Source organism: Panicum hallii, chromosome 6 (assembly GCF_002211085.1).
Source record: "Panicum hallii strain FIL2 chromosome 6, PHallii_v3.1, whole genome shotgun sequence".
NCBI classification, from domain to species: Eukaryota; Viridiplantae; Streptophyta; class Magnoliopsida; order Poales; family Poaceae; genus Panicum; species Panicum hallii.
The window spans coordinates 35,838,077-35,908,188 of NC_038047.1; the positions used below are offsets into that span (position 1 = coordinate 35,838,077).

Consider the following 70,112-nt stretch of genomic DNA (forward strand, 5'->3'; position numbering starts at 1 on the left):
GGTATTTCTGTGCGTCGGAGGCGGCGACTTCATCCTGGCCACCGGAACTGGTGCTTCTCGTTGGCGCTGCGAGCAGTATCTTCCTTGTTGCGTGTTGCATTCATCAGGTTAGTGTGCCCTTGACATTGCAAATTGCTCTGGTTTATTAAGTTTTGCATACGGCCAATGTATGCAAATAGATTATGATGGATTTGGTACAAAGGAATGGTTGATTAATGTATAAAAGAAAATGGTTAGATCACATTATTAGTCTTTTCATTGCTATCTGTTGTTTTTTGTTTGAAGTTAAGTTTATGCAAAATTATGTGATTTAAAACTTTGATTACATCTGATTACTTTTCGCATCGGAAGGACTTCTAGTTTTTTCAAATCGTATATGCACCTGAAATAGTAGAACTTGTATTTTTGAGAAGCATTTAATCGCTAGTCTGTTGCCTACATGCTTTCAGGATCATGCATGAACAAGAATAAATCCCAATCAGAGTTTTTTTGGTTACTGATTATGACATGAAATGGATCTGATCCTTTTATTGTTTTACTCATACTGAATAAAGACCTCTGTAATTAGTAAATCATTACCTAACTGATACTATGATTCGTAATTTGTCTAACTACTCTATGGCTATTTACATGCTTTTCTTGTTATAGATGAATCTCATGAGTGGAAATATATCCTTTTATTTGTTCCATAATGAACCCTTTTATTTGTTCCATAATGAGTCCTTTTATTTGTTCTAGCAGAATTGAACGGTGATTCGGAAGTCCACCTCGACTGAAGTTGCAGCTAGTCTTTATCTCTTGCAGCACTCGGTAAAATTTCTTATCTTTTTTTGTTGAATGGTCTGAATGTTGTATAGTTAGCTATTTAGTTAGCCATAGAGTTAGTTAGCTATATAGTAATATGCCTAGTAATATAACTATAATAACTATAATACGCCCTCCTCGCTGCGCCCCGCCCGGCCAGTGCTCGCTGCCCTCGGTAAGATTTCTCGTAGAATGGTAGCCAATGCAAAACTGAAGAGTATATGTCTAAGATATGTCTAAGATATACATTATGTTATACTTTTTATGTAAAAATTATCGAAGTTATGTCCAAGATCTGTCTAAGTTATAAAGATCTGTCCAAGATCTGTCTAAGATATACATAGGCATTAAAACATATTTTCTTTAAAATTATCTATACATTATGTTATACTTTTTATGTAAAAATTTTCAAAGTTATATGTGATCATCGTAGGTGGCTTCCTTAAAAACCATCTAGAGTATACTACATACTGTGTGGTATGTACAAATCCATTGAATATAATTTTTACTTACTAGTTTTACTTAAATTGGTGCATTAGAGGATGGAGGACCGTGAGTGGATGCACTCTGGGTGGTACATTTTGTTTATCTGTACTTATTGTTTTTACTCTTCTTAATTGTAGGTGATTGAGCAAAGATGGTTGGCGGGATGAGGAGCGTGTCTGGGCTTTACCAGCAGGCTAGGTCCAGGTTTTCTGGGCGGTCTGCTCCTTCAGCTCGGGCGGCGTCTGCTTCAGCTCAGGCGGCGTCTGCTCCTGATCGGGAGGCACCTGTCAGGAGGAGGAGGGGGAGGAGGAGGAGGAGGAGGAGGAGGCGGTGGCGGCACAGCAGGAGGACGAGGATCTTGGGGGAGATCCACAGGGCGGCGGTACCGCGTCTGGTTCCGGTACCGCCTCAGGTTCCGGCACGTCTGCTTCCGGCGTGTCGCGTGTGTACTTGCGAGGTCCAGCTACTCTACCTCGCCGACCGATACCTCTGACGAGGCGCCCGATTATTGCACCCGATGGAAAAGCGTAAGTAACTTTAGATTTTATCATTACTTCTTCCTGTTTTAAATTCCAAATAAAAACTAATTATTTTTCTCAATCACTTGAGCAGGAGCTGGCTGATAGTGGAGAGTGGAGGGTGTCACACACGCCAGGTCAATGGCATTCTCGGGCTTCTTTGTAGAGAGCACTACCCCGGGCTTGTTGAGTTCGGTGGAGTGGTGGAGCCGGCCACTACCTTCGACCACTACGCCGCCGCCCCAGACGCTGAAGATCGAGACGGTAGAAGATTCAGGAACAAGGCAGAGCGGGTAAAGCAGGAGCTGTGGGTAAGTGCTCGATACATCGTATTCATTGCACATTATTGAAATAATGAATTGATTCATCGCGTTTGTATGCAGGATTTCTTCAGATGTCGCCCAGGAATGGAGGCCAAGGCGGATGCGGTGGCTGATAAGTGTTGTCATACACTTGTCACCAACCTGCACTACGAGGCACGCGTCCAGGCCATCATTAATTACCACGCCACTGTCCTTGGTGAGAGGGTGAACAAAGAGCAAGCAAGAACCATGAGGTTGACTCGGGAGCAATACCTGGAGGTAAGTACATTAGTTGTTGTCGACATTAACGATTAATTTCCGCTGCTGCTACGTCACTTATACTTCATTTCTGTAGATGATTCCTTATTGGTGCTCGGCGCATCCCGACTGCTGGCAACGAATCGTGGACCAGTGGTGCACGGAGGAGTGGGAGCAGACGCACAACACTCGCCGAGAGCACCGTTTGATGATGCCAGGTGTGACACACCATCAAGGCAGCCGTAGCCTCAACGCATACAGAGAAGCCTGGGTATGACAATTCAGTTATTAATTCTAACACTCAATTATGTATGATCTTCTAATCATCTTGCTGGTTTCATCGCAGTCGTCGTCACATGGTGGGCAGCCGTGCAATGAGTTCAAGGGATATGCTCTAGCCCACAAGGGCAAGGCGAGGGCTGACATCGACTACAACCCGGAGGACGGGCCTGAGGCATACAGCAACCCGAGTGTCCACACCCGCCTCACTGAGTACACCTCTATGGCAAGGGAGGTCCATGGACCAGACTTCGATCCGACGACTGAGGATCTTGACGTGGAGGTTGTCATGAGGGTCGGAGGAGGAAAGAAGCACGGCCGCTACTGGATTGCCGACAGCGCAATAGACCCGTCCTCTGCTCCCACTCTATCTCAGATTCGAGCAAGGAGCACGAGCTCGAGCCCCGCCATACGACCCCGGGCCTCCGGGTACCAGGCCCTCCAGGTGATTGTTTCTTTATCCTACTTCACACTATACGTTGATTCATTCTTTCTTTGCATTACCGTAACATTAGGATTTAAATTGTGCAGCAACAACTCGAAGAAGAGAGGAACAGACGTATGGAGTTGGAGGCGAGGAGTCAACAGTTGGAGGCGAGGATGAGTGCCGACCAAGCGAGGATGGCGGAAATGTTTCAATACATGCAGAGTCTGGGCGCTGCAACGGGTGTACCTCCGCCAACTTCACTCTTTCCGCCAACATTCGGCACTCCGGTGAGTTCAGTACGCTCTTTGAATGTATTGTTGTGTTGTGTCTCAAACTTCTTTTCTTTGCAGAATCAGTCGGCGGGCTCAAATGATCCATATGCATCGCCAAAGTCGGGAGCGTATCCTAATCTGGGGCTTGGAGCGTCTCCGGGTGTTGGAGCGTCTCCGGGTGTTGGAGCGTCTCCGGGTGTTGGAGCATCTCAGAATCCGGGAACTTGGCCACCACCACAGGGAACTTGGCCGCCACCACCAAGTTGAGCTATTCACACTTTGACTTATCGATATGTTGCAACTTTAGGACTTGTGTATGATATTTGAACTTGGAACTATGAACTTGCTCTATCGTGGATGATTGTATTGTGTTGCAACTCTAGAACTTGGTCTATTGTGTTTGAACTTGGCCTATTGTCTATTGTGTTTGAACTTGGCCTATTGTGGATGACTGTATTGTGGTCTATTGTGGATGAATTTCTTTATTGTGTTGTGGTCTATATTGTGGTATATTGTCTACTGAATAAAAATAGGTTCTGGACCCTTTGCCGAGTGCCCCAGGTTTTGCCGAGAGCAGGCTCTCGGCAAAGGGTCCTAAACTTTACCGAGAGCTAGGCCATGCTCTCGGCAAAGAGGCCCATGCTTTGCCGAGAGCAGGCCCTCGGCAAAGAGGCCCATGCTTTGCCGAGAGCAGGCTCTCGGCAAAGGTGCGCCTGTTTGCCGAGTGCCGGGTCAGGTTCTCGGCAAAGGTGCCGTAACGGCCACACAGCCTACAGGTAGTATCCTTTTCTTTGCCGAGGGCCCCGTTTGCTCTCGGCAAATAGTTTGCCGAGCGCCCGAGAAAGGGCTCTCGGCAAAGCCTCCTTTGCCGACAGAAAATTTGCCGAGAGGTCTTTGCCGAGAGCCCCTCTCGGCAAACTCTTTGCCGAGAGGCTTTGTAGATTTACCGAGTGCTTCTGGCACTCGGCAAATCTGCTGCATCCGGTAGTGGTGCATGTATGTTTAACGGGTGCACCATGGTGAATTGCTGATCCGATAACAGTCTGGTAGCATACATATGTATAGGCACCAGCTAAAAGCCCTTATCATGAATGAACGGCTGACATCATCGATCGACAGATATTCAAAATATCAGTCGATTGATGTGGAGACACATCTATTTTATTTTGGCCACGTACGCGTCTCGCTGAAGAAGGCCCACACATCTGTTCCTGCTCATTCGCGAGCCACGGGAGCGTTTCTTCGTTTGCCACGCGCGTTCAGCTGATTTTTACTTGGGCACGCTGCTACCGCCTACTGATAAGACACGTGTCACTGATAGATCCCCAAATACACGCTACGAAGTCGGATGCCTACAAAATTCATGTGTGATGCTATTAGAATTCTACCTGTGATTTTAACTTTTACATTATAACCAATTAGTAACCCACCTCTTGGGATATATAACTGATTAATAACCCACCTTTTGGGATATATAAAGAAAGATAGAGATACCAGTAGAGTAGCCAATAGCCAACTCAACACCAAGCGCAGGGCGCAATGTACAATACCTCAAATCGGACGTAAGCATTACGCTACTCTGGAGGCTCGAATCTGTCTAAATCTGTATCTTGTGTCCTTACTTTTACCTTTAAATTTCAGATCTGGTAATAATCTCATAAAATAATCTTCTACCTTAAGATGTTTCTAGATAAGTTAGGCGATAAAAACACCATCAGTATGCGAGTGATCGTCCAACCGTCGCTGCTCATAGAACTACAGGCTACGGCCTACGTGAGTTGCTTCAAACATGATGAAAGCAACAATATAATAAAAAGAATAATTAGTTGCATAAAAAATAAAATAAAAAGTTATTATTTTCCAAACTGAGTGTAAAAATTAAATTGTAATTGCACATTTTTATCTTTTACGTTGAAATCTTTAAAACTAGACCACATTTACCTATATTTGGATAATATTTTTTTATAAATATGCAACAATTTGTTTATCAAGCGGGAACAATTGCTCCACTTTGGCACTCAATTTTTCTTACCTTTACAGCCAACTTGTTCAAGCTAACAATTTTCTATGTTTATATGAAGATTGTTCTAGCTTCATAGTGAAATTGTTCAAGCTTTATGATCAAATTTTTCTAACTTTGCCAGAAAAATATTTTGGCATTTAAAGAAAAGAAAAATATTTAGAATCTCATATTAGTAGTAGGATACTATGTTTGTGAAGAAAATTTTTCCTCTATAAATAGCATCAACTACAATGGCTCGTACACCATATGCATATTTGGAAGAATGTAACCATGTATTTTATTACAATAGAACAACTCTGCCTTAAGCATACTTGAAAAATATTAGAAAAAGAGAGAAGTTTAGAGTATAGAAGCGAAAAGGAGTGAAAGAAAAAGTAAGAATAATATTTAATTTTAGAACAGAAAAAAGAAAGAAAAGCAAAATTGAGAAAGAGAAAAACAATCCAGAAACGTAACAAGAACTAGCATGTACTGCAGCCCTCACATCGTCACGAAGTAGCTGACCCGAAGGCGTGGCCCAGAAGCAAAGTAAATGGGCCAGGAAACACATCACAGCTGGCGGCGCTGAGCCTCCTGCAACGACGTGCATGGGCTGAAACTTTGGGAGCGAACTGCGAGCGCGAATACACTTCTGCGATGGAATCCGTCGCACACGCGCGCGTGACCCTTAATACTGTTACTATTAGTTAGTGCTCATGCACGCCGTGGTGGTTCGGAGGAGGATATGGTCCGCATGGGCGTTGATCTACACGTGGACGTCCATCCCTTGTTCTCTTCTACTGTTTTTCTGCATGTGCTAATGATATCATCTAAGTGCAAGGAAGAAGACAAAAATCTATCAATTCCCACCAATATTGATATATCGAGATTATCTGTCTTTTGTCCGTGATGATGTAAAGAAAAAATCTATTTGATGATAGGTTGCACAAGTTTATGAGGGTGCAACTCACAGGGCCTGCTGCAGCCTAGCAGGAGGAAGGTGGGCTGCTATGGCCCGCACTCCTTTTTATTTGTGTTCCCCTCTTAAAAATATGGTAATTTTCGTACAGAGTGTCCAATTTTAATTCTATTTGCACCAGTGTAATGAAATCTACAAAACATTACATAGTGTCCAATTTTAATTCTATTTGCACCAGTGTAATGAAATCTACAAAACACAACACTAGTAGAGAACATGCCTTTCATCCACCACTTAGTTCCGGCCAGAGTTGGACCCCGGACTAATGAAAGCATTAGTCCGAGGTCCAACTGCTAGGGGGCAGGGGACCTTTAGTCCCGGTTGGTAACTCCAACCGGGATACTTCCGGTTGGAGTTACCAACCGGGACTAAAGGATTTTCACGGCTCAGTTTAAAACAAAAGTTTCACATTTAGAGTCACATGTCGCTGTATAGGTGGGGTGGAAGGAAACTATACGAGAGGCAGGAGGTCTTGAGTTTGATTCCTACGGACTGCAGGGTTTGGTTGTACTTGCCAAATACTTTTTTTAGTGTTGCATACCTTTTAGCCCTGGTTTCTGCAACCAGAACTAAAGGCCAGGATCTTTAGTCCCGGATTGGCTGTCCCGGTTGGGAAACCGGGAGTACAGAGGGTTTCTCAACCGGAACTAATATCGTGTTCTGTGCTTAGTGAAATAAGATACATCATGGGTATATTTTATAATAGTTTCATATATTAGCAATTTATATTAAACGTGTAGTAGTGACCTATATGTAGACCTCTCGATAAATTTTTTATATAAATTACTATACAAAAATAACTTTTACCCTCACGTTGTTTACGAAGTATCAAATGTAAGTCCTATCGGCATACAAGGTGTTATACAATCCTTTACACAATTTGATAAATGTGTCTCCACATAAATTTCCTACTAGATAAGTAAACATGCAATATAAGATTGTAAGTTGGTACATAGTGTCTATAGTTTGATACATTGCCTATACGTGTAATATAAGAGTTTTCCTTAGTCTATAGAAGTATACACTGTTTGTACGTAGAGCCACTATGTAATTAATGTAAGTTGACATTCATGTAAAACAACTTCAAAATATATTAAATATGGACCTTGTTTTGTAGATCTCATTGCAAGGAATACAATGTGTTGGCGTTTCGTAGTGTCAACTAGATGAATTTACATTGTATATTCGCTTGTATGGCTTAGCAGTTAGCGCTTGAAGACTTAGGAATTATACTGGTTCACGCAGTGATGCCTATGTCTAGTTAGTGTTCGGTTTATATTCCCAAGCTTGAGAGCTTAAAGTTTGCAGTAGGGGTTAAAAAATAGGAGTGAGAACGAGAGGATGAAGATGAAGTGTGGAAAAGCTTATCACGGGTATAGAATAACAAGTAAAGAAGACGTAGTCAGCACCACCTTGGGGCGTTGTCCGACCAAATGCTCTACGTAATTGTTTATTTATCAGCATGTAATTAATGTTTTCGTAATGTTAAATTATTTTTTTTGCTTTGTAGACTAAATTGTACAGTGATGTTGACTCATTTGTTTAAGATATTCATTTTTTATTATTTATGTCTGGATGAGACTCCGGACTCAGAGAATTTTACGGACGAGGAACAGTTACCCGGAGACTCTAGGTATATATCCGGATACTCCGGATGTCTTTGTCCGGACATTCCGGACTAGAACCCGGACACTCCGAGTTTAGCAGGGAATTTCACAGGAAGGCTGTTTATAGTGGTAGATTTGATTCTCATAGTTTTTTAAGTTCTCTTGAGTATAACTACCACATCAACACATGTAGATCAAAAGTCTCTCTTGATAGTACGGCGTTTCTATATTTAATTTCAAAATAAAATCTAATCTTTAAGTAAATTTGAAACACCGCTTTTCATTTTCTTTTTAAGGGGTCATGCTTTGTAATATGCTTTGATTATTCACCCTTAGCACCTGGGCACATGCTTGATAACACGATTAAATATACATGTGTTTTGTCATCTAACACCAAAACCAACTAAGAGGTCTGGATATCTTTCAGAATATCTTGTTATAAGAAAAATAATGGTAAATTCAAATTTAATTTAGATGCTCGGTTTAATATATACAATTTTTTTAGTTTTAAAATTTGCATGCACGTGAGCGATATCATCATTGCTGTCTCCTTCTTCATGCATGCACGCACATAATCTCTCTCCTCTATAGCTCGAACATGCACACGCAAACAGTCTATATAGGCTAGTATTATTGAGCTCGTCGAATACCGTACCGTGCTAATTTTATCTTCAGGTGATGGTTCGTACGATTGTCGTCTTCAGCGACGTATAACCTTACCCCACAAAAAAATATTGTTTACATTACCGTTTGAAGATCATGGTGTGGCACTGTCTATCATGTATATACTCGTGGAATTACGGGCTATCTACCTGCTCATGGTTATGCACTTATGTGAAGTATGATTGTATCCATTGCATTGAGTTAAACATTTGAAATGGTTACATATATGAATCGGTGTTCATGATATTTATTATTGATTTCTGACCGGTTTCGACGTACTCCTGTCCGGATTGTATCGTTTCCGCTGTTCCATATATCTGATTTTATTTTACCGACCGAATTTCTCCGATTTCGTTTCCGTTTCCAAATACAAAACTGGAAACGAAAGTGGTTAAAGATTTTTTCCGACCGTTCCCAACCGTTTTTATCCCAAGTATAGACTCTCGACACAATAGTACAGACGGATTTAAAAACAGACACTTGATGAGAGATTAGTGATCCTTTCAACAAAATGAGCTATTTTTATCGTTGATATCAGAGCTTATCACGAAAGTGACATTCGTCTTCGGCTGATTTTCTAAGAGGCACCAGCATGTGATTAGCCTACGTAGATGATAAAACTCTCCCCCACTTCAGCTGTGCTCGTGTCCCGGAATAGGATGGCTCGTTTTCTGTACGCGCAACTTGCATAAAAGTATTGGTATCTCTTTCTGCAACTTCTCCATCATCTCTTTCTTGATTTCTTTAGCATAAAGTTGCCGATAGAAGTAGCTTAACTCAGCCAACACTTTCCACACATCATCATGTACAAATCCGCGAAACATAACAGGAAGAAGTCTCTCCATAATTATATAGTAATCATGACTCTTCAACCTATTTATTTTTCCGATCTTTAAATTCACAGCCCTCCTAGAACCTGCCGCATAACCATCGGGGAACTTCAAATTCTTCAACCACTTCATTACCTATTTTTTCTGTTTGGATTTCAGACAAAAAGCAGCCCGTGGCTTACCACCACTTTCAGTCAACTCTAGGGACGGTCGATTACAAATCTGTGCCAAGTCCTTTCTGCCCTTTACATTGTCTTTCGTTCTATCAGTGAATTCCATGCACGTACTTATAATGCTTTCACCAACATTACGTTCCTTGTGCATCAAATCGATATTGTGCATTAGAATCAGCGCTTTGACATAAGGAAGGTCCATAATCCAAATATATGAGTCCAGTTGTGCTCGGTTCCAAAACCAACATATCCATTTCCATCTGTATTCATCTTTAAATCTTTCAGCATAGCTAGACTCTCTGTTCCACTCATACGCTTCGGTGGCCCCTTCGTGACAATAGTATCCTTCCTGAAAGCGTTCATCTGAAATCTGAATGGATGATTCTCTGGCAAAAAGCGTCTGTGGCAATCAAAGTAACATATCTTACCACCGAACTTAAGCCGGAAACAGTCTGTATCTTTACCACAGATCGGACAGGTTAAAAGTCCATGACAGCTCCAGCCAGCAAATATACCATATGCCGGGAAATCATGGATTGACCATAGAAATGCAGCTCGAAGGGTAAATCTTTGTTTCTTGTAATAGTCATATGCCTCAACACCTTGCCACAACTTATCTAGATCATCGATTAAAGGTTGCATCGTCACATGAAGTCGTGTTCCAGGATGTTCCGGACCAGGAATTACAAGACACAAGAACATATAATCATATTTCATGCAAAGATGTGGTGGAAGGTTGTACGGAATAGCAAATACCGGCCAACAAGAATAAGATGATGCAGTCATATTAAAAGGTGAGAAACCATCTGTCGCCAAACCAAGCCGAACATTTCTCGCATCACTAGCAAAATTTGGATCAAAATCATCTAAAACTTTCCATGCATCAATACCAGACGGGTGCACCATCAACTCTAGGTTTGCACGCACCCTCTCTTTGTGCCATCTCATGTGCTTAGCAGTATTCTTTGATAAAAATAACCGCTTCAACCGAGGCATAAGAGGCATGTAGCGAAGTTGCTTTTGTGCTATCTCTGTAGTCACCTTCTCACCATCTTCATTTACAACCTCCACGAACCTCGATTCTTGACACTTTCGACACTTCTTCAAATCTATATCATTTTTCCAAAAAAGCATACAGTTATTTGGACAAACATCAATCTTTTTGTAGTCCATACCAAGCTCAGACAACAATTTTCTTGACTGGTAGACATCTTTAGGCATCTTGTGATTTGCCGGAAGTATATCACCAATCAAATTCAAGATCATATTGTAACAATTGTGAGATAATGTGAATTTGGACTTAATAGCCATGAGTCGAGTCACGAAAGCAAGGACAGTCACTTTTGTGTGCTCGTGCAACGGCTCTTCTGAAGCTTTAAGGAGCTCGAAAAATTTTTTAGCCTCCGACATAGGTGGATCCTCAGTCTCGGATGGGAGCTCCATATCTTCCCCTAAATCACGAAGCATCTCATCCATTCTATCATACTCTCCATTATCATTACTTAGAACTTGTGGCGATGTCGCCACTTCTAATGGTATTGGAACTTCTGGTGCATTCTGAGGAGGTAAAGCTTCATCGTGATACACCCACACCTCATAGTTAGGCATGAAACCATACTTTATCAGATGTGAGGATAAAACTTTCCTAGTCTGACAATGGCAAATACGACAACGGCTACATGGGCATCTCACATTATTTCCATTCTTTGACATAGCAAAAGCACGCTTAACAAATTCCTCCGTATTAGCTATCCATTTATCTGACAAATTAGGCCAACCTTCGTACATCCATCGTCGATCCTCACCCATACTTTATGTTAAATAATTGCAAAGTTAGAATATAGTTACTTGAGTGATTAGTTTTAAATTATGATATAATAGTTACTAAACTTAAGCGATTAGTGTTTAATCACTATAATATGCATATCAAATATAATATTTTATTTAACTTCCGATGGTGCTGTACTAACCTGGGCGGCGGGGTGTCGGGCGGCGGCGGGTCGGGCGGAGCGGCCGAGCGGCAGGGGGGCAGCCGGGTGGCGGCGGAGCCGACCGGGCGGCGGGAGGCCGGGGTGGCGGTGGGGCCGGCGGCGGCGGGGACGGGCGGCAGGGCGCCGGGCGGCGCGGGGACGGGCGGCGCGGGGCGGGCCGTGATGGGGGGCGGCGGCGTGGCTAGCAGGGGAAAAATGGGGGAAAGAAAACGGAGTTGACAAAACGCGAGCCCGGCGGGGGTAACAGCGGCCCTCAACTTCCGACGGCCCGCCCTAGGCCGTCGGAAGTTACTTAACTTCCGACGGCTCTGTCTGAAGCCGTCGGAAGTTAAGTAACTTCCTACGGCTCTGTCTGCGACCGTCGGAAGATAAATAACTTCCAACGGCTGTGTCCTCGGCCGTTGGAAGTTAAATGTCTTCCGACGGGGCCATCGAAAGATTGTTTTAGCCGTCGGAAGTTGGCTATTTTCCTGTAGTGGTTATCATGGTCCTAGTGTAAACTCTGTTCGAACCTCGCCTGGTAGCCGCCGCACCGGCATCGCACTGCACACCATCTCCAAGGGCGGGTCGTCGTCTGACCGATGGCGTGGGCTCAGGTCAAGGTGCTCTTCCAGTTTGAAAAAGAACTCTATCTTTTGAGCTGAGTAAGAGGAATCCAACGGGCTCGCCATCCGTATTTGAATTGGTAAAGGGTAGAAATCGGCATCCAAGAAGCTCGTCATCTACCTCCGCTTGCAATCCTGGTCGGAATCCATCCCCCTCGCTAGGCATATTTGCCGAGGCCTCGCACTCGCAATCTCGACCTCCCCTCCCGCAGAGGCTCCTTTCCCGCGCTGCTTTCCTCGTTGCTCGCCCCCTACTGCCGGTGCGCCGTCGAGGCCCGCAGCTCCCGCGCCCCCTCCTGCCAGCGCGCCGTTGAGCCGGCACAACTCCAAGGCGTCGCTGTCGAGCCCGCGCCATGAGCGTGCGCCCCCGCCCGTTGCCCGACGTTGTGGGCTAGGTGCTGCGCGGGTGTGTGTCTCCCTTAAATTTTGGTGCTCCACGAGAAGGGAGGCGAGGGAGCTGGCTCTGCTCGACGCCATGGCTGCTGGACCTCAGCTTGGAGGCAGAGGAGAGGAGCGCCGGTGCTGCTCTGGTGGCCGTGGGGGAAATCAGAGGAGGAGGGGACCTGGGCTGCCGCCGCTGCTGTTGGCATGAATAGAGAAGAGGAAGAGGGTGGCGTTGTCGGCTGCTCGTGGAGAGGGAGAAGGTGGAGGCATCATGGCTGTAGGGGAGAGGAGCCGAGGTGGAGGTGAGCTCGGAGGAAGGGGTAATTTGAAATTTTAAATATGGATAGTTAAGGATTTGGCAAGTCTATTCGAGTGTACCTAGATATGGAGAGCGAATCTTAGCTAAATGGATAGCTAATTGGGAATATGGAGAGTGAGATTTGGCTAGGCTCCTGGAGATGCTCTAAGGATATGATAATCTTGATTTTTCCAAGACATTTATGTTTCAACAAAGGAAAACGTTAATACAGGATTCCAGTTTGAAAAGGAACTCTATCTTTTGATAAATTTGCTTTGTTAAATAGTATACATAAATATGATAGAAATCAATATAATTAGAGTTGCTGTTCCGAGATCATGTTTGCTATCCAAAGCAACATTTATTTGCAAAAGTGAAAGAATATCAGTCCCTTCGGGATCAAAAGGCAACACATTTTTTGTGAAAGCAAAATTTATTTGTGAGAGGAAGTATCAACTTTTTTTTTTGCGAGGAGAGGAAGTATGAACCTAACATGATGTAACATTAAGTATTTCAAAATCCATGCAGAGTAAGATTGCACTACTGAACTAAATTTTGGACAAGAATAGCGGTGAACTTGGGATAAATTATCATTTTGTGCGGAAGAAGATAAAACTCTACTATTGTCTTTGATAAAAAATACTTCATATTGAATTTAGAACATTACGATTATGTCTATGACCCCTATTGTAAGGTATATATTTACAAAAATTTAACAAATTTATAAGGTTATGTTACAGGGGTAAAACTTACACACAAGTGACTACTATTTTCAAACTAAAGATTTTAAAGTTATACTAGCCAACCTTTTTACAAGTTTCCGTGGCAAAAAATGTTTAAAACAGGATCTGAGAGAGAACATTTGGGGAATATAAATTATTTCATCATGCTAAGTGTGCAATTTCATGTTCTATTCAAAGTTGAATGTTCGTTAAAAAAACGAAGTTGAATGAAACGCACAGCAAAGGCAAGCTGCAAAACCCTGCAAAACCTCCCCGAGACGAACCATGGCCATGCTCCCAATTCCCAAATTAAATGTCCCGCCTCCTTCCCTGCCGCCGCCACCTATCCTCCGCCTCCGCGGCCTGCCTCAGCGAGCTCGCCTCCCTCGTCGCCGCCGGCCGCTTCCACCGCTGCGTCGACTTCGCCAAGTCCCTCCTCCTCTCCTCCCATCCCCCCGCCGCCAACGTCCCCGACCTCTACCACGCCCTCGCCGCCACACCCGCCGCCGCTGCCTCCGCCGCCGCCTGCCACGGCGACCCGCCCCCTCGTTCCTTCCTCTGCGACGCGGCTTCCGCCCTCGTCGTCGCCTCCGCGCGCCTCCGCCAACCCGACGGCGCGCTCCGCCTGCTCTCTCTCCTCGCCAGCGCGGGCGACGACGCCGTGCCCGCGCCGCTGCCGTCCCTCTCATCCTGCAACCTCCTCCTCGAGTCCTTGCTCTCCCTCGACCGGTACACCGACGCGCGCGCCGCGTTCGGCGTCCTCGTGGCCGCCGGGGTACGCCCGGACACCTTCGCGTGGAACAAGGCCATCCAGGCCTCCGTCGCGGCGGGAGACCTCGATGAGGCCGTCAGCATGCTGCGGCGGATGGGCCGTGACGAAGGGGCTCCTCCGTCCGACGCCTTCTCGTACAATGTGGTCATCGCGGGACTATGGAGGGCAGGGAAGGGCAGCGACGCCCTCAAGATGTTCGATGAAATGGCGGAGAGGCGAGTTGCACCAAATAGGATCACATACAACACGATGATCGATGGGCACGTCAAGGGCGGGGACCTGGAGGCTGGTTTCAGGCTGCGGGATCAAATGCTCCATGATGGCCCAAAGCCGAATGTCGTCACTTGCAACATCCTGCTATCAGGGCTGTGCCGCGCTGGCAGGATGGACGAGACGAGAGCCTTGTTGGATGAGATGGCATCGCATAGGTTGGCGCCGGATGGTTTCACATACAGCATTTTGTTTGGTGGTCTCACTAGAACTGGAGATTCATGGACCATGCTTTCTTTGTTTGGAGAGTCTTTGAAGAAGGGCATCATGATTGGGGCTTACACTTGCAGTATCTTTCTGAATGGTCTTTGCAAAGAAGGAAAGGTTGCAAAGGCAGAACAAGTGTTGGGGATGTTGGTGCACACAGGATTGACCCCAACACGAGTGATCTACAACACTCTAATCAATGGCTATTGTCAGATTCGGGACCTTCAAGGGGCCTTCTCCATATTTGAGCAGATGAAATCACGTTACATTAGGCCAGATCACATCACTTATAATGCACTAATAAATGGTTTGTGCAAGGCAGAGATGGTGACCAAAGCAGAGGATTTGGTGACGGAGATGGAGAATAGTGGAGTGGATCCGAGTGTGGAAACTTTCAATACACTGATTGACGCTTATGGTAGGGCTGGCCAACTTGAGAAATGTCTCATTGTTCTATCTGATATGCAAGAGAAGGGTATAAAGTCAAATGTTATCTCTTTTGGTTCAGTTGTAAATGCTTTTTGCAAGAATGGAAAAATCCCAGAAGCTGTAGCAATCTTGGATGATATGATACACAAAGATGTTTTACCAAATGCACAGGTCTACAACTCAATCATCGATGCTTATATAGAGTCTGGTGCCATTGAGCAGGCTTTTATTCTTGCTGAGAAGATGAAAAATAGTGGAGTATCTGCAAGTATAGTTACCTACAATTTGTTGTTAAAAGGTCTTTGCAAAAATTCACAAGTTGATGAAGCTGAACAATTGGTCTACAACTTAACAAATCACGGGCTGAGACCTGATGTTGTCAGCTACAATACTATAATATCAGCATGCTGCAACAAGGGCGATGCTGATAGAGCATTGGAGCTTCACCACGAAATGCACAAGTATGGCATCAAACCTACACAGAGAACATACCATACACTTCTTAGTGCATTGGGTGGTTCAGGGAGAGTACATGATATGGAAAGTCTGTATCGGCAAATGTTGCACAAGAACGTGGAGCCTAGCAGTAGCATATATAGAATCATGGTCGATACCTATGCGAGATTTGGCAATGAATCAAAGATGGAATCTCTGAAGAAGGAAATGTCAGAGAAAGGAATTGCCATTGATGACACTGAAAGAACTAACTGTGAGCTAGATAGGAGCATAGCAAGTCCAATTTGATTGCATTGTTTTGAAAGGAACAGGCTGGAGGGCTGCCTATTGTGTTAATAGAAAAACAAAAGGAGTTTCAGAGTTAGAGTTCAATTGTACAGAAACAAAAAGAAATAGCAGTATGCAGCTCAAAAGGATGCTAACTGCTAGGTACATTTGATCTGAATCTTTTGCTCCTGCTAAGACCCAGGTCACTGATTTCTTTTTTTAATTTTATCTAGCGGTGTATTTGGATCAACTTTTGTTATTCCTCTATTGTAGAAAACTCATGCACCATATTCCTGCTCCGTTACTTCCTAAGTTGCAAGGATGACGGAGGATATTATTTCGAAAATTTGGTCATTGCACCTCACGGACAGAATGGTATAGTTGATCACTTTTTCCTTACCTTACTGTGATTCTCTAAATTTACTATATAATTTATGTACAGAATTCAGGGCACATGTTTTTACTTATGTACTGCAACATCTTTTGTTTGCCAAATTTCCATACCTAAAATGAAAAATGACATTTCCTTTACCGATGAAGAGTGTAAACACTTATTAGATTAACAACTAGTTAGATGTTGTGAAACTGAATTGGGTGTGACAAGAAAATAACTTGCTAATAATTGCTGTCACTTTATTTGCTTTGTGACTTTCCACTGTGATTTATTTTATTTACGACTTCTATCATAGGTTGAAAGATAATGACTGAATGGTCCAAAAGTACAAGGTTTTAAAACTGATGCTACTTTAAGGTTGTTTTCCTGTTACTGGCAAAACAAATAGTACTAGTTTTCATTGATTTTTCACATGTCTCTAAAGATGTATATTCATACTTTTTTTTACTAATACTCAAAAGTTGAAACTATCCTTTGGTGGTACAGTACCTACTTATTGCTTGACTTATCGATTTGGATAGTTGCAGTGTATCTTGAAAATGAAGAATAGCATCTTTGGGTGAATGTTGCTATATCATAGCTCGATTCCTCTATGCTCTGATTTGTTATGTGTATCTGGCTATATGCAGTTCATTTCGATTGGATCCCACTTTTCCTTTTGTATCTCTGAACATTATCTACATGTCTGCAGTAAATAATATTTTTTTATTCTGATACCTGATAGTTTTTTGTATTCATTCACTTTTTTGCAGTTCTGATATTCATTCACGACAGAATTTTCTATCCACCAGAAGAGAAGGTGCAGATGTGCAGTACATCTCCAAGTAAGATCAGCTTACCCACTCATTCTTGATTTGTAGTAGTCTCGGACCCTTGGAGGATACTTTTTCCTAGAAGATCTCAGTTCCTTAAATGTAAGCCATTTATTGCAAGAAGATAGTACTGTACCAAGTAGCAATATATACAAAACAAACCGCAGCTATTTTCTTTAGAAAGCTTTTAGCCTTTTGCTAATCTTGCCTATCTATTTGCTCCTTATACTTAATATTTGTTATTCAGTCCTCAAATGGATCTCAACTAAAGGTTTTTGTTTACCTATAAAACAAGGTCCTGGTGAAGATTTGGCCAACTAGCCTGTCACTTGACAGATTAGTTTCACAATCTCATCCTCTAAGTTATATATGCGGCTACAGCATCTGCCAATGGTCCAGGATAACTATTCATGTTAGTGTTCACAGTAGTTACTTGCCCACATGGATTTTGAACCTGTAGCACTTTTTAGTTAAATGGTAAATGTTTTCTGTCAGCTTAGCCAATTAGTCATTCAAGATCTGTATTTACATGCTGTACATTACCATTTCCAGGATCACTATCTGGTCAACTAGATGGAGACTGCTGTGCAATCAGGAGTAGTGGACTTATCTCTTGGTTTTTCAGTTTGTCACTGACAGCAATGGGAAAGTTATTGCTTACATGGTTGTGGATAGTACTTCCTGAAACAAAAGTTGTTATGAGAGTAAAGGCAGAATCCCTCTAGAATTATTCAACATGCTACTATAGATCAATGAGCTGTCATCGTCATACTTATTTCTCGTAGGACAACTTCCGCAAGAGTGAACTCAAGAGTCTTGGCTGCCCCCATAGTGGCTGGCTGCAAAAGGTAATTTCGTCTAGATTGGAGATCAGGCATAAGTTCAGGGAAATGCATAACGGCTTGGCAACTGCAAACAGTAGAGTATGGAGGCCTGGGTGTTTTACATCTAAAGCTACCTGGTTGTGGTTTGCAGCTGAGATAGATCTCGTCGCGTAAGGTACATTATGGACACAATTATAAATCTTTCCAAATTGATTTTGAGCTTAGGTTCCAGCCATATTTGATACCTTGCCAAGGGTCCACATTGATGATGGAAAAATTGCTCCTTTTTGGTGAACTGGGTAGAACCATAGAGGCACCGCAATGAGAAATGTAGCGCCTGACTTACGAGAGCTTAGTTACTATTAAAACAAAGAAGCTGCAGATGGTCAAACAAACTCTTCACCAGGAACAGAGGATCAGGGGTATTATCAGCCTGTTGTCAGTGCAAGCTTAATCAACATAGTAAATCTTCACGGAAGGGCAACACAGTGCATCGGCGATGGCCATGCTCAGGTCAACACAGTGCTAAATCGGCATTCAAGATAATTTTTTCAAGGATCTCTAGTGCAATAGCACTTTGGGAATCTTGAGTACCACTCTTGGTCTGAATTTTGTATGCTGGATCTTCAGAGACAGCTTTGGACACCAGAGCATATGGAAATACATGGGCTAGAGTCACAGATTATGCAATGACTCACGACCAAGAAACTGAAACAGCAGGCCACCTTCTTACCAAACGTGTCTTTGCTAAGCAAATGTTGAATTGCTGTAACCTTCCAGGTGAACCTTCAAGATTGGTGGTTACTCCTAAGATGATTGACGCAGAAAGTCGGTTGTCAGCCGTGTGAACAAACCAGGTGAGAAGCTCATGACTGCAAAGACTGCACGGTTACTGGTGTTAAGCACCTTGGTAGATTAAGGTTGCAACCATAGTCCTTTTATCATTTTTCGCTTCAGGTATTAAATAACTATTGTTGTTCACTGAACCATTACCAGAGGGCAAAAAAACAATATTCTTTATCTTTTATAGAGTGAGTATTTTGGAACGCAAGATTTCCATCTTACACTTCCCTCTTTTACAAATGCGGTTCTTTCTATTTGCGTGGTGTGGTATCTTTTTCATTATTTTTCTTTTGAATTCTAGGGAATTAGACAACCCTGGCATTTTCTCCTCAAGGTATAGCTGCAGCGGTATGCATTTTTTCTAACATTCTCAGTTGTGCATGTGCTAAAAGATGTACTGTGGCATTATTTTTGAACTAAAATCACGTAACGTCGGGCACTCCAGTCCGCTGATAGTGAGTTATTGTGACAGTTAAATACAGGGGGAAATGAGGCTGAGAGATTAAAAAAAAACGCAAAAATGACTGCACCAGCCGGGAATCGAACCCGGGTCTGTACCGTGGCAGGGTACTATTCTACCACTAGACCACTGGTGCTGTTCTGCGGAAAAACATATTTTACGTACTTAACCTTCGTATTTGTAAGATTAGGTTTCTAGGATCTTACATCAAGCCTCCACATGGTTTGCACTGAAGATTCTCTCTATTAGTACTACAATAGCGGTGACTACATGCATCTGGTGAATTTCATTACTTATTTATTTCAATAGTTTGGATGTGAAATGCTATATCAATGATGCAGGAAGTTAATCTTATTGAGCAAATGCAATGAGGCAAGCACTAGAACACTAAAAAATACTGAGCCTTTTGTGAACTAACTGACAGAATTTTATCGCATCACACCATCCATGCAATTTACATCATTCCAGTTCACAATCCAGTTTTCAAAGAAAAATAATAAAATAAAAATGCCTACAAGACTACTCATGTCCCCTCTATAAGTCCTAGCAGCATCACCGAAGCTTCCTTTGGCCTCAGCTGAAAAATATTAGATTATCAGTAACAAATAATGAAAACTACCAAGTACAAGCATGGACAGAACCAAGAACATGTACAGATCATCTCGTGTGCCTTCCTTCTTATACATGACCTTCTCCTTTGCCATTTTATAGTGAAATTAGTAACACAATCTGTAACAAAAACAAATATGCAAATATTCAAGGTTGGAGATTTCAAGCTATCTGAAAACAATCAAAATGAAAACTGGAGCAGAGTGATTTCAAGGTTGTTTGTTTTACAGAGAGATCTCCAAGTACCCGTGAGAAAAAAGGTATTTAGTCCAAGTTCAAATATTCCAGGTTTGCTCACTTGAAGGACACACGTATTAGTCAGTCAAATGGCAAACTTGTTCAGATAACAACACAGAGAAGGCAAAGAATTAGCTTCACTCTTCATCATCGTTACTGAATAGTTTACAAAACCACCTGGTGGATGGTCCATTGGCCCCAGAAATGTACATATTAATTATAGTGTGCAAACAGTCAAAAGGGACTTGAACAAATCCAGAAAAATTCAAAAACTAAATCGCACGACAGAGAACAAGTCGGAGTAACTGGCCAACAAACATCTCTTTTCTGAAACTGTGAGCCTTATGCTTTCGTGGCCTAGCAGACAAACAAATGCCCAGTTGTGAGTATGGTAATCCGTGAAGATATTTGAAGCAAACAAATAAGTCAGATGACCTCCACTTTTGAAAAGCGTGTAAAGTCGTAATTGAGCAGTGGAAAGAAAACTAATGCACTAGAGAGGAAAGAAGACTTCAATAATGGGGGAAAAAAGTAATGCACGAGTCCGCTAATGCTGATTTATTACTGTGACAGTTAAATACGGGGAAATAAGACTGAAAGAATAAAAAAAAGCAAAATGGGAGATATGCACCAGCCGGGAATCGAACCCGGGTCTGTACCGTGGCAGGGTACTATTCTACCACTAGACCACTGGTGCTATTTTATTAGCGAGATTTCAAGTATAAGCTACTTAGTGCGTTACGATTTGTTAGAGAGGATTCTACAACTAGACCTTAACATTTTTTTTGAAACAATAGACCTTAACATTTGTAAACTACTCCAGATATTTGTTACGATTTGGTGCTTTTATGACTCAAATACAGTTATTTTTTTTAAAAAAATTTCATGTATTCATGCTATAAAGGTCTAGTTTGGCAAGTCGACCTTTTCCCCAGCTTTGTACTAATCAGTGTGTTGCATCAATTAACGTTCAATTTTATCGCAAAAAGTCCATGCAATTCTTTCCCTGTTTTCTCGTATGAACTACTCCCTCCATCCTGAGGCATTAAAATGTTCAAAATTTATACTTCAATTAATGTAAGGCATTCTAGAACTTTTGAATAATTTTTGGATAAATATGAAAGGAAAGTTATTTAATTTTCCTTGTCTCTTAGCTGCATATTTACCTTTTCTATTCCTTCCTACCATGCTTAATCTTAAGAAAAAATTTAATTATGGCCGGTAAATAAGGGTACATGCGTCTTTTATTCTCTTCCTTAATCTATCCTAAAATTGCTAGAATATCTTATATTACATGATGGATTACAGGATGGAGAGAGTATGCCTTTATGCTCGTCAGCAGCGACCTGTGGGCGCCAATCAAGCCAGAGAGGAAGCTTCATCAGAGAAAAGCAAGGCAGAGAATCACCCAGCTGATCATTGGTGATGGCCAAGAGCTCTCCGATGGTGACGCCTACATGCCCTACGGAGAACTAACATCCTCTCAAGTCCTGATCAGTCGTTTCCACCGGCCGGCAGGCCGGCGATGCTCCAAAATCTCAAATTCCTCTGAAAAGAGTGGCTCTATTTTTCAAGCTTCAAGGATCGTCGCTTCTTAAAAGCTTTGCTATGCTAGTGATGGTTCCTATTAGCCAGCATGCCTGATGCATCGTGATCGGAACGATGCGCTGCAGTAGCCTTGACCAAATAATGGCCACATATTCAAACTGATTAAGTGATGCGCAATCTGCATCGGAACCAGGCGAAGGAAAAAAATGTATATGCAGTAGTGTTCTGGACTATTTCTGATCGATAGCTCGAATCTGGCTAAATTAATAATCAGCCTTATTTTGGTCCATTTTTTCACAATGTTTTGTCTTTCTAATTTGAGTGATCAGAAATGCACATTAGGCGCTAACAAGGGCATGATACTTGAAATTTGGCTTAGCAGAAATATATGTGTCTAATCATGCACAATCGTACATCTGAAGGGTTCCAGACAAAGGCATTCCTTAGCAAACATGAGAACGTGTTGTGCCAATAATTGCAAGGTATATGTTCCATTTTGGGTAGAAGGTCACTGTTTCCAGCTCAGTCCCACACACTACAGTGTCTACACACTGCCTCATCTATCACCAAAGTTCTCATATTCCATCACCTTTCATCCTTTCCGGCACAGGAAGCTACGCATGCAAAGGCCGCAGAGAACTATCTTATACGACAGTCCCTTAAAGCTCCCATGCCTGATCTATTGGTTCCTAAATGCGCATATGCATTAACAGTAAGAAAAGACATTCAAAGTTACCCACATGTATATCTTATTAGGAAAACCATGTGTTTCATATAGTTGCCTTATATATGCACGCTTTAATTTGTAAACTCCATTCCAAGAAATATGCTTAGCCAACATTCACTTGCACATAAAATTATTTTTAGCCATCGGTTATTGACTCAGTGCATGGTGCATGTGCCTAGATAGATACGTAAGATCTGATACTCTTATGTCAAAAAAGATCTTCCTACGTTTTTGCATTGCTCCAGCTGCTGTCTCCTCTAATTGGCACGATTCAGTCTAATGGTGTAATCTTTATCTCCCACTGAGGTTTGAGAGCGTCATGGTGTGTGCAACTTTAGCTCGCTCGCCAAGCACTCACTTTTCACGTGAAAGAGAGTACACGGACCAACTATCTGGTGCTTTTTGGAAAGAAAAGGAAAGAAAAGACATCCTAGATAATGCCTATACAATAATCAAACAAAAATATTTAATCAGATTGATACAATGAGGAGACGCAATCAAGTGAAGAAATGATAGAGGCACCGGTTAAACCAACAGTGCAAAAGAAGACGTTGGTACAATCATTCTGTGGTTACTCAGTACGCATGTTTTGATTCTAGAAGGGTTTCCAAGCAAAGTCTTCAGCACAAGTTAAACCAATGGTCGTCGGTGCATTGCGTCAGTGCAATAACGTCAACAGAGGATGGCAGTTGGAGTTCAATGGCTATTAGGCAGGCTGGGTGTGACCAGTTAAACCGACGGTTGCGACCGGTTTAACCGACGCTTTATGCTTTTTAGGGAAAAAATATGTAACGGCTAGGAGTGGATTTGCCTCACCCCGGGTTATCTGAGAATGCTGGAGTTCGTGAGAAACTACAGAAACTCTGCTGAAGTTCTACAAGCCAACCAAAGAGCTCATTGATCAAATCCTTAGGTTTAGCACAAGCTTTGTGAGGTATAGTGCTAGGCTAGCTCTAGAGAGAGTGTGAGAGCAAGGTGTTGTAACCTTGTGCTGGTTCTTGAGGTGAACCTCAAGCTTGTATCTCGGTGTGCCGGCCGCTTGGAGTCTTTGTCACTTGTCGGCAAGTCTTCGATCCTCCAGCTTGGTGTAGAGCGGTGACGACGGCTCTGTGCGGGGGACGAGAAGACCCCTCCTTCGTGCGAAACTCTGTAGTGAAGGCGGCATCAAGGTGACCGGAAGACTTGGCATGAGCCTTAGTGGTCTAGCCTTTGTGGCAAATTAAAGGGTGCCCTGGAAGAGACTTGGTGATCGGAAAACAATACTCTTTATAAGTGCTTCAACAATATGGACTAGGGATAGCTTAGTGCCTACCGATAACACAGAATAAATCCTTGCGTCAAGAGTTTACTTCATCTCATCCTCTCTGTACGTTTCCGCATTTCTTACTTGCAACTTGCGTGCCTTTACATTCTTAGTGTAGTATCTTGATAGGATTGGCTATAAGTTGCAAAACTCTTTTGGGATAAGGGTTTCATACTAGATGAACTATAGTTGCACATCTAGATAGTATGATCTAGTTTATATTTTATGCAAACTAGTTTGAGCTATAGGATAAGGTTTTAAGTTTGCTTAATTCACCTTCTCCCACTCTTAGGCTATAAGCACCGATTTCTTTCACGTGGAATGTCCATGCCTGTGAATTTTTTATGTAATATCCTAAAAATAGTGGTACAGTAAACTTCGATCCTGTTTCCTTTAGACGATTGATATGTAAGATGATAATTATTTTTTCCTTCTTTTTCCACCGTTTTAGTTTTGTAGAAATTAATACATATGGGTATGGCTTCGCTACTAGAGAAAAGTTGTCCCTAGATATGTAGTCGGGGTAGTCAATAGCACTCTGCTTTCTAATAATAACAGACACCTTTCCTGCCAGTTCATTTAACAAAAAAAAAAAGAGAAGTCAATTACATTACTGAAATCTAAGCAGCGAAGAATGTAGACGGATGCCTTTGGACAGATTAGCACGGGAATAAGTATACGATAGAGTAGCATCCTTTATCGAAAATGGTCGGTCATATATGCCTTTATTTGGGAGATTAGGGATCCATTTCTCCTTCCGAAAGCGAAAAAAGCCCATTGCGTATTAGAACAATCTTGTCTGTTTAGTGAAGAGTACTGTAGCAGCAGCCAAGGAAGGAAGAATGGCGCATCTTGGCATCTACATGGAAAGCTATCTCCCGCCAACAACCTATAACTCATAGGTAGGCAGCAGGCATGCATGGTTGGTTACATAAACCTGAGCCTTAGGCCTTGGCACCTCCATTATTAGCAGCAAGTCACACCAGCTCAAGTGAATTGAGCAACCGTTCTTAATGGTTCATACTTCTTTCAGAGCTTTGCTTGGCCATTTCGAGGAAGGAGCGCAAGTGATTCTTCTAACTAGGTTGTATTATTAGAAAGCTAGCGGTGCAGCGAGTTTGAGGGCGCCATGGGAGCCGTGGTGTCGGCGCTGGCGGGAGCCAGCAGGGAGAGGCAGAGCAGGAAGAGGAAGCAGTTCCACACGGTGGAGCTGAAGGTGAGGATGGACTGTGACGGCTGCGAGCTCAAGGTCAGGAACACTCTTGCCAGAATGAGAGGTATGCATGCGTTTTGGATTTACCTGAATTGTTTTGTCTGGATCCCTTTTTTTTCTTATCTCAGCCCGCCGTCTATAGTAGTGTTTGACAAATATGATGCACGTGTACCCTAAAATAATGGGATCCCATAAATTAATGGCACGATCAATCACAACAATCTTCCCCAGGTTTGGTTTAAGTATACTCAGCTGCTCCAACCGAATCAAATTAAATTCTTTGGTTGGATAAAAATTGCTCTCCTTGAAGCATAGCATGTCCTGATATTGGGAAAAAAAATACTTGGTTTCAGAGCTTGGGACCATTGATTGATTGATAGATCAATTTAGTGAACTTAAGACTCTTAAGCTACACACGTCACTCACTCATCCTATCTTAGATTCCTTGAACAACCATACTGGAAAGTCGGCCGTATGTGTAACGGACCTGATGCCTGATGAGGTTGGTGGGAGTCAAACACGATCCTATCTTCAGAATGTGGTGTCACAAGTTACACGTCGCTGGGCTGCTATCAACCAATTGTGTTTGATCCAAAGTGCTAAACTTTAGCATTAGTCCATACATATTGAAGTGCTAATAAGATAGATTAAACTTTAATCAAAACTTAAAACCTTACCTTTAGCATAGGTACGTGCTAATATATACTAAAGTTTAGCAATTAATTTTAGCCTATCCAAACAGATCGTAATCTTCTTTTGTGAGCAACTCAGCATGGAAAACTTTTGCAATGATCCTGTGCTGGCTTCTGGAAAGTTCATCATGCATCCGTATTTAATTTCAAACATTCGTCTTCCCTTCTTCAAATTTTACCTCGTTTTTGTTACGAATTCAGTATTACTAGGCCGCGGCGGACTAGTTAATTCTATCGTCGATATATGATTTGATTTGGATGGATGTACAGGGGTGGAGTCGGTGGAGATCAACCGGAAGCAGCAGAAGGTGACGGTGCAGGGGTTCGTGGAGCCGCAGCGGGTGCTCCGGCGAGCCCTGTCCACGGGGAAGCGCGCCGAGCTGTGGCCCTACGTGCCCTACACCAACCCCTACGTCGCGCCGCCGGTGTACGACAAGAGGGCGCCGGCGGGCCACGTCCGCAGGGTGGACGCCCTCATCGCCCCCGCCGCCGGCCGCGAGGAGGACCTCTCTACCATCTTCAGCGACGACAACCTCAACGGCTGCTCCGTCATGTGATGCGCCCACCGATTTGACTGAGCACTATGCGTGTCGTTTGTACGCGGCGCCGTAGGCTTTTGCAAGAGCGTGCCTTGTTGTTTGGATGAAGAAACTAGTTTTACTGGTAACCGGTAACCAGGAGATGAGCACGACCACCATCGCAAAATTATAAACGGGATTAATTGATGAGGGCCTTTTGTAGCTTTGTATTCGATGAATGCATGTATATCCCTTAATTATATTCCAAGCCTAAACCTTGAGTGCCTACTAGGGCTCGCGCGCAAATTTTCATATCTGTGTAGTAGAAGGCTCATGCATGTGCATAGGAAATGACAAAATTGCACGTAGAGTCACCGGTGCTGGTATTTTTCATTCAAGCATCGTGTGTTGCAGCGTGCAAACCGATGCTCCAATAGGAGAGAGGAAGTTGGAGCATCGGTTAACTATGGCTGCTCTAAGGCGTTTTAGCAAATATGCTCTAATCAGAACACCTTACCTCATATATTTCTTAGGCAGAAAAGCAAACTTTTCGGTTCAAGTCCATGTGCTAGATCATCCAGCTTGTCGTATTGAATAGAGAATTGCTCTGATCTCTTTGGATTTCATTGGAAAGTTTGTCTGAACAGAAGGGATCTACAGTTAATGGGAGGACACTAGCGCTAGCTTTTCTAGTTCCATGAAGGACATCATGTTTGGATTGGCTCTTAGCTACTAGTGGCTGGATTCTGGAGCGGAACATCTCAGCTCTGATTCTAGACTCAATTGCAGTGAAGAGAATCAAGAGCTGCTGCTGATTCATGCGTATCGCACGCTGGGAGACGGTAGCATTACACTTCTTTACCTCTCATGGATGGTCGTTTAGATTACGAATTTGTTTTTGAGTTGTACCTTTATTTTCACAAGTTTTTTTTATCAAGTTGGTGTGCGTTTGGCTACTACTTATAATAAGTGCCAACTAATTTCTTCTTGGTAAGGTTGAAGCGAGTATTTTCTTTCATTATCTAAGAAGAATGAGTGAACACCTCCTTGGCCGCACGCCATGGCTGCCAGAATCGAGGCCAGCATCTTGCCGCATGTGCATATGAAATGACAGATTTGCTGACATCAGCAGCACAACAAAATTTGAAATTCAAAATAAGTGATAATTTCCAAACTAGGAGTTTGAATTAAATCTTGGTTGCGCCTCACTACAAGAAGTCAGTTAATTTAAATGAGGTCCGGCGGCGGTGAATCGAGCTCCGCCGCCGGGGAATTGAAAGTAACGTTCGAAATTTCAGTCATGCCGGCGGCGCTAGCTTAAAATCATGCCCGAAACAAGACCATCTGAGCCATCTAGCTGGTCCCGTGCCCGTTGATCATCCGATCCATTCGGCGGCGACGCCAAGGTCCTGCAGGTCGGGCCGTGCTTCTCTGCTCGCGTACCTTCACCGGCCAATCACCACGCCTGAACTTTGTCCGACTGTGACGCCTCTCACCGAGTTCTATTACCTTCTCCCTTCGTGACTTTGGTTACTGGAAAGGTGAGTTCTTGTTTTGTTGTTTGCACATAAACCAACGCTGATTTCTCAAGAACGAAATTAATATTGTTGTAACCGAAAGAGATTCATGGGGTTGCAGAAATACGAGCGAGATGGACTCTGACGAACACGGATCCTCAATCGAAACCAAGGAAGCATCACAGGAACACAGTGATTTGTAGCGGTGATGACGAGTGGGAGGGAGGCAGAATCCTACTACGTTGAGCTGGAGAGAGATTGGATAAGTGGGATGAAGTTGAATGATTCTTTATTATGAGTTGAGTTTTTTTGTTCCAGCGAGTTCTGGGACATGTACTTTCTTTAATCCAGCATATGGAAATTAAGTGGTTAAGTTGAATGGAAGTTTGAAGCTTATTGAGTGTTTACGGCTAGCACTTTGCTACTGGTTGAAAACATGGAACCGATTTGGCATGTTGACCAACCAAAACCTGACGTGATTTACCTCTCAAAATGTGTGTAACTGATCCTGATGTCTTGTCCACCCACCTTCAATCCCACACGTAATATAGGTTTGGAATGGTGTTTCGCGAGTCCACTCTCTGACTTGTCATGTCTACATTCATACCAACATTAGTAATTAAATTGTTATAAAAAACATCAGCAATAATTATGGAAATGGGACATTGAAATGAGCCACCGAATAAAACTCAGTAAGCGCACGTAGGGATGCAAGTTATACATATTTTGGGTTATTGGGTCGATCCAAAAAGTTGATAAAATGAACTAGTTAGAAAAAAATAAATTATAAAAGAAATGAATTAGAGTGGCGTGCTATAAAAATACTATTGGGTAGCCACTTGCATCCTTAAGCACACTTCCAGGCAAATGTACGTACTTTTTAACTGGGACATGAGCTTCAGTAAGTGTTACATATTATTCGATTGATACTGTTTGGAGTTTCGGTCCATTTTTTCCTGAAAACTGAAAATAATAAAAAAGTATGATCAAATAACTAGCTTATCCTAAATGTCGTAGATCCCGTATTAGTATCTGACTAGCTATTGCTTCACTTGGTCTTGACGACCCCTTCGTTCCCGGCCAGCAGCAGGTACTTGTCCTTCCTCGTCAGGGCCGTCCCCTCGAACCCGAGCGCGGAGGCGATCGCACGCTGCACCTCGTTCGCCACCTCGATGCTGCTCTTGCCGCTCTCCGTGTTCACCGGCTCCAGGAACTGGACGATGTACTCCGGCCGGGGATTCATCAGGAAGTACACCGAGTCGAAGCTCTTGGCGACGGGCGACGTGGACGTGGCGTAGAACACGGCCGTGCGCGCGTCGACCGCCACGGGGGTCACCTCGGGGGCGAGCTCGGCGAACAGCGGGCTGAACCGGAGCAGGTACGGCTCGCGGCACGTCGTGCCCTCGGGGCACACCACGACGTCGCCCCGCGCCAGCATCGACGACATGCGGCGCCGGTCCTCCTCGCGGCCGCGGGTCAGGCGCTGCAGCGGGATCGGGGAGAGCACCTCCGACAGGCGGCTCAGGCTGTACGTCACGGCGGCGACGGGCCTCCTGAGCGCGCAGGCGATGCCGACGGGGTCCAGGAGTGTGCGGTGGTTGCAGGCGTAGAGCCGGCCGCCGCGGGGTTCGGCGTTGCTGCCCTCCGCCGCGGGAGTGGGTCCGATGACGCGCACCCTGACCCCGGTGAGCCCGGCGACGACGCTCGACAGGCGCCACGGGAGGAGGACGTAGATGGCGATGCGAATGACGGCGAGGACGACGGCGAAGGGGAGGTAGATGTACATGGCGAGCGCGGCCGCCGGCGTCGGCGTGAACGCCAGCCGGCCGTCGTGGAACACCATGGGCCTCGGGTAGTCCTTCTTCTTCTTCTCGGTTTGCTTCAGGGCGAGTCCAAGTCTCTCCGTGTCCAACTCGCCGCCCTCCATGACGCCGGTGAGGTACCCGGCCCCTCCCTTCACCTCCGCCCCGACCACCACGTCGAACCCGACGTACTCCGTCAAGAACGCGTCCACCATGACCGTCGGGAACGACCGGGTCACGGCGGCCACCTTAACCTCCTTGGGCAGCGCGCCCACGGCCTCCAGCGCGCGCATGTCCGCCGCCTCCCGGAAGAAGTGCTTTGGCAGCACGGCCCTTCCGATCCTGGCGGCCTCGTCGCGCCGCAGCCCGCAGAAGGCGACCATGGACATGGCCCTCACGCGCGCGCCGTGGGGGAGCGCGCGCAGGGCCGGGTAGAGCGCGAGCAGGGCGAGGCCCCGGGCGTAGCCGCCCGCCTCGACGGCGACGAGGAAGTACGGCGAGAACACGGCGGACGGCGACGACGGTTTAAGGAGCAGCGCGTCGACGTCGACGACGAGGGCGTCCTCACCGATCAGGCGGGCTCGTGGCGGCGGCGCGGCCGCAGCCGCGGTGGCTGCCTCGCCGCGGCTGCCGAGGATGCCGGCGATGAGATGGCGTCTGACGAAGCGGTGGAGGTGGAGCGCGCGGCTGGCGAAGCTGAAGGTCGTGTTCGCCATGCACACCTCCATGGTCGTCACTTTACTGTTGCTCCGGAATATGGTGCAACGCAAACAATGGTCTGATTATATATTGGGTATCTAATGTGGCAGGCTGACAGTCGGATACATGATTACTGTCGGACTCACGGCAGCAACCGGCTCGAACTCGGACTGGACTTTTCTTTTTCTTTTTCTTTTTAGATTCGAACTCGGACTGGACTTGGCAGGTCCTGATCGCGTGTCTGTGTTCTTTTCTTTTGAACATCACTTTCTACATGCACATAAACCTCCCGCTGGCACCATTTGCGCTCTGCTATTCGTTCTAGCTACATACAGAACACATCAGTTTGCAACTGCAGCAGCTACCATGTGACGACTGACTGATGAACGGCTGGGGGATAAATGATCTCAGCCTTGATAGGGCCTGGCGAACAGCGTCTAGCATTACAAGATTCATGGTAGAAAACTGCGGGATATCGGTTTTACATCTGCTAGCTACAGCTTTCACATAACGGAAGAATACAACGGCCTGCCCTAAGATCTGTGTGACAGCACCTAAATAGCTTCTGGAGCAGTTGAAGCTCCACACTAGGAAATTTTGCTGTCAAACCACTAGTATCGGTTTTGTTAAAGTTTGAAGTGTTGTTTTCGTATTCCTGATACACAGCTACAGGTGTCCGGATTCTCATTTGAATGTTTCTCTTCAAAACTAAGATCCTATACTCAACCAGTCAACTGAATCAAAACTGACAGACTGATGGCTTCGCACACATCAGCTGATCCAATTGCCACGTTATCCAAGCTTCTGTTAGGGGCTTGTTACCAGAATATAGCAATCATCACCATACCGAGCCCCAATGACAGGCTAGACATATGCCTGCCACAATCAGGAATGGCCCTTGCAGGAATGCTTAGTCGCAGTATAGTCGAATCACAGAGTCAGCACCAGCAGTGAACAACCAAGGTTGTTTCGGATGGAACTTGCAATCCAAAACCCCTGCAAACCCAGAATAGTGGTTAAATATTGCATTGAGAATTGAGATATCCGGGAGCAGCATAATGAACCTGTATCAAGGTGTAAATAAAAAAGCTAACAAAATATTTTTATTCCAAAACGAAAATCAAGTTATTGGTTTGTCATGCCATGAATATCATCTTCGCACTCAGCCCAGCATCTCCAAGAAAAACTAAGAGCACTAAATCAAATTAACATGGTCTAGTTTCTCTAGTAACAGATGCAACTATTTTAATCTAGCAGGGAGGCAACTATTTTAGTTATATATGTGTTTCCCAACAAGACAGAATGATACGCTAGCCTAATAGTTGGGTTTAAGACCAGCATCTAAAATACATGGATGAAGACAATTAAAAATCTATGCGAGTGAACAAAGATCTAGAAGAAAAGAGAGAAAAATATAGGACCAATGACATGCATACCTCTTCCATCCGAACTAGAATGGCCACGAAGAATTTCCAATGGTACAATAAGTGGGTTCTGATTAAGATCAGAATAGACCATTCCATGACATACATAGGCAGTACAATCCTCAGAGGATGAGGCAAAAAGAGGGTACTTTCGGTGAAAAGTAACATTGGTAATATCCTTTGAGTGGATCCTGAAATTTAGCAAATAAGTTACTGGTATATTAAAATGAAAAATAAGTAACGGAATTAAATGCAAAATTGGCAGACAGAACGGTGCAAATTTTATATCAAGAGAGATTACTTTGACCTTCATGATGCAGTGGACAATGCTGATGACAACTGTAAAAGTGCAAGCAGTAACCACACCAACCAGACAGCAAAGCATATGGCCCATGTTTTACAAATATTGCAACACATTTATCAAATATTAGGTCAGCGGAAAGTCCTTAAATAACGGTGGCCGAAGAAATTATGATCAGAACACATTAGAAAATGAGCAATCTAAACTTATTTAAAGGAAGAGGCACACATGAAAAATAAGCTTTTAAGATGCTCAATATTAATTTCCATTATTTCTCCAGGGAAAGACTTCCAGCATCCATACCAGTAGGATTGTTCATATACCATGCATAGAATTTAACAGCGCCTATAATGGTAACCTTGGCAATACATATAGAGAGCTTGAAAAATTACGTGTCTTCTATTTTCAAAGGGGCGTGAAATAAGAGAAGACCACATACTTTAGAGTCTTGTATGGTCTTGTAGATAGATCAGTATCAAACCAGCATAGTTTGCCATCTTTGCTTCCCACAATAACATTATCACCTGCACATAAGAAATGTGAAGTGATCACATCAGTTCGGAGCGACTCCTTAGAAGATTTCAAAATTCTTAAAATTACTATCAAGCTGACTTGTGACCTACCACCAGGATGAATTGAGATGGAGGAAATCTCACGGAGACCTGACTCCAGCTTCTTTACCAATTGTGCCTTCTGGAGATCATAAACCCGAACAAACTTCTTAGTAGCAACAAAGAACATCTTCTGACTTGGATGGAATGTTGCCGCAACAGGAAGGCCTGGCAGTTTACGGAAAGGATGGTGCGAGTGCTTTTTTGTGAGCTGATGCAGCAATACAGCTCTTGTATCGCGTACAAAGGAATTAAGGTGTACAAGGGGAATAAAATCACGGTGTGATAGACCCACAATATTTAATGTGGCCACGCAAGTGAACGTAACTAAAAGTTGAGAGATCTAAAACCAGAACAGATGGAAATAAAAAAAACAATAAGACATGATTCATAAAGGATATCACTTGGCACAACTGTGGTGAAGTAATCTCCCTTAAAATGCCAGTCCACATTTGACACAGCCTAAAGAAGAAACAAATTGGTAAGCAAGCAAAGCAAGTTATTAAGTTCAAAGGGAAAAAAAAGTTAAAATATGGGGACCAGACCTTATGATGAATCAAGGTGATTCCATCAAATTTTTCATGCTTCATCCACCTCACAGCTGGTTTCTTACCATCTGCAATATAATAATAGTATTTCAGATGACTGAAGAAGGCAGTAATACAATGGAACATTTTATTGGCTATCAATTTAACACACCAGTATCATCTTGAGGAGCCATTTCACAAATCTTCAGGAGCTCTTTTGCCCTCATTTGCACTTCTTCACAACCCACCTCAGCATTAATAAGTAGCAGATCATGTCCACTGCACCAAAAGAAAAAAATGAATGACAACAATACATAAAGCTTATAGACAGGAGCAATATGCTAGAACAGCAAAAGGCGTACACAATAGCAGCAAGAATAGGCCTGTCAGGTGACGGATTCCAGGCAATATGACGGACATCACCTCCGACATTCCAAACTTTAAGACAGCGACCAGTTTCAACCTCCCAAACACGAATTGTACCATCGCGAGAACCTTCAGAAAAGAGGCGATTGTAACTTAACATTATCATGCTCAAATTCATGAAATCTTCTAAAGTGGAAAAACCTGCTCATGTCAGTTAACCTTATATACCACAGGTTTACAATATTCCATGTGCAGTAAAACAGAACCCCAAAGTTTAAGGTCACCTTAGAGGTTGCAGCTGTTTCTCAAAAGCAATTTTGGTTTATTACTTTTTGCATATCATACTAATACAATTAATCCCCCATATAAGAATTATTTGACTTGATTAAGAACATATCTTGACCACAGGTTTGCTTAGCAGTTAGATTATGAGACTATTCACCTCCCTTCCCATGTGCATTCAGTAACATGCGTAACACTTCCACTCTTTTATATGCAAGGAAAAATGAGCTATACATTTCCCTACAATTTCTCCCATGCTGTTCATTCTGGTCATGGATGTTCTATGTCTCTTAGTAAGAAAGGCTTCTGAGGAGAAGCTTCTGCAACCCCTAGCCAGAAGAGCCCTGCAGCACCGAATCTCTCTATGCGGATGATGTGGTCATCTTTTTGAGGCCTACTGCAAGCGACATCAGCATCACCTTGGATATCTTGCAGCTTTTTGGGGAAGCATCTGGCCTTAAAACGAATGTCCAAAAAAGCAGTGTCCATCCCATACATTGTTTGGGGGAAGATAGAAAAATCCTGCGCACTCACCTCCCATGCCAGATTTCAGACTTTCCTTGCAAGTACCTTGGTGTACCTCTGTCCCCTCTCAAGCTGTCAAGTGCCCAGGTTCAACATATCATTGATCAAATTGCTGACAGACTCCCGGGGTTGAAAGCTGATCTCCTTACCAAAGCTGGTCGTTGCATCCTTGTACAAGTTGTCCTTCTATGATGGTCTATTTGTTGTTGGCCCTGGATCTCCCACCTCGAGCTCTCAAGGCCATTGATAAGATACGAAGGGGTTTTTTATGGAGAGGAAGGAAAGAGGTGAGGGGAGGTCACTATCTAATTGCTTGGCCTAAAGTTACTAGACCTTGGTTTTTGGGGGGATTGGGCATCTCCCATTTTCAGTTTCTAGGCTGGGCTTTGAGGATGAGATGGCTCTGGTTACAAAAAACGGAGCCTGATAAAGCATGGGCCTTCCTTCCTGTCAAGGCACAATCTCAGGTGAAGGCTTTCTTTGCTGTTGCCGTGGTGTCAGTAGTTGGAAATGGCAAGAACGTCCTATTTTGGACTGACAGATGGATGTCTGGTCAGAGTTTGGAACACACGTTAGCACACCTGTTCGGAATTGTAACTGCCAGGGGAAGGGGCAGAACAGTTGCTGATGCTATTGACAACAGGAGGTGGGTCTTGGACTTAAAAGGAGCTCTCACTGTGGATGTCATACTTGAATATCTACAACTTTGGGATCTCCTTGACGACTTTCAGCTGCAGCCAGATGTAGAGGACACACAAATATAGCACTTCTCTACCTCAGGTACCTTTTCTACAAAATCAGCATATGAAGCACTTTTCACTGGTGCCATACATTTCAACTCTTGGGAAAGAATTTGGCAAAGCTGGGCCCCCGGCAAATGCAAATTCTTCATGTGGACAGTGGCACATAAGAGGTGTTGGACAGCTGACAGACTCGCAAGGAAGGGACTTCGTCACCTGCCCACTTGCCCACTATGTGACCAAACTGATGAAACAATTGATCACCTGCTGGTCTCTTCTGTTTTTAGTCGACAAGTTTGGTTTGCTGTTCTAAATGATCTTGGCTTGCAAGCTCTAGCACCGCAAGTTGGGGACAGGTCATTTCAGGACTGGTGGGCCAATGCAAGCAACAGAGTTTCAGGTCATGTGCAAAAAGGGTTGAACTCCATCGTCATCCTAGGTTCCTGGTCCCTATGGAATCATCGTAATCGCTGTGTTTTTTATGGGATCACCCCTAGCTCGTCCAGCGTCATCAGGATTATTAAGGAAGAATTGCAGCAGTGGTCTATTGCAGGGGCTCGAGGAGTTTCCCATCTCCTCGCCCTAGCAGCAGCAGCAGCTCCAGCTACTTAGGAGTTCTGGTCTAGCCTCTTGTGGTCATGAATATCCTTTTTGTAAGAGTCCCTTAGCTTGTCCTTAGGGTGGGTTGCAGACCCTTCATATCTGTAACACTTCGGGGATCTATTCCCCTCTTTCTTCTTAATATATTGATGCGCAGTTCTCCTGCGCGTTTGAGAAAAAAATTTCCCTACAATTCCAAGCTAACCAAAAATCTAGATTTTCTTAAAGAAAGGACTATCACTTTTTGCAAAATCAATTCCAAGATATAGTTACTGCTACTAGAAGGGCAGACCTGGCGCGCTAGTAGACTCTCCACTTGTGGCCTGGAGGTCCTGCGTTCGAACCAGCCTCTTTGCAGAATTTTAAGAGAATTTTTCAACGGTAAGGCTGTCTAGGAATTCCCTTACCCAGAACCCACCTTGTGTCGGAGCTTTCAGCACTGGATACACCCTTTTTTATATAGTTAGGGCCAGTTTGGTAGAGCTCACAAGAATCACTTCAGCTCTAGCTCCCAATTCTCTGATAGAGTGAGTCTGGTGGGGAGCAGATGAGAAGTGATTCTGGTGTAGAATGAAAGGGGAGCGGGTGTTTTTTAGCTCCCACCTCGCAGTGTAAATGGAGAAGTGATTCTTGTGAGCTCCCCCACCAGAATCAAGTTGTCTTAACCATTTGGTATAGCTTCATAGAATCCACTCTGAAGAAGCTGGGAGCGGAGCTCTACCAAACAGGGCCTTAGTGCTACTATTTTTAAGCAATAAATTACAATGTATCAAAAACCGACTATGTGAATACAACATCAGAGTTCTTTTCGCATTAGTTATTATCAGTCTATTTGTGTATCAAATTGTTCTGTGCATGTATATTCAGATAAATACAGAAAATAATATCATTAGCACATACCAGATGCAAGCCACTGCCCTGTTGTTTCAACTGAAATGGACGTCACAGGACTCGTATGGCCCTTGAACTCAAGGTAACAAGTTTTCGGGTATGGCCTCAAATCCTTTTTACTTGGTAACTTGGGCTTGAGTGACTCGGGGTCAATATTTATCTGTGGTACATCAAATGATTGGCACAAATTAGAGACAAATATTGTCTTTAAAAGCAACAAATGGTACCGAAATAATGTAGGGCTGAACTTACACGCTTTTTGCGGGTTCTGGGGCATAGATAAAGATCTAGACACCGATCAAAACCTTCCCTTAGTGCCTTCTCATATGCAGGTACACTTCGAAGGGACTCAAATCTGGTGAAGTGCGGACTTAAAAGTCAAAATCCTGACCATACAAGTCAATGGAGAATGAAAAGGAAGAATGATAGACATGGTACCGTTTCGGAATGAACTTTGGACGATCCTCCTCATACATAAGCTGGTATGAATCTATTTCCTCTTGTGTTGGAATGTATTCAACGGAAGGATTATATGACTCTTCATGACCTGAATACCCATGAAGAATCAATAGAAATTTATTGAGTATAAGTACCACTAAGTGAAAACATGTTTCAACAAGTTCCGAAAGATTATTATAGAAGCTACTAATGCTGAAAAAGGAATGACAATACCTGGTAAATTAGGTTTAGGAGCGGGAATGTAGCTCAAGCCTTGCCGCTTATTGTCTGCTGTATCAGTTTCATCTCCCCATAAAAGATATAAGTTAGATTCCTCCTTTGGCTTGTCCAATTTTATCCATCCATTACGAATGGCTCTCACAAGTTTAACAACCTGCCACCAGAACGCATGAGCTCAAAGGTAAGACTGAGCGGTGATGCACATAACTTAAAACACAATACAATCACAGAGCAGTTTGACAGAGAAGATCCAAAGCAGGCCTTGTGGTTACTGACACTATTATGCAAGATCCACATCAAAAGATTTTTTCCTGATCAAACAATAAAGAAGCTCCGCAACAGAATAACAGTAAGTTATGTAAGTTCCAAATTCACTAGTGAATGCACAACTCAGTTACAAAACTAGTGAATGCATAGCTCAGTCACAATCTAGTACTGTTCCTAAATATGTGGTATGATGAGAGGCCTTTGTGGGCTGGCGCATGTGCCATGTGCAGAGGAATTGGACAGTACTGTACCCGTAGTAACATGCCCAAAATGAATCGATCTTAACTCTAAACAATTAAGTTACAATTGTTAATATTAGAAAGATAAGCTTACAATTAAGTGATAAACAATGAAACAATCTAGTTCCACCCTCCCCAGCCATCCATATCATGGGTCATCTCTCATCCATATTCTATCTCATTCCTAGCAGCCACCAGAACCTGGCAGCCCTTTTGGTGGTGTTTATCCCGTTATGATCCAACAATCAATAGAATGATATCTAGTAGCAAGCATCCTACTTGCCTGGGCAACCAAATCTCCCAAGTGAGGGAAGTGATGGCATGTGCAGCTACATTCTTTCAAATGTTTTTTCATGTAATTCTATGCTATTAATAGACTTGGGACTGCCTGTGCAGGTGACTTGACATGCGGATTACCCCATAATCAGTGCGGCATTACAAGACCACCACCAAGTTTGTAGCCACTGCCTAGGTGACTTTTATTTTATATTAGCTAGACGCAAAATTTTAAACACTCTAATTATGACATGAAATGAAGTAGTACACTGAGTTCAGAAAAAAAAGGGCAGATATAGCTAATCATAAAAAATGAATTGAATGTTTAACTCATGACTATTCATTAGGTCAATGCATAAACACTGCTCAATGGGATACATTATTTAAATGAACCAGTATATAGAGTCTTGAAAGAAAACAGTAATAAGACATTCATAATCCAAGCAGTCAGATCTTTTGAAAAAGAAATTGAAAACAAATAAAGAGAATGGTCCAAAATTACAGGAGATAGATGAAATGGACTATGTACCTTCTTCTGCTCCCACTTTGAAGGCACAAAGCGCCTCTTTGGTTCAGGGGCACTAGAAAGTGGATGGCCTTTATCCTCATATTCAAACCAATCGACATAATCCTAGAATAAAAGTTAATCAGTATGCTGCATCCATGCACTATAAACATATGGAGAAAAAAAAACTCATTTAAATGCAAAAGAGCAATCCATTTGCATGAATTCTGGATAGCATTCATTGGCTCCATGCATAAAAATTCAAAACTATGGAAGTATATATCAGTAAAGGTTATTATCAGTGAAACTAGGTCATAAACAGACCATATATTAGCAAGGAATAAGCAAGCATTACACATTGCACTTGAACTAATGACAGAATGAGATCTCGTATAAAAGTTTTAATAAAACAACTCATGCAGGTGTCCGGTACTCCAGTCATCCACAAAAATAATACTAGGCTGTTCCGCCTTTGGATGATCATATACTTAACATTTAAACTTGGCACATTGAGCAAATATATAATAAATTGGGATTGTAGTACATACTGGATATGGATCAACATTCGCATGTGGAGTCTTTCCCTTTAACAATCTACTAATTATCTTAGCCTCTTCCTTTGTAATCTGAACCTCCTCGTCATTATACTCATCATAGATCTTCCTCCTACATTTGGTGATGAAGAAAAGAAATTATAAGATTAAATTACATGAGCAAGAAAAATTATACCGAATGCAAGGTTGCAACAACCAAATGGTACAAGGTGTAAGGATGAAGAATTCGTATCCAAGGTAAACAATCAGATGCATCTGCTAACTGGCACAGGGATATCCAAATTTTCCATATTTGATTTGAATAATCATGGTTCTCAGAGGTTCATGCATATTCCAAAAGAAACCTAGAGGTGTAGGCTGGACACTGAATCAAAATGATTGTCAATCCCTTGTTCAATGCATGTCCTTAGAAAAACTATAGATGTGGAGAAATGTCAGGCAGATAGATTAAACCAAAATGATTTTCAAGAACTTTATCATTCCATGTCCTGTTGTAAGATCTAGAGATGTACATAAATGTCATGTGACTAAGCCTTCTTTACAGCAATTGAAAGCTGAATTTTTCATATCAGGATGAAGTGATTTAACTGTTTACATCAACATTCTTAGTGGTAATAACCAAAATGCTAAGGGCCAATCCATAAGCAGGATGAGCCTACAAACATGTAGCAATTCTATTACTTTCATCCTCGCTTCACCAGAAATAAGTCTGGGGTAACAAGGATTAGCGCAAAAATATCATACAGGCCATTGTTGGGTAGGGTGATAATTCAAGAACAGAATATATGATAGATGTGAGATGTCAGCATATCAAGCAAGCCCAGATGAAACTAGCACAAGTTATTAACCCCACAATTACAATTGATTTGCTGAAATCGGTTGTGGATATAAGAAGGCCCGCTTCAATGTCAGAAATCTCCCAAAAAGACACAAGTTTCAGCAGAAACTGTTAACCCTAACATGCTAAAAACACGGGAGAAATTAGCTCAGAGACACCTCTAAAGATGTGTAAATTGGAAAATAGCTTCCAATGCCAACTTGATAAGTTCCAGGGCAACTTTTTTGTGCTATGCTGATGTTATTTTTCAGCTTACAAAATTTCTGTAGGGTTGGTTACCAACCACCGAGCAAATCATCCCAAGTAACGAATATATTGCATTAAAACATGTGTCGTTGGTAGGGATGCAAGTTATATATATTTTGGATCATTGGGTCGGCCCAAAATGTTGGTAAAATGAACTAGAATGGTATTCTGCGTAAATAATTTAGGAGGAGAAATGAACTAGAGTGGCATGCTATCGTAATTAATTAGCTGACCCAAAAAACACTATTGGGTACCCACTTGCATCCTCAGTCGTTGGCTTGGGGCAATTCTCAAAGCTTAAACATTAATCCATTCAATAGTGGTCAAAATTGATGACAGCTGATTAAGTGTCTGCAACACAGCAGTTCAAGACTTACCAATTCTTGGCATCGTCCGCGTTTTTGAGGTAGACTTCAATTCGCCCCTCCCTATCGCGCTTCTTGATCTTCCTCCCGTCGATGTCATACCCGATGTGCTCCTCGTCCTTGTACCACTCCAGAGGCACGTCCCCCACGGTGTTCCTTGGCGCCACCTGCAAACAACAGCAGCAACATTTAAAATCCTTATACTCAAGCAATACAGAGCAACAAAACAGTCTGCGAATCAGCAGCTTAAGCAACGCAAACACTAAGAACGCGAATGCTTCACCTCATCCTCCGAAGAGTCGCTCTCTTCCGCTGCCGCTGCCTCGTCGGAATCGGAGCCGGAGCCGGAGCCGGAGCCGGAGCCCTCGAAAGACAGCGATTCCTGCATCCCACACAAAACCCCCAAAACCTGTTCAAAAATAGAACGGCGAAAAAAAAATCGAGGGACAAAGGCAAAAAAACCTCTCCCACCTCGTCGTCGTCCTCCGACCAGCCGCCGTCGCTCCACGAAGAATCTTCGGCGGAGAGGCCGTCGCCCTCAAGCTCGTGTTCCCCGTCGCTGTGGCCCATTTTCGGCGCCGGAAGGCTTGGCGTGCTGTGTCCGCTTGGGAGAGGAGGCGGGCGGCGGAGGTGGAAGCGGGGGTTAGGGTTTTAGGACGGCAGAAGGGGATTGGCGGCGATGCTAACCGGTGGAGCGGGGAACCGGTGGGTAGATGGGCCGGGCCTCGGATAAAAGCAAACAGTTTGCCAGCCCTTGGTGGTCGTGGGCCTGCAACGGCGAGCGTCAGTTTGAAAATTTTGAAGAAACACCAATCCAATGTTGGAGAATATGTAATTTTTGCAACAAATTCAAATGATAGCCATGACACCATGTAGTTAAAGCTCAAACGTAGCGCAGGTTATTGCATTTACGATTAACTATTTTTTTAGTCACATACAAGACAGACGTCAATTTTGAAAAAGAATGGATTCGATCTTAAGGTAATCAAAAAAGAAAGAATACATGATGCAAGTGGTTCTCTCTTCGATCTTAAAATACACGGGCCCAATCTCTCAATAGTGCTACTAAGGGTGTGTTCGTTTCACCCCTCTAAAACCTGAAACATCTAAACTTTAGAGGTCCGGCACCGAACAGCGCTCTATTTCGGCCTCTAATAAGACTGCGATTCTTTAGAGTGAGGGAACACTCTAAAATTTTTAGAGGGCTCTAATCGGAAACGAACACACCCTAAGAGTGAAATGTGCATCATGTGTTTGTTCCTGCGTGCATATCTTGTCTTATGTGTTGTTCACCTGAACAGTTGTCTATCCCGTTTAAACGCTACACGGTGATCAGCTGTTTCCGTTTAGTAAGCCGTTTGGCCATGTTTAATCGGCGGTTTAATATGTTTCATTTGTAATTTTCTTTGGTTATTGGCTAAATCATAGATGATTGTTTTCTTGGCGTTTAGAATTTAAGGCGAATACCAGATTCAAGATGGCCGAGCGTCATATTAGCTAGATGACCTGATCCTTACGAGCTCCAAGTTAGCTACTTTAAAAATTTCCTCGATGAGCCTGACAAAGCTTCTGTAATCTGTACAAATGAGAGCAAGTGTCGTGTGGAAGCTCGCAGGTACGACTTGGAGGAAGACAGGAAAAAGTCTTGCTCTGTGATGTCATTGCCAAGCGCCCTAAACGTGACGTGTTCCCGGTCCCCTGCTGGCGGAACATGCCGGTGCACGCTTGGCGCCCCGCACGACTGGCGCATGGCGGAACAGGTGGACCGACCAGGCCATGGTCTCCGCGGGTTAACATAAATACCTGGCCGACCGACCGCACCAGGCCTGAAGTTAAAGCGACAAGCCTGATAGCAACTCGAAAAGATGGAAGCCTAACGTTAAGTTAGAACCGTACAATTTAACACCGTTAGTCATTATCAATACGATGGAAGCTAATACGCGCTCGTTCGAGAGCGTGCCGCATGTTAATTTATATCTAAAGATATGAACAACTGACACGTCGTTCGCCAAAAATAATATCAAATCCAGCAGTTCCGGTACGTGCTCCACCATATGTCAAAGATCAGGCATACACGTATCGTTTACAATCACATGTATTTGACGAGAACCATAAAAAGTAATTTTAAGCATTTCAAAGATTCGACAATTAAATATTACAAATTTAACATAAGAGAGTTCAAATCTAAAATTAAAAGGTCCACAACATCTTACAAGTCTTGGGCTCACGAGTCCTGGGCTCATGAATAGCATTAAAAGAGAGATATGATGTTTAACATATTCTGCCAAAAGAAACGACTACGTAGTAGATAATTTGATAAAAGAGTGATAAAATAATAGCGTTTTTCTCAAGAACACCATCGAGACCACAACGATCTACTCCTCCCTCGCACCGGGATCGGCGGAGTAGAAGTGGCTAAACACAACTACCGGCTCACCTACAACTTAGTTTAAAAAGCAATATGAGTACAAAAGGTACTCACAAGACTTACGTAATTTAATAACCAAGAAGTATGCAATGAGGGCTCAACAAGATAAAGGCTTTAGGATTAAGTAAGTTTGCATAGGCATGAGCTCTCTAATCCACCATCTATCTCTCTAGAAATTTAATTATTTTGTCCAACCCACATCATAATTTTAGTTGCTTAAATGAAATAAACAATTAAAATAGCATAAGATGACATGATCCATAACCAAGCATAAACGATACTTCTACGAAGAGTTTACGGGACAAAGAGCTTGCTCATAACCGAGAGCGCAGCAATTCGAATTGATCATTTAACCTTGCAAGGTGTACTTCGCTACCCACACGACACAAGAACCATGCGGCTCACCCAACTGATCACGTTGGGTAAGGGAGTACTCGCTTCAACCTTTTCCAACAAGTCTTAACCGTTGAAAATCACGCCTAGCTTACGCGGAGAGTCACCTAGGTCCACCAGGGACACCTCTAGGCCCCTCGGCCACGCATCTAGGACCGTGCTTTAATGATTAAAACAAAGAAGGTATTAGACTCATCCATACCATGATTGAATATGTGATAGTATGTTAAGTTCCTCAAATCCGAGGTCATCTATGGACGGTCCTTAATCGGTCCAAGCGGACTATGCCTCCGAGACTCCTTTCTCCATGTCCTACCATTCCGCCCGAACTACGAAACCATATTTCTATCATAACCATAACTGAACGAGTGTGATCAAGGATAACCAAATTTGCTAAGTGAGTGTAGTGTAACACTAACCATTATTCCTTCCAAGTTATAATAATACTCTAATCATGGCTAAGCATCTAATCAATTAAGTAGTTACTAACGGATATGGATATATAAAACAAGGATGGTAAATGCAAGAAAGTAGGATCAATAATACAATAGATAAATATAAATACATAACTATAAATACTAAAGTGAGATAACTAAATTAAATCAATTTAGGCGGTAGAGAAAACATACTTAGCTGCTTGCCTTGGTTATCTTCGGGCTCAACCACAAACTCTACGCCAGGCTCAACGATCTTGGTGGGCTCAACGGGCTCGTTCTTCGACCTTTCGGTCATTAAAATGCATGAATGAGTATATGCATTAGTACGATGTCATAATTTGTGCATGAGATGATATGAAACGAAGAATGAATGGCACATCAAGAAATGATACACCAACATAAGCATAAACAATACCACTCAAGCATTTCCACTAGACTAGCCATGAAAAAGCATTAAGCAAGTATATAAAAAGAAAATCATACAACAAACACAAATTATGAATTAATTTAAGCTTTAAGCATACAAAGTACATCACTAAGAAATCATGAAAGTTGGATTTGCAGCAAAATCAATTTTATATGAGCGTGACAATTTTCAGCTACTCCAAACAAGTTAAATCTTAAAAGATAAGTAAATCATTTCCAAAAATTTTCATAAAATTACCCGAGGATCTAGAAATGAAAACAAGGATAAGAAAAGTGGTTTTGCCATATTATCATTTTTCAATAGAGAGATATGCAATAAGCAAGCTTACAGGCAGCAAACAAGAAATCAATCCAAAACCCTATTAAACAGGTGAGTTCTGGGACAAAAAGTTACACCACGAGAAAGAGAATTTAACAAGGATTCTAGCAAAATTAAGTTTGGTATTTTTAGAGCAGTATAGAATTTACTAAGCAATTAACTTACTTTCTCAAAGTTAAAGCATAACCAATTTTCTGTAACAGCAACATGCAAAACAATATTTTTACAAAGTAGATCTGGACTAGAGAAACACAATAAAATAATTTTTGCAATTTTAGGAGGCCTACATAAATTTATACAGATTTTACAACATTTCAGATCTACAAAACTACACACAAACATTCAAAACTGCTAGATCCACACGGTCAACACCACCCCTAGGCGCCAACAGGTGGGCCTAGGGGGGTCAGCCCAGGCCGGCCGGGTCAAGGCTGACTTCCGGCCTTGACCCGCGGCTACGACGCGGCCAGCGCACTCACGGTCGCGCACGCAGCGCGACGCCGTGGCGGCCGGCAGGGAAGCGGCCGAGGCGAGCAAGGCAGGGCTGGGGAGCGCGCACACGGGAGTGTGGGCGCGGCGGGGAGGCTCACCCGCCGTGTCGATGGGTGGGACGGCGCAGCGAGTGGCGGCACGACGAGGAGCGGTGGGGGCGGACGGAGGAGCTCGTCGGGAAGCCTGCGAGAGGAGGGAAAAGAGGAGGTTAGGGGCGGAATGGGTCGCAGGGGAGGCAAGGAAGCTTCGGATGCGAGGAATTGCGGCGGAGCTCACTATGGGCGATGAATTTGGGGTGCTGGAGTGGGGGAAGAAGAGGAGGAAGCAGCAGCAATGGAGGCAGAAGGGAAAAAGAAAGGGGCTAGGGTTTCGGGGCCGGCGGTTTGGGCTTAAAAAGAGGGGGAGGGCGAGCGCGAGGCGAGCAGCCGGCGGTGCCTTGGCTTCCGCGCGCCAACGGGCGCATGACGCCATGGCGCTGCCACCCCTGCCACCCAACCGGCGTGCGAGCAGGTGCGAGGAAGGTGGGGGGCGCCACTGACATGTGGGGCCCGCTGACAGGTGGGCTCTTGGGAGAAGGATGATGAATTCAAGTGTCGGATCAATTTCAAAATTGAAAAACTGCTACTTCCCGCAATCCAAAAATTATCAAATTTTTCCCGGAGCTAGATAAAAACACTACAAATATAACTCAACAAGAAACACTCAAAAAGTTTTTGTGGATTGGTCGCAGTATAAAGAACAAATTGGCTGTTTTTGAGTTTTCTGAGAATTTTGTGGCTCAAGTCAATGGTTATAAAATTGAGAAAAAATATTTTTAATTCACCATTTTATATCTAGTATTTGAATCAAATATTTGGAGGCATATTTGCAAAGAAAAAAAATGAATTTCCTTAACAATCATTCATTTGCACAAGCAAAAACAATTCCAAACACATGTCATCACATGCACATGATGGGATGTTATGCACTAATGATGCTCATAATGCTATTATTTAAATGTTAATCATGATTATCAAGTTTGGGTCGTGACACCTAAGGTTGTGGAAAAGAGTGCCAACTCTACGTATTCATACACACAAACGAGGACACACACACGGTACCATGTCGTCCATCAAGTCAAGCACAATAATCAGTAGGATCTTCTATCTCTCGCTTACTTCGACTCAAAGGTACAGACAAGGATCAGGTGTCCCCTTGTTAGTGTAATGCAACAACTGAGTGCACGATCTGGACGGTCCATTTTGAAATGCAACAGTCACATTCACCGCTACCACTACAGGAAAAACCGCAACTTCCGACGGCTAAACCGTCGGAAGTTAGCGCTAAACCGTCGGAAGTTACTTAACTTCCGACGGTTTAGAGCTAAGCCATCGGAAGTCTGTTGGACGGCTGTAAGGCGTCGGAAATTTTAAACTTCCGACGGCTTAGAACAAAACCGTCGGAAGTTTCTCAAACTTCCGACGGCCCGTGAAACCGTCGGAAATTAGCCTGGCAAACGGCAGCTTACGTCCGTTTGTTAACTTCCGACGGTTTGCCTGGCCGTCGGAAGTTTGAGACGTCTAACTTCCGACGGTTTTGTTCTAAGCCGTCGGAAGTTAAGGTCACCCAGCAAACAGAGCAATTTAGAGCCCCAAAAGCAACCACAAGCATTATATACAATCAAATTTCATCCACAATTATAATTCACCATCCACAATTATAATTCACGATCAGAAATTGCATGCAAGTACACAATTCATATATCCACATACGTAAACTTCAGAGGTTCATAATTAAAGTTCAAAAACTTCATACAAGTTCGATGAAATTTGGCCGCCTCCATCACCTGGTTCATACAACTTCATACAAATTCATAGAACAACAATGTTTCACTTAAGTTTGGTCGTCTCCATCACCTGGTTGAACTGATCCGCCACTTCCAATGAATTGATCCGCCCAATTCGATGTTGGATGAACGTGTGAGTCTCCCGGTGCCGCAAGGTTAGGTGGTGGGGTGTGAAAAGGCTATAAAAGATAAATGGACAAGATTAGTTTGAAAGATAACTAATTGGATAATATTTATTTAGAGTGACCATATTTTGCAATGACTATGAACTAACATTTGAATCATTGACTATCATACCTGAGGTGAAGCTGATGGCCAACCAGCCTGTGCAAAAGGTGGAGGTACCAGTGGTGGCACTTGTATATTCTGTTGGCTCGCTATTTGCTGAAAGATCAAATTTGTCAGCAAGAATGTAACTTAACCTAAGTTTTAACAATTAAGATTTACCTGCAGTATTGCATTCTGTTGTGCAAGTTGAGCTTGGAACCACTGCTGCTGTAGCTCCTGTTGTCTTACTCTTTCACGCAGCCTTACAACCTCCGCGCTGTCGTCGCCACTACTTGTGCTGCGACTTGCTGACCGCGACGATCCCGCTCTTTGACGCGACGGCACCTGACTCGAGTCAATGACTTTTTCAAATAATGGATACCTACAAATAGATTGAAATTTAGATATACCAGACTTGCTGAAAGATCAAATTAGATTGAAATTTAAAGAAATCTAACCGGCCATGAGGTTTTCCACCACTACTGTAAACGGCCTCAGGATCAATAGGCGCGTTTCTCCAATCATAACCCTCTCCATGGCGAGCAATCATTTGGTCACCATATGCCGCCTTCAAATAACAAAATCACACAGTTATATAAGATTGTTTCATGACAACTCGATAGTGCTAATTTTGTAAAATTAGATATACCAGACGCTCTGTAACCGCCTGAGAGCATAACTGATCTGGATTTGTAGGATCACGTCCTTTATGACCTTCAATGTAGACCTGAATATCACTCGGCGCTACACCTGTGCGAACTTCCTATACATACAACAAAAATTTAAAGAAGCATGTACTAATATATGAAATTAATAGAATTCATTTCAAAGAGTTCACTTACAATGCGTTTGGCCAATCGGAAGTGCCCATCACCTCCGTAGGTATGATAGGACTCAGTTCCACGATTTCCTCTATTTCTCTGGGAAATGCTTTTGAACTCATCCGTGGTCCAATAGTGACATAAGGCATGATAAGCCTCCTCACGTGTGGCCATCCACGGAATCATTTCCTGCACAACAATATTTCGTTTAGAGGTAACAAACAAAATCATACTAATTGCAACTTGCAACAGTTTACCTCGCGGTATTGCTCCTCAGTCAAGTAATATTTCCCAGCATCCCGTTTCTTCTCAAATCGTATCCCTTGAGTCCGTTCCAGATAAGAAGCTACAACCTGAATTCTGGCATAAGAAATCATGTCTTTAACCACAATGTGTGCGTTATGGTGGAACACACGTCTGGCATGATCATCATAAGCTCCCTCCTCAGGCAACTTGTAATATTTCTGCAAAAATTTTACACAATCAGTAGCAATGGTATGTACAAAATTAAATCAATACATAAGAGCAATCATACCCAAAACTCAGCCCAAACTGCCTTTTGGGTATCGCCGAACGTTATGTTCACACCATATCTATAATGGTTCCAAGATGTAGCTGGGATCCGTTCACCAGAAACAAGTTCTACCATTCCAGGCCAAAGCATACGGCATATGTTACCTAAGATTTTGTTCACATGTCTTAAATGACCAACACCTGGGAAATTAGGCTCAAACCAAGACCTACAAGTATATGAAATTCTTCATCCACTTCATTACCTCTTTTTTCTGTTTGGATTTCAGACAAAAAGCAGCCCGTGGCTTACCACCGCTTCAACCGAGGCATAAGAGGCACGTAGCGAAGTTGCTTTTGTGCTATCTCTGTAGTCACCTTTTCACCATCTTCATTTACAACCTCCACAAACCTCGATTCTTGACACTTTCGACACTTCTTCAAATCTATATCATTTTTCCAAAACAGCATACAATTATTTGGACAAACATCTATCTTTTTGTAGTCCATACCAAGCCCAGACAACAATTTCCTTGACTGGTAGACATCTTTAGGCATCTTGTGATTTGCCGGAAGTATATCACCAATCAAATTCAAGATCATATTGTAACAATTGTGAGATAATGTGAATTTGGACTTAATAGCCATGAGTCGAGTCACGAAAGCAAGGACAGTCACTTTTGTGTGCTCGTGCAACGGCTCTTCTGAAGCTTTAAGGAGCTCGAAAAATTTTTTAGCCTCCGACGTGGGTGGATCCTCAGTCTCGGATGGGAGCTCCATATCTTCCCCTAAATCACGAAGCATCTCATCCATTCTATCATACTCTCCATTATCATTACTTAGAACTTGTGGTGATGTCGGCACTTCTAATGGTATTGGGACTTCTGGTGCATTCTGAGGAGGTAAAGCTTCACCGTGATACACCCACACCTCATAGTTAGGCATGAAACCATATTTTATTAGATGTGAGGATAAAACTTTCCTAGTCTGACAATGGCAAATACGGCAACGGCTACATGGGCATCTCACATCATTTCCATTCTTTGACATAGCAAAAGCACGCTTAACAAATTCCTCCGTATTAGCTATCCATTTATCCGACAAATTAGGCCAATCTTTGTACATCCATCGTCGATCCTCGCCCATACTTTAAGTTAAATAATTGCAAAGTTAGAATATAGTTATCTTAAGCGATTAATTTTAAATTAGATATATCATAATTATAAAGCTTTAGTTACTAAACTTAAGCGGTTAGTGTTTAATCACTATAATATGCATATCAAATATAATATTTTCTTTAACTTCCGACGGTGCTGCACTAACCTGGACGGCGGGGGGTCGGGCGGCGACGGGGCAGGCGGAGCGGCCGGGCGGCGACGGGGCCGGGTGGCGCGGCCGGGCTGCGGCGGCGGGAACGGGCGGCAATGCGGCGGGGACGGCAACGCAGCACGGACGGCGGCGCGGCGGCGGGAACGGGCGGCGGCGCGGCGGGGCGGTGGCGGGAACGAGCGGCGGCGCGGCACGGACGGCGGCGCGGCGGCGGGAACGGGCGGCAGCGAGGCACGGACGGCGGCGCGGCGGCGCGGCGGCGGGAACGGGCGGCGGCGCGGGAGGCCGGGCGGCCGCGCGGCCCGGGGGCGGAGGCGGGCGCGGACGGGGGACGGCGCGGCGGGCGGGAACGGGCGGCAATGCGGCGGGGCTGCGGCAGGTGGCGCGGGGCAGCGCGGCGCGGCGCGGCGGGCACTGCGGGAGGCGGGCGGCCCGGTCGGGGGGCGGCGCGGACGGGCGGCGGCGCGGGAGGCCGGGCGGCCGCGCGGCCCGGGGGCGGAGGCGGGCCCGGACGGGGGACGGCGCGGCGGGCGGCCCGGGCGGCGGCGCCGGGGGCGGCACGGACGGGCGGCGGCGCGGGAGGCCGGGCGGCCGCGCGGCCCGGGGGCGGAGGCGGGCGCGGACGGGGGACAGCGCGGCGGGCGGCTCGGGCGGCGGCGCCGGGGGCGGCGCGGACGGGCGGCGGCGCGGGAGGCCGGGCGGCCGCGCGGCCCAGGGCGGAGGCGGGCGCGGACGGGGGACGCCGCGGCGGGCGGCCCGGGCGGCGGCGTCGGGGGCGGCGCGGACGGGCTGCGGCGAGGGAGGCCGGGCGGCCGCGCGGCCCGGGGGCGGAGGCGGGCGCGGACGGGGGACGGCGCGGCGGGCGGCCCGGGCGGCGGCGCGGGGGGCGGCGCGGACGGGCGGCGGCGCGGGAGGCCGGGCGGCCGCGCGGCCCGGGGGCGGAGGCGGGCGCGCACGCGGGGCGGCGCGGCGGTCGGCCCGGGCGGCGGCGCGGCGGGCGGCCCGGGCGGCGGCGCGGGAGGCCGGGCGGCCGCGCGGCCCAGGGCGGAGGCGGCGGCGCGGGGCGGACGGGGCCCGGGGCGGCGGGGACGGGCGGCGAAGCGGCGGCGGGAGATGAGATTTGGTGAAAAACGAGGAGAGCAGGAGATAACGCGAGCCCGGCCCGGGTGTAACGGCGTGGCACCTAACTTCCGACGGCACGCCCTAAGCCGTCGGAAGTTGAGGAACTTCCGACGGCTGGAACTGCAGCCGTCGGAAGTTAAGAAACTTCCGACGGTTTGCTCTTCGGCCGTCGGAAGCTAGTAAACTTCCGACGGCTCGCTTGGTAGCCGTCGGAAGTTAATTAACTTCCGACGGGGCCGTCGAAATTTTATTCTGGCCCTCGGAAGTTAGCCGTTTTCCTGTAGTGTACAGAGACGTTCACTGTTTAGTGACTACTAAGCCAGAAATTAATAAAAGTGACAGAAACGGTAGAGATTAAAGTACCACTACTACAAAATAATCCAAACGTCCTATCACCGCCGCTTCTATAGGTGGCTGTAATGGCTGTTGGAACCGGTTCGTAATATTCAAACCGGCGGTGATGCTTACGACCCGAAATTTGCACTTCACTGAATTTAATAAACCTTTGGCGCACAGGCTCCCTTGTTCTCTCCTCTCTTCCGTCCTTCTCTCCCCACTCTCTCTCGATCTCCCCTCTCCCCCTCACTTCCATGCAAGAAAGCGGGATGCACGCGGGAGCTGTGTTGTGAGCTGCTCGAGCACAAGGCGTGAGCTACGGCGGCGCGAGGCCCGCGGCAGCGTTATTCGGAGCTACGGCGCAAGGATGCGGCGGCGCTCGGAGCAGCAGCGGCGCGTGGGGCCACGGCGCTCGGAGCCGCGGCCGCGCGCGGGGCTGCGGCGCTCGGAGCTGCGGCGGTGCGCATAGGCGTGGTGCCGACACGCAGAGCTGCGACAGCACGAGCTGAAGCGCGGGCACGCGGTGGGACGAGTCAGCCGCAGCGGCAAGCGAGGCAGCGATGGCAGCGTGCGGGGCAGCTACGTGACGCGGAGGACCCGGCGGCGGCGAGCGAGGCAGCGACGGCGGCGCGCGGGCTGCTGCGACACGCGGAGTCCCGGACGGCGGCAAGCGAGGCGTCGACAGCGGCACGTGCGGCTGCTGCGCGTCGGTGTTTTTTTTTTTGTTTTGCGAAAAGGACAACACAGCCCGGTGAGGAACTGACGGTGACGGCCCATCGCATCACTGTCGACTTTTATCCAACGGACGGCTAAATCGGCGGTGAATGCAGTAGTGTACCATCAGTTGCATCCTAACTTCCTGCAGTATAGCACTTTCTGAGAAACTCGCAAGCTCATAGATGCAAGGCAGTGCGATCAGGACGCGGCACACATGAAAACTGAACATTTCAAAGCCAGCAGATATGCGTGGCGTGGTTTCACAAACGTTATGACAGATTTCTATGAGTGGCCGACGGTTTTAGTATTTTCTATTATTTTTCTCTGAAGAGGCCTGGCTCACCGTTTTCCTAGATAATTTGTATTTTTATCAAATCATCTACTATTTAATTAATTTTCAGTAAACTCGTTACCCACAGTTATGATATATAGTTATCTAGATGTAGTAGAAATCGTTAGCCATTTGTGACTAATCCACCGGAAAATGTCAGTAGCTTAGTAGTGAAAGGGATGTGTCACACATTAAAACTTGCTTCATCAATACGCTTCAGTTCTTTTATTTCCCTTTTTGTTGACTTAAAACAAGCTGGATTAAGACGGTCGTCGGTCGTCGTTGGACAGGCAACGGTGGCCGGCACGGCTCGACGTGTATCAACCGCGGAGACCCTGGCCGGCCGGTCGCCGCGCGCGTAAGTCGTCTTAGGTGCACACAGGCTTAATAATAATTAACTACTGTGCCATCTGTTCTAAGAGCCTTGAATTCTCCCGTCATTATTCTTATTTCTTTTTACAAAACTAGGCAAATATGTTCATATGTTGTTACGGACAAAGATTGTATAAGTATCGAATACGTATAGTTGCATGTGCATTAATTGTAAAGGTCTACGTGATCGAGTTATGGACCAAGATCCACATATCGATGACACAAGGCGGATCAAATAAAAAATTAAGATGAAAACTTTAAGTGCTTTAGAAATAGAAAAAGATATAATTATGGTTAATCTGGCCTTCCACTTGTCCATGTTCTTACTAGGTGCGACTTTTGGTGTTAGCTACTATGCCCCGCCTTTGGCTGATTTCTGTGCGTATGTGTGTTCTTCTCTTAATTAATTTCCTTGCTTAAGTGAGCAGGAGAGCCATTGTTTATTTTTTTCTTCAGTATGTACCAGCTATGTTCTATGATCACGGGTATATATAACGGGATATGATCAAGACTAGTAACTAAGTGAGCATATCAAAACAACTTTCCTCTCAATAACGGGCGAATCCAAATTTTATTAATGAAAACAACAAAATCATAAATGTTTTTCGCCTGCGGTGCCTCTTTGTTATACCATCTCCAGCAGATTACTTATCTCTCTGCTTGATATTAAAATACTGTCCTTTTGGTAATGGGAGGTACTCCAGCGGACTAGCAATTCCATACCCATACCAAAATAATTTTGATGATCGCCAAAGCATACTTTATTCTCGCTCAAATGTAGAGGGATTCCTTATTCTACCCTATTTATTGAGTAATCTGCTGCTACAACTGTGACTACTAAAAATATAAAAAATATTACTAATGATAAAGAGAGAGAAAATATGTAGAATATGACAGATGAGTAATTAATCTGCTGGAGATGCTCTAAGAATGTTTTGGTCCGTGGAACGGAAACAAACGGACCGTCCAACGTAGGGTCAAGATCCACAGGCGCAACATTTGTTGTATGGCCGACCACGGTTTATATATACATCTAGCATGCATTCGTCGAAGGAAACCCAAACGTTGTTTATTCAGTTGGTTTGTGCAGGCCACGACACGCGCGACGATATATAATGGTCTGTCAATCACACGCCCCGACAAGATCGGAGCTAGTCAAGTCATCTGGCGACCAATAACAATCGGTTTCTTCAAAAGATTTTGGTTCATCAGGGCAAAATAGACATGGAATATCAGGCTACTGATTCCTGATTAACTTGCCCAAGCAAAGTTGATCGATTAACATGACGCCTCAGCGGTGGCGAGGCTCTAGGCACTAGCTACTTCTAGAACTTCAGTGCTGCGCTGTTTTTTCAACGACGACACGGTAGCCCGGTGTCTCCTGTAAATTTCAGCGAAATTTGCTCCCCGTCCAAATATAGCTTATATACAATCTATCCTTTAATTTCATCAATGGCATAACCGACCATATCAATCAGTCCAGCCCACAGTACCTTGCAGTCCAAGGAAGATACACACGGGATGACGTACATGTCCTTACATCAACTTCTGGCAACCGTACTATTAGTGATTAGCACATAAACCTACTATCAATTAATGTTTGTCCAGTTAGGTAAACATATACATGACATATGTAAATATACAAGCCTACGAGTTAATGTCATATGAATACAAACTATATATGTTTGCTCAAAACTGTGTTATTTGGCCCCTTCCTCTTTTTATGTAAAGTGAAGTGATCCATTTTAAAACCTTCAATTTATATATAGTCCGAGCCCACTTTTCAACCATTAATCAGGAATCTTTCACAGTTTTGAAGAAATATGAGAACTCAAACACGCCCAGGCGGGATCACACACACATATTTTATCCAACTAAGCTACTCTGTTCTCCACCCATTTAAATCCTATGCCTAGTTCAAAAAGAACTTGTATTTGCGACCAAATGGCTAGTGTTGCTATAGGTCCGAATCCTTAACTCGATGCTACTCAACTCAGTGCTAGTACTGTTCACAAATAACTTTAGAACTTTAGAAGTCACAGTATTATGTACCCTACATTACGAGTCCTTGGTTAATTAATTCCTAGTGTTTGTAGGAAATGCGCATGCGTGTATATCTATCAACGTCATGCCGTGCTGCCGGTAAGTTGCATTACATACGCGCCACACGTCTTCGCCGCGGAACCTTAATCCCTAGTATACTTGATCAAAAAGTTTATAAATAGAGGTCTACCTCTCCTTCGTTCGCTTCTTATATTGCTTGCTACGTACAAATCCCTGTACGAACTTCGCTGAGAATTTGCTCTTTCGCGTGTTCTTGTGTGATCTACGTACCAACCAAGCTATATATAAGCCTGTGATACATAACTGAGGAAGAATCTAGAAGCCTAGAAGTTCATGCGCCATGAAGCAGTACGAGGATCCGCCGGCCGAGATCTTCCACACCGCGCACCCGGCGCACGGCCTCAAGCTGGTGCCCGCCGGCGCCACGTTCGTCTGCGGCGGCTGCAAGGAGCCCGGCGACGGGGCCCGGTACGCGTGCGGCTGCGGCGGGAGCGTCAGCTTCGACCTCCACCCGCCCTGCGTCCTCGCCGACGAGGACGAGGCGATGCGGCACGCTCTGTTCCCCGGCCGCGACTTCTTCGTCCCTGCGCCCCCGCCCCCGGTGGACAGGACGATCTGCGACGCCTGCGGCGAGCCCGCGCGCGGGTACGTCTACCACTGCTTCGAGGCCGACCTGGAGCAAGTTGAAGGGGGTGCATCTGCCTTGTGGGTGCATCGAGTTGAGCTACGGAGGATGTATATATGGTAAAAAATAGATTTTATCACTGTTTTTGTGTTTGTCCGTGGGTGCATCAGCACCCGCTGGCCATAATATAGCTTTGCCCCTAGTCGTTCGCGGCCGTGCGGCCTGTGCGGTGGCCGCCGCAGCGGCTTCTGGGCGTACCGCTCCTTCTTCGACGGCGAGGCTGTGGACCTGCACGTGACGTGCATGAAGGACTTGGCTCGCCTGAGCTGTGAGGCGGCGGCGTGCAGCAAGAACTGGGGCGGCGGCGGTCACCAGATCGTCCAGGCGAGCCTGCCCAACATGGACCGCACGCTGCAGAGCTTTCCCAGGGATAAGCGGAAGAGGAGTGGGTTTGACCGGTTCATCAGGATTGTTAGAGCAATTCCAACAGACTAGCAATAATCCTAGCTAAATTTAGCTATTTAGAAGGTCTGTAAAGAAATAGAAAGGTTCTAAAAGGGAGGGAAACCAACAAATTAAGTATTACCTGGACTCTCCATATTCAAAACTTCTGAAACTACCTCCGATCTTTTTTTCCAACGATGCCGCCACGACTCGTCTTCCGTACGTGGCCGCGCAACTCCTCTTCCGTTCGTGGCCGCGTGACGCATCTGATCAAGGCCGCGACCTCCTCCGACGAGGACGCCGCCCCGACGCGCCTGCAGCACGCCGCGATCTCCTCCGACGCAGGCCCTTGGGAGCGACAATGGAGTCCGACAATGAATTCAGTGAGTTCGTAATGAATGAAGTGATTGATCCCTTTTTGTCGGATGATGAGGATGATCTATTCTTTTTTACCGCGCAAATGATTATTGAGGATTCGGTTAATAATCCAGGTCGAATTGAATCCGTTCAAGGGCATGAGGTAGTGCATCGTGATAGATTATTGTGGCACAATCTTCTTTTGAAAAACTATTTCTCAGATAATCCTACGTTTGGAGCACGGATCTTTAGACGCAGGTTCGCATGTTCTTTATAACTTTTATGTGACGTGTATAGGTTTCGGACGAGACTACCTGTATTTCTTCACGTAATGAAAGCTGTTGAGGAATATGATGATTATTTTAAGTAGAAGAGGAATGCAGCCAGTGTGCTCAGACTATCTTGTCTGCAGAAGGTAGTCGCGGCTTTCCGTATGTTGGCTTATGGAGTACCGGCTCATGCTTTGGACGAGTACATTCGTATTGGTGAGAGCACCGCTCTAGAAGCTTTGAGAAAATTTGTAGCAGCTATTGTCGAGGCTTTTGAACCGGAGCACATGAGGAGGTCTAATGAACAGGATACTGCTAGGTTACTTGCTATTGGAGCGAGCAGAGGATTTCCTGGTATGTTTGGGTTCATAGATTGTATGCATTGGAGCTGGAAAAATTATCCTACTGCATGGCACAAGATGTAAACGGGTTATAAAAAGGAGCCAACAATTATATTGGAAGCAGTTGCATCTAAAGATCTATGGATATGTTCACACAACGACATAAATGAGTTTCAAAGATCTCCTATATTTGCAATTCTTGCTAAGGGAGAAGGTCCACAAGTTAATTCAACATCAATAGTTATGATTATTCAATTAGTTATTATCTAGCAAGTGGGATATATCTGTTGTGGGCAACCTTTGTGAAGACCATTCCAGAGCCACAAGGTAATAAGAAAAAATATTTTGTAAAGGCACAACAAGCGTGTCGAAAGGATGTTGAAAGGGTACTTGGGGTTCTACAATCTCGCTTTGCTATTGTTCGTAGGCCGGATCGTCTGTGGGATGAAGACACGCTACATAATATTATGATGGCTTGCATCATAATGCATAACATAATTGTTGAAGACGAGCGAGATGAGCATGATTACAACTTCGATGATATGGGACAATATGTATGCAACTACGACGACATGGGAGAAAGGGTGACAGTTCCACGTAATGCTGCTTCTGAACTTGATGCTTTCATTCAAAATTACTTGAACATCAAGAATAAGAAAACCCACACTCAGTTTCAGGCAGATCTGATCGAGCACTTGTTGCAAAACCATAGAGATTTATACAATGTTGATTAATGTTGCTTAATTTTATGTACCCCATTTAATAATTAGTCGAGAGAATGATACTGTTTGCATATTTCTTTTGAATTTTCAGAGTGTGGTGTGCATATGCCCTGTTAATTCTTGAGTCTCGACTACCTTTCTTACTTTCTGTTGCCGAAATATCTTAACAAACCTATTATAGAGTTGACAGTCCAATCAGCGTGGTTCCAATCATTAAAAAGCTTATCTCCCCCTTATGTAACAAAGCTGTGAATTACGAAGCTACCAGATTTGAGAACTCATATAAAATGCAGCTTACACTGACAATGTGAGTTAACATAAACCAAGACAGTAGAATTTGACAGTGCATGCAAAATATGCAAACAATAAAATCATAGCATCTGAGACGCACAGCAACGTTTGACAGCCAGCAAGATATATGGTCCATCAGATCACAGTCGAACACACAAGCTGCATATCTGAGAAAATATGACTGATTCATGACCGACAAAGCTGGACAAGTAAAAGGAACTGTTTCATGACCGACAAAGCTAGACAAAGGTAGACTGAACTGAACTGACTGAGGAACTTTGAACTAAACTGGTTCACGACCGACAAAGCTAGACAAAGCTTGCAACGTCTTGCAAGAATCTCCTTTTAAGTACCGGTTGGTATTAATACTAATACCAACCGTTACTAAATGCTTCCGGAACCTTTCATCCATTCTAAAAATATCAGATTGAGTTGGACCGAATCGGCCGATTCGGTCCAACTCAATCCCGTATTTTTCGGGTAGTCTTCGTTTTTCTAGTAGTAGTATTATTTCACCCAGCCAACGCAAGCTAATTAACTCTCTGACTGATAGTACACAAGGTTCTCCTGGTGCCTCAGCGGCGAACCACCACTGGTTGTTTCTGGAACGTGATACGGGTATCGGCACTGTTTTTTCAACGACGACACGACGTGTTTCTCGTAAGTTTCAGCGAAATTTGCTTCCCTTCCAGATAGCTTAATTAGGCTTGGTTATATTGGATGCTACTGTAACCTTGTCTGACCAACTGGTGTACGAGTCCACTACCGTACCTTGCACTCTAAGGAAGATAAGCACGGACGGTACGCGTCAACTTCTCAAGATAGTTGTGATTACCGACCAGAACCGTACGTCTTTATTTATTATTTGGATGAAAACCTAAGCAGCTCTTAGGCCAACCATGCATGTCATGTGTGCATGGACTATGGAGCATGTGTAGGCCTGGTGATCTATGAACAAGATCTTGATGCAGTAGGTCAGCAAGATGGATGGCGTAGGGTCAGCGTACGTCTGGCTCGCATACGCCGTGCCGAGTTGTATGTCAGCGACCGCTGACAACGGATGGCTAAATGATGATGATGACCGGATCAACACGAACCGATCGATCAGTCTGTGACCGGCCTGCTGCTTCCTTAACTTGCCAATCACTACTATAGCTAACTTCTCAGAAAGTACAGTGCTGTGTATTTGATTGAGCAACGGAGAATGGAAGAAGTGCACAGGTAGAGAACGCCATCAGGCATACGTTTATCATCAGGCGAACTGAATCAGTCAGCTCTAGCTAGCTTACAGTGTGTACATGTACTCCTACGTCACGGCAGACGACTGACTTGTGCAAAAGCTAAGCCCCGGAGGAAATGAACCTTGCGGCCCTGCTGCGGCTCTAGAAGCGCTCGCCATCCCGGCCGTGACTTGGACCAAGCAACAAGCAAATTAGCGGTCACTGCCAGGCGCAAAGTTTCCAGAGGTTGATCGTGTGGAATACGTTTATCATCAGACGACTGACTTGTGCAAAAGCTAAGCCCCGGAGGAAATGAACCTTGCGGCCCTGCTGCGGCTCTAGAAGCGCTCGCCATCCCGGCCGTGACTTGGACCAAGCAACAAGCAAATTAGCGGTCACTGCCAGGCGCAAAGTTTCCAGAGGTTGATCGTGTGGAGTAATGGTAACCACGCACTGGCACTGACCTCGTCAACAACCGTTGACGAGGACTGACTTGTGCAAGCCCAGATCATTTTTTTGCATTAATTGATCTCTTCGGTATTATTGATTTGATTGGGCTCAATGTAAGCAATAAGTCAGACTGAACAGCTCTCAGTCCAGTTTGTAGCGACAGTAACAGTATTGATCGCACCACAACTCTCACGAAGATCAACGGCACGTGCAGCTAGCAAATAAATGACTTGAGCACGGATAGGCATCAAGTGATCTCGGAGTAATCATAAGAAGGTATAAAAGAGAATATCTCTCATGGCCTTAGCCAGATGAACACAAGCGTGGTCCCTTTTTTTTTATTTCATACTCCATCCATCTCTATATTGTATATTGTAGGTTGTTTTGGCTTTTTGAGATGTATTTAGACATCGTGTATATCTAGAACGGAGGAAAATTATAAATCTAGAAAAATTAAAACGACCTATAATTTGGAACGGAGGAGTAATATCAAATCTGAATATAGAATATGCCTCTGTTTTATATACAGTTTTTTACTAATGCCTATCTGCATGGAACTTATTGCACGCTGGTGCCTGTTTAGCTAGATTAGCTTAGCTAGGACCCAACTAATGGGAAAAAATATGTACTTGAATAATTTTCTTTCCCTATACATATCGGGCAAATAAGAAAACTGTTGCTGATTTCTATCTCATGGTGGGACTCAGAGTTCACCGAGGGATTCTGAGTTTGCCCTAAATCAAACTATTCTAAATTTGATAAAGTTTGTAGAAAAGAGCAACAATATTTACAATATCAAGTGAGTATAATCAGATTTATTATGAAATACGTATTTTTGATGTGGCAGATATTTATATTTTTCTGTATAAACTTGATCAAATTTTGAATATTTTGACTTAGTACCCTTACATCTCAAGACACAGTGAGTCATTTTGGCGGCCGTACCGCATCAAATAAGTATCCTTGATTTGCTAAACTTGTAAGCCAAGCCAGCTCTATTTTATGCCTACACAAAGACGTTCAGGGTAATTGTTGATTTGTGAAGTTGTAGACTGCAGTGCAACATCCCGTGGCCGTCCAAATAAAAGAGAAGACTTAATCCAAAAGGTGCCGGTGGTCGGAAAATTAAAATGATTGGGTCTCTGCTATCCGTATCAGGCAGGCAGGAAGGAAGATGCTGGCCAACAACTTGTCAGCCTAGTAGCACTGGCACGTCTTGATCGAAGAAACTTATTACGCATACCATCCTACGACTTGATCAAAAGCCTGTGCATGTCTATAAATAGAGGGATTCGAGCTTGTTAGGGTGTGTTCTTCTCAACCAGGATCAGGTATATATAAGGTAATAAGAGTGCAAGATTTTAGTTTGTTGCCACATGTTAAGTTGTTATTAGTTTTTTCTACGCCGGCTAGCTATTCCAGTTTTCTACATTGTGGCTTTGCATGTACGACTTCCATATTCCATTCACAATTTCATAGGCACATATATAATTCCTCTGATTACAAACATAAGTCGATTAGAAAAAACGGCATGGCCTTCTGTATATCATTTAGGACTCAGTTAATCAAAAAAATTTGCTTACATGTGATCTCTCTTTGTTTGGTTTGTAAAACAATATCTATATAGATACTTTGTAATCTCAAACTAACTGTAATAATTTTTGGTTTCCATGTCCTCTTTGATATTCATATCCATAGTATTTCCTCCTTACATCGCACCACAGTGTGTGTCTTCAATATGCATTCGTTAAAATCTTAGCTTCAGTTATGTCGTCAGCTTTTATTGCAGCCCATGAGTCATGAATTCATAAATCTTCTCATTTTTTTTATCTTATTAGTTGCTGCACTTTTCTCCCTGCATGTTAAGTTGGAACTCTAGTGCTTTTTTTAATCTTATCCAAACCTCCATTTTTCTATTCTTTTTTTCAAAAAAAATGGATTTTAGGTCGTCCTATGCTGCATTCATAGTTACTACAATGGCAGCGTGTCCCCACTCCGCCATATTGTCTACGATGTCGAGTTTCCTTTGTCAAAAAGTTATGAGCGTAGTAATATACTTTTCTGTACAAACTGAAGTGCTTACAACAAAAAATTATCAATGCACATATGTTATAATATTTTAGCCAGAGTGTATAAACTTATCTAAAGTAGCAATACAACTTAAAATGCATTATTAGTGTCATTGGAGTACGATTAAAAGGAAATATTTTCATGGTTGCTAAACTATGAAAATATGTACTTGTTGCTCATGCAAGCATGTATACTTGGTCTGCATGTATGGTGGCGTAGAGCAAGTATGTTTACTTTGCGTTAGATTTTCAGAAACTAATAGCAGTAGAAATAGGTAGTTTAGAAGCATATATATATATAAATATATATATATATAAAGGGGCACTTTATCAGTTTTATAGTAGCAAATTTGGGTAATTTAGATGTATATTTAAGGGTTTATTTTTCTAAACAACTGTGTACATGGGCAATTACATGTAAGTTTTGGGGGGGTTAGATTATTTGTTGTAATGATTAACGTGGGTAATAATCTGGCTGTAACTTTATGGGTTACTTTAAACTATCTTTCATAATGGTAGATTTCTAGATTATATCGTTTTTCTAGTGGCAAAGGTAGACAATCCAGAGTATGTCACTTTTCATAATGGAAGGGTTAGCTAATTTAGAAGTAAATTGTATCGAATAGCTATTACCGTTAATGCTAACTGTTAGAGTCTAACAAATTGATGAGACAGCATATTTGTGTTCTTGTGAAATTTTCAAGAATATATTTGTTTCCTGTGTGCCTTGTGAGCACTGCAATCTGATCCATGGAGCCTCCGGCTTTCTATGGCTATTACTCTCAAACCTCAATTACGATAATTAAAGTCTATCAAATTGGTGGCTGGATATTTCTTTCTTTATAGAATTTCTAAGATTTTTCTACATTTCTAGCTCACGCGAAAGGTTCAAATGAAGTTTCTGTTTAGTAATATATAATAGCATTAAATGGTGAGCTGATTATGTCAGCGTGTGTTTAGCTCAACTTCTTTTAACTTTGTGAGCTGATTAGTGAACTTCAGTCGATCTACAGAGCCCTGTCATGACGAGGCTGTTCGAGCATCCCCCGCCAGAGATTCTCCACAGCTCTCACCCGGCGCACAATCTCACGCTGGTAAATGGCGACAACGCGCCGCCCTTCAGGTGCAACGGCTGCATGGAGCCCGGCTGCGGGCCCAGGTAACAGGGTTTACATTATTCATAAATAAAAAAAATATAAACGGGAATATCGGATATTTATATCTTATTAATTGTTACCAGTGACGGAAAATTTCAGATAAAAATTTAGGAAAAACTTCCATTTATATAGAAATTGACGTATACTCTTTCCAAACTAAATAACATAAAAATCTAAGCTAATAGTCTCGAAAAATGTGAGGACTTAACCGGTAGCGAGATAGGTGGCGGCGGCGATGACTCCAGCTAGAATGTGAAGAATAATGGACGGATGGAATGAAAGTAAATGAATGATTCTGAGTTAGAGGATGGTCACATGCCCTTATCCGTTCACTCCTCTGACAAAAAGCATGCTCACACGTTACTAGCGGATTAAAGTTGAAACACCGATATTTGTAGGTGGTATCGAAAATGTATCGGTGGTAATGTGAAGTTGCGAACTCTGCCAGGTACACGTATGACCAAGGCGGGGCGGGCGAGAGCTTCGACCTCCACACATGCTGCGCCCTCGCGGAGGAGGAGCCCACGATCAAGCATCCACTGTTCCGCAACCTCAAATTCACGTTCCTCGTGGAGCCCACGGACCCCGTCCAGGGCAGACTCTGCGACGCCTGCGGCGACCCAGCACGCGGGTTCGTCTACCACTGCTCCAAGAAGGACCTGGACCTCCACCCGTGCTGCGCGAGCCTGCCAGAACGCATCCTCCAGGACGGCCGCCTCTTCGAGCTCCAGCGGAAGGCGTCACGGCCGTGCGGCCTATGCCGCAACAACGGCGGCCGCTTCTGGGCGTACCGCTCTTCCTTCAACGGCCAGGCCGTGGACCTGCACGTGGCGTGCATGAAGGAAATGGCTTGCCTGAGCTGGAATGCGGCCTTGGAGAACCGTGTCGGAGGCGCCCAGATCGTTCGACCAAGCGAGGCCAGCATCGAGAGCATGCTCGAGAGCTTGCCCGCGAACACGCAGAGCAGTCATGGGTTCGACCAGTTCAGAAGGATCGCTACCAGCGTGGCGGGAGGCATCATCTCGGTGATCTCTGGGAACCCAGCGGCGCTGATCACCGCCGTTGTTGGAGGTGTTCTGCAGTAGCAATCGGTCGAGCTAGTATTTTACTGCAAACAATACGGGTGTACCTGTCTTTTGTTTGTGTGCGTTCGCATTTTCATGTATCCATGTGTTAGTCTCAGTTTGAAGGAGTCGGAGATCAGCACGGCGTGTTCCAGGCTGAGCGCGTCTGTACTCTGTAGAGCTTGAGGCGTGTGCCTGTTCACGTCGAAGCTAGTAGGGTCCTTATCCAAGAAAAAAGAAAAAAAAAGGTGTCCGCGTCGCGCGGAACAACCTGGCGTGCGGGATGGCGCACGCACAGCAGGTCTCGCGCACGCATACGATGCGGTCGATCTTCACGGCTGCATCACATCGTTTCTTTCATTCCATAATTATAATAGAAGAGAAAAAAACCCCGAAAAGCTGCAATGTTGTACGCAGGCCAAAACCCTTTGTCTCTGTTTCGTATTGTTGCCTTCTTGGTATCATATCGCTGCTATTTGCTCGTCGCCGGCTGGAGCTCGGCAGACATTTTTTGGCACCAGAGCGACCTGAGTTTAATCCAGACCTTATGTGTCGACGCTGATAGCGCCGGACGGCGGTCGGTCACCCGCGCCGCCGCCATGACTCATGTTGCGCGCTAACGGGCGCAGGTCCGGTTCTGAGTTTTTATTGGCCCGGGACGGAACTAAAAGAGGAGCCCCGTAATAATACTATAAACTAATAGTAACAATAACAGCAGTAGTAATAAAACACTTCAATATATCCAAGGCAATATTTATAGCATACAATTTATATTATTACCTTAAAAGTTTCTTCTAGCATTTCTCGATGCGAAATCATCGATGATAGCATTAATGTTGATCTGATCCAATAATTTCTTCTCGATGCATAAAGTGGCCAAACCATTTAACCTTTCTTGAGACATTATGGACCTTAGATAATTCTTCAATAGTTTTAACTTTGAAAAGCTTCTTTCAGCTGATGCCACTGTCACAGGCACAGTAAATAAGATCCGGTATGCAATAGAAATATTAGGATAACAATCAGCTTCCTGGACAAATTCAAAAATCTCCATAGCAGACATTGATCTATCTGGCAAAGTGGACTGCATAACAGTTAACTCAGAAATTAGATCATTTATCTCAACATTAGATGAACCATCTAGAAAGAAAGTTTCTGAAAATTTGGTGCAGCACTCTTTTAGTCCATCACTATCCAATGACCTCAAGGTTTGTGAACTCATTATAAACCCAAATATACCTTTGAATGATTGGAGTTCCTCAAATCTACTTTCAGTGAATTGATTGCATTGTCGACCATAACAAGAAAATAATTAACTTCAAAGTCCTTCTCAGCTTGCAAAATCGCTTCATTGTAGTCAGTTTCATCAAATTGTTTCTTCCTAGTAGCACGACGCTTTACTGGAAATGTTGTCTCTACACCCATTTCAGATGCAATTTCAGTGGCAATGATCATACTCGAAGCAAATCCTTCATTTCTATAGGTGTCAAAGTAACTCAGCATTCCTTCTATCTGTTGTAAGGTAGAATCAATGCACATGGATGGTTATTGCAGCTTCTTGCTGACAGTATTTACAGCAAACCAAATATCATGCCAAATAACCATACTAAGTATGAACTCAAAGCTGCCAAGGATATCAAATAAATTTTTTGCATCACTCCTATCCTTGGCTTCAGTGTCACTATCTTCACTCAATGATAGCAAAGCTGATCTTAGTTCAGGAGCTTGATATCTAATTGCTTTGATACTTTTAATTCGACTTTCCCAACGAGTACTACTTAATGATTTCACGGTTAAATTTTTGACATGTTAAAGCAAAACACTCCATCTCTTGGTAGAACTAGCAAATAATACATATATCCGCTTCACAACTCCAAAGAATGAAATAGCCTTACGACATGATTTCGCCATATCACAAAGAGTAAGATTAAGACTGTGGCAAGCACAAGGCATATACAAAGCTCTTGGATTTATATCAAGCAACCTCCTTTGTACTCCCTTATTTTTTCCTTTCATATTAGAGCCGTTGTCATAGCCTTGGCCCCTAATGTCATCAATATTGAGACCAAATGATTTGATAGAAGCAAGCAAAATATTGAAAAGCCCTTCACCAGATGTGTCATCCACCTTTAAAAAACCAAGAAAGTACTCTTCAATTTTTATTTTTCCACCAGACATATCAACACATCGGACCAACAAACTCATTTGTTCTTGGTGACTCTCATCAGGGGTGCAATCAAGGATAACTGAGAAATATTTGGCTTCTTTAACAGTCTTTATGATAGAATTTATAATGTCAGAAGCCATAAGAGAAATCAACTCATTCTGAATTTTATGACTAAGATAATGATACTGAATCTCTTTGTCTTTAAAACGTCTAATGTGTTCTTCCATTACAAAGTCAAATTCTGCAATCATCTCACAACAAGCTAAGAAATTTCCATTAAGAGCATTGTAAAGTTGCTCACTAGATCCTCTGAACGCTAAACTTCATTTACCAAGAAATTTCACAATAGCAACTATTCTTAGCATGACTTTCCTTATGCGCTCTTTCTCCTTTGCAATCTCCTGTTGCAACTCCTTGTCAATCATTTTATTTTTGCTTAGTCTAGCTCTCAATTCATTCCAAGAGTTCATGTTGATAATATGATCAACACTAGCTTCATGCTCTCTCAGCCTCTCACTAGTATGCCTCCAATCTCTAAAACCATCGAGCCCCAAATAGCTCTTGCGGTTGTGAGAACCAAAAAGCTTACAACAAAAGCAAAATACTTTGTCAACTTATTTTGAATAGACTAACCATTTTCTGTCACGTAGCTCTCCATTTTTCATTTTTCTAGAGTAATGACTGTATGAAAAATGTCTTGAGTTGGCATCCAAAGAAAATATAATATTTTCTTCTCTTATAGGTCCTTTCTCCACTAATATATCCCTTGCTTTATTATCAAGATTGTCCCAGTTTATCGGATCATACATATTTGTAGTAAAAACTGGTTCTTCATCTACACTGGTAGAAGGCACATGATTACTCACATTGTTATCATCTGTATTGATGCCAACATTGTCATCGGTAGGGTCTTGATCTTCTGGATTAGTGTTAGTTTGTTCTTCCACAGCAACTATCGCCCACTCATCTTGATTTCTCGAAGCGCTAGTATTGGGCTTAAAAAATTTATCAATGGATACTCTTTGTGATTCCGTCAACTCATCTAAGCGTTTCCTATTTTTCCTTTTCTCACTGCCTGATGGGTGCCTTCTAGATGACATGAGGACGCTGGAATTTTAGAAAGGTAATCATCAGAGAAGACATTGAAATAGAGGGCACTAGGGCAGATGCTAACAGTTGAATTTTGATTCAACGAAGGAGGATCAATGAAGAGGCTTACGAGTGCAGGGAGATTGGAATCCAATTTGCCTCCAATCCGGGTGAGTAGATGAATCACCAGCAGACGACTGTGAGTTGGAGCGATGGCCGGTGGCCGGCGGCGCTGAATGTTACGTCAATTAGATGGGCGTGAGGCTTATTAGCTTGTACTGTAGCCTTTAGGCTTTAGCGCTGCCTTTGCGGCTTTCTGCTCTGGGCTCTTGTTTCTTGCTTGGACCTGGCCCAGTTGTATGTATATACTCATGTATATGTATTTGGATTTTGGAGGCCCCAACTTTTTGGGGGCCCGGGGCGGGGGCGCTGCTCGACCCCCCCCCCCCCCAGGGCCGGGCCTGAACGGGCGGCGCCTGGCGCCACAGTGCCCGAGTCATCGTGCAGCGCATCGTGAACGATCGATCGAGACAGGCGCGCCACCGTCCAGTATTCTAGTATCTGATGCTCACGCTTGCACAGCTGCTACGAATCGTCGTAGTCGTCGATGCGCGTGACCTTGCAGGAGCGACGGCTAGCTCGCTCCGGCAGGTGGTTGATCAGCCGAAGAAGATCAAGATCGACGACTACCCACTAAGAAACACCTATTTTTTTATTATGAAGGTGGGTCAAAATGTAACACGCTCGTACAAATGGTGCACGGTTACTGTAGCATCCGATCCGTTACTAGAAAATTATTTTTAGGAGCTGATGACGCCATCACCCGCCCCTGCAAATTAGCACCCGCCCCTAAAAATAGCATTTCTAGAGGCGGCGACGTCACCACCCGTCCTTGTAAACGGTGGTATTTCTAGAGGCAGGCGGGTGATAGTGTCACCCGTCCTTAAAAATATATTTTTAGGGGGGCGGGTGATGGTATGACCCGCCCCTAAAAATAGTTTCGCGTAAAAAAGTCCATAACTTTTCATATGATTTCGGTTGAAGTCGAACTTTATATCAAAATTGTAGAGAATGACAAGATCTAAAATTTTGTAGTTGATAACTTTTTCATTTAAGCTCATTTAGTGGTCCAAAAAAATTATTACGAACCTACGTATAACTATGACTATATACTATCTCATACAACTTAAATCAAACTTTAAGTTTTAATAATTTTAACTTTCATATACACCGAAATATATTTAGCATAATTTTATATATAGTTCACAGTAACCACCATAGTGTACATCCAACGACTTCTCTATCCAGATCACAGGGCTTACGCGCCCTCGCCGGCAACAAAACAAAGGACACGTAGGTACCCAGGAAGCCGCTCCAAGTTATTCTTAACCATTCTCAACAAACGATGTCATATTTATATTTCCTAAAATACCATATAATTAAGATGGCATTTAAATATAATCATATAGTTAAAATAGTATCATACACGGTATTGTTTCATTCTTTGTTATTTCCAAGACTGCATAAAGTATACTCCCTCCGTCCTAAAATAAATATTCATTTAGCGTTTAAATTTTATTGTAGTGTATTTTTAGAGCACCCATAACAATTGTAGTGTATTTTTAGAGCACCCATAACAATTAACGTGAGTTGCTCTGGATAGTACGTACTACCTCACATGTAGAGAGCCCAGACGACGATGGCTCCAACATCTTTAGCACAAGACAACCGTGGACCCACATATTTACTTTATTACTTAGGGTCTATTTAGATGTGCTAAAGTTGAGTGCTAAATTTTAGCATATATTAGCACTCATATACATGCTAAAATTTTTAAGTCTTCGCTAAACTCTAGCCTACCACATTAGCACTCCCGTTTGGATAAGTTAGTACTAAAGTTCAGCACTTTCACCACTAACACTCGAATCCAAAACGTGTCTTATCTCAATCTTTTCCATCTCCGCTCCCCGCACGCCACATGCCAGGCTACCCTTCCTGCGCTGCCGCGCAGCCACGATCTCGTGCCGTGCCGTGCCGGCGGTCGTGGCCGCGCTTCTAACTCCCCGGCGCTGAACAGATGGATGCCATGCTCCGCCTCATCCCACCAGTAGCAATGGTCGGGCCCCGCTTCACCTCCCTACTGCTACAGATCGGAGCATTAGTATCGCTCGGTTCCCGCCAGGTATCTCCTGAGCGGTACTAAAGCGGCATGCATTTAGTACCGACTAGTAACACCAGCCAGTACTAAACTGCTCGCCATGCAAGGTAGCTGGGGCGGCAGTATAGTACCGGCAGGTGTTACCGGCCGGTACTAAGTTCATTTTTTGTTTTATTGTTTCCTTTTTTTCTTTCCTTTCCCTTTTTAGTTTTAATTCGTATTCTATCCGTATCCGTCTACGTATAGCTAGCATTCATATTTGTATTCATATCTCGCATAGCAAAAACTACATATATATTAATTATATATACAGTGTATATACACTTTAAATATTACATTTGAAATCAGATATTACAAATATTAAAAGTAGCCACATAAATTGTTTCATTACAAGTACTTTAAATATTACTCATGTTCATCATCTTCCTTTTTTCATCCAATTGACCCATGCTTATCCTATGATCGGCATAAAATTCACCGGCAGGATTTATCACATCATCCATCAGGAATTCATAGAGTGATTCTTGAATTGCCCTGACTCTTTCCGTTTCAATGAGGTCTTCTTTTATTTTCAAGCATCGTTATTTCAAATTCATACATGTACGTAATTAAATGCAAGAAATTATTATTAATTTGATACGTACATCAAAATTTTTTTGCGTTATTTTCTTTGAGCCAGTAAAGTCGTGGATCCACTCACATACGTAATAGCTACCTAAGTTGTTTCCTTCAGCCTATCTCGTACACTATATATAGATGGGTTATGAAATATTCATGGTGTTTAAAGAAATAACACTAGGTGTGCGAACTGTATTCATACCGGAAAATCTATCTTGATATAAAGATCACACGGCGTGTCTACGACTCCTATGTGCTCTTGGATGAAGCGAGCCCATGCCTTCCAGAGGATGTCTATGAAGTTTTGATATTATGTTATTAGCGTCCTCTTTCCATCAAACACCACAACTCGGGCTCGATCAATCTCGATACTGAGTAAGATCCAGTGAAAGCTGTTAATGCCCATTCAGATTAAATGTTGGATAATCTTATTATCAAATTGAAGGGA

General features: G+C 44.0%; 6 protein-coding genes, 2 non-coding genes and 1 pseudogene across 11 annotated transcripts; 4 read left to right on the plus strand and 5 right to left on the minus strand.

Annotated features, from left to right (window-relative positions):
* The first annotated feature begins 13,909 nt into the window (after positions 1-13,909).
* LOC112896452 (pentatricopeptide repeat-containing protein At5g12100, mitochondrial-like) lies at positions 13,910-19,057 on the plus strand. Of its 2 annotated transcripts, none has more exons than XM_025964421.1 (4): positions 13,910-16,163; positions 16,275-16,376; positions 17,148-17,309; positions 17,760-19,057. In XM_025964421.1, exon 1 carries the CDS (start codon positions 13,914-13,916, stop codon positions 16,020-16,022), a length of 2,109 nt encoding a protein of 702 aa, XP_025820206.1. In that variant the 5' UTR covers positions 13,910-13,913; the 3' UTR covers positions 16,023-16,163; positions 16,275-16,376; positions 17,148-17,309; positions 17,760-19,057. The 2 variants fall into 2 exon arrangements, with proteins under 2 accessions (XP_025820206.1, XP_025820205.1); XM_025964420.1 differs by having other exon boundaries at positions 17,148-17,219.
* A 342-nt stretch (positions 19,058-19,399) lies between these two features.
* Positions 19,400-19,470, minus strand: TRNAG-GCC. The gene has a single exon. It is a non-coding gene; the product is annotated as a tRNA-Gly (tRNA).
* A 1,336-nt stretch (positions 19,471-20,806) lies between these two features.
* On the minus strand, positions 20,807-20,877 carry TRNAG-GCC. The gene has a single exon. It is a non-coding gene; the product is annotated as a tRNA-Gly (tRNA).
* Positions 20,878-24,523: 3,646 nt separating this feature from the next.
* Positions 24,524-26,501, plus strand: LOC112897364 (heavy metal-associated isoprenylated plant protein 23-like). 3 transcript variants are annotated; one of them, XM_025965651.1, is made up of 3 exons: positions 24,524-24,660; positions 24,792-25,035; positions 25,934-26,499. In XM_025965651.1, the coding sequence occupies exons 2-3, from the start codon at positions 24,888-24,890 to the stop codon at positions 26,218-26,220; spliced, it is 435 nt and encodes a 144-aa protein (XP_025821436.1). In that variant the 5' UTR covers positions 24,524-24,660; positions 24,792-24,887; the 3' UTR covers positions 26,221-26,499. The 3 variants fall into 3 exon arrangements, with proteins under 3 accessions (XP_025821436.1, XP_025821435.1, XP_025821437.1); XM_025965652.1 differs by lacking the exon at positions 24,524-24,660 and adding an exon at positions 24,689-24,774 and having other exon boundaries at positions 24,856-25,035; positions 25,934-26,501; XM_025965650.1 differs by lacking the exon at positions 24,524-24,660 and having other exon boundaries at positions 24,672-25,035; positions 25,934-26,498.
* A 2,233-nt stretch (positions 26,502-28,734) lies between these two features.
* Positions 28,735-30,411, minus strand: LOC112898252 (annotated as a pseudogene).
* A 205-nt stretch (positions 30,412-30,616) lies between these two features.
* LOC112897131 (ribosome biogenesis protein BOP1 homolog) lies at positions 30,617-41,131 on the minus strand. Its single transcript, XM_025965337.1, has 17 exons — positions 40,906-41,131; positions 40,718-40,816; positions 40,447-40,601; positions 38,980-39,097; positions 38,456-38,557; positions 37,139-37,298; positions 36,905-37,013; positions 36,719-36,821; positions 36,476-36,626; positions 33,425-33,557; positions 33,235-33,341; positions 33,081-33,151; positions 32,937-32,997; positions 32,548-32,775; positions 32,364-32,448; positions 31,636-31,814; positions 30,617-31,195 (listed from the first exon to the last, which is right to left on the minus strand). Exons 1-17 carry the CDS (start codon positions 41,002-41,004, stop codon positions 31,110-31,112), a joined length of 2,046 nt encoding a protein of 681 aa, XP_025821122.1. The 5' UTR covers positions 41,005-41,131; the 3' UTR covers positions 30,617-31,109.
* Positions 41,132-46,654: 5,523 nt separating this feature from the next.
* Positions 46,655-47,674, minus strand: LOC112896216. Its single transcript, XM_025964138.1, has 5 exons — positions 47,671-47,674; positions 47,480-47,589; positions 47,202-47,403; positions 47,052-47,138; positions 46,655-46,933 (listed from the first exon to the last, which is right to left on the minus strand). The coding sequence occupies exons 2-5, from the start codon at positions 47,569-47,571 to the stop codon at positions 46,802-46,804; spliced, it is 513 nt and encodes a 170-aa protein (XP_025819923.1). The 5' UTR covers positions 47,572-47,589; positions 47,671-47,674; the 3' UTR covers positions 46,655-46,801.
* A 7,289-nt stretch (positions 47,675-54,963) lies between these two features.
* On the plus strand, positions 54,964-55,743 carry LOC112898253. The gene is made up of 2 exons (XM_025966613.1): positions 54,964-55,328; positions 55,440-55,743. The coding sequence occupies exons 1-2, from the start codon at positions 54,964-54,966 to the stop codon at positions 55,741-55,743; spliced, it is 669 nt and encodes a 222-aa protein (XP_025822398.1).
* A 4,920-nt stretch (positions 55,744-60,663) lies between these two features.
* LOC112897508 lies at positions 60,664-63,786 on the plus strand. Its single transcript, XM_025965812.1, has 3 exons — positions 60,664-60,684; positions 62,414-62,570; positions 63,017-63,786. Exons 2-3 carry the CDS (start codon positions 62,434-62,436, stop codon positions 63,651-63,653), a joined length of 774 nt encoding a protein of 257 aa, XP_025821597.1. The 5' UTR covers positions 60,664-60,684; positions 62,414-62,433; the 3' UTR covers positions 63,654-63,786.
* The last annotated feature ends 6,326 nt before the right edge of the window (positions 63,787-70,112 follow it).

Coding starts and splice junctions, on each gene's coding strand:
- LOC112897131 (XM_025965337.1), bottom strand. CDS start 41,004: ATGGGCCACAGCGACGGGGAACACGAGCTTGAGGGCGACGGCCTCTCC. Junction 38,558..38,979: donor CGAATGTTGATCCATATCCA/GTATGTACTACA, acceptor CTTTTATTCTAG/GATTATGTCGATTGGTTTGA. Junction 31,196..31,635: donor TTCTAGTTCGGATGGAAGAG/GTATGCATGTCA, acceptor CTGGGTTTGCAG/GGGTTTTGGATTGCAAGTTC.
- LOC112897508 (XM_025965812.1), top strand. CDS start 62,434: ATGACGAGGCTGTTCGAGCATCCCCCGCCAGAGATTCTCCACAGCTCT. Junction 62,571..63,016: donor GAGCCCGGCTGCGGGCCCAG/GTAACAGGGTTT, acceptor GAACTCTGCCAG/GTACACGTATGACCAAGGCG.
- LOC112897364 (XM_025965651.1), top strand. CDS start 24,888: ATGGGAGCCGTGGTGTCGGCGCTGGCGGGAGCCAGCAGGGAGAGGCAG. Junction 25,036..25,933: donor CACTCTTGCCAGAATGAGAG/GTATGCATGCGT, acceptor ATGGATGTACAG/GGGTGGAGTCGGTGGAGATC.
- LOC112896216 (XM_025964138.1), bottom strand. CDS start 47,571: ATGATTGCTCGCCATGGAGAGGGTTATGATTGGAGAAACGCGCCTATT. Junction 47,139..47,201: donor AACAGAATGCAATACTGCAG/GTAAATCTTAAT, acceptor TTGATCTTTCAG/CAAATAGCGAGCCAACAGAA. Junction 46,934..47,051: donor GGCCATCAGCTTCACCTCAG/GTATGATAGTCA, acceptor TATCTTTTATAG/CCTTTTCACACCCCACCACC.
- LOC112896452 (XM_025964421.1), top strand. CDS start 13,914: ATGTCCCGCCTCCTTCCCTGCCGCCGCCACCTATCCTCCGCCTCCGCG.
- LOC112898253 (XM_025966613.1), top strand. CDS start 54,964: ATGAAGCAGTACGAGGATCCGCCGGCCGAGATCTTCCACACCGCGCAC. Junction 55,329..55,439: donor GAAGGGGGTGCATCTGCCTT/GTGGGTGCATCG, acceptor GCCATAATATAG/CTTTGCCCCTAGTCGTTCGC.